Below are 72,089 nucleotides of genomic sequence, written 5' to 3' on the forward strand. Positions count from 1 at the left end.
AGAAATCAATTACACGTTCTTAATCCTTATTCCATGTATTAGTTAAGTTCCAAGTAGGCCAATTTCGAAGAACTTAAATTGAAGCTAAGCTACTGAGACTCTACTCTCAGTTTTTAGTGAGTATTCAAATTGGTAGATCAGTTTTTATACATATGTCACATAGCCCAGATTGAAAGTTTTATCAAGTGTGTTCTTGTCGAAATTTCCACGGCTTTAATACTTATTAATACTTCTCATTATACAATACGTAAGGACAGGGGCGGCGATTAAATGGGCAAGAGGGGCACTTCCCCCACTTTTTTCAATGTATATAGGTTACTGGTTCATAGAAAAAAAAGGTGCCATACAATATTTGCCGTTACGTGAGTATGTATTGGTTATTTGTCTTCCCGTGGAGTTAATAAAAGGTACAAGAATCGTGTTTTAAGTGGAAGGATTTTGGCGGTAGCAGAACAACGAGTATCTGTGTTTTTGCTACTATTTACAGGAAGTTAAACTACGAGTTACGAAGGAAACATAGGGAGAAAGAAAAGAGTTTATCAAAAGAAAATGTGAGGACATAGAAGAACGAGAAAGAATCGGGAAATATGAGGAAATGCACAAGAAGGGAGAGTCTATGGAACTTAAGAGGAAACAACAGGGTATTATGACAGTATTAAATAAGAATGGGGTGTTAGTCAGCTATAGGTGTAAAATGTTAAGAAGATGAAAGGAATATGTTGATTACTCATGTTCTTCAGGATGAGTTTGAGAGAACTATATCTTAGATTAGGAATGGAAAGGCAACCGGTATATGTAATATACCAATTGAATTCATTAAGAATATAGAAGACAAAAGACAAGAAATAATTGTTCTTACTCTGCAATGAAATATGTGAAACAGGATAGTGCCTCAAACCTTCTGAAGACAATCATGATACCGATAGCTAACAAATCAAATCCAGAGAGATTGAGGATTATAGAACTAATAGTCTCATATCGCAAGCATAAAAGATTTTGCTTCGAATACAGAAAGTTGTATAGAAGCAAAAATAAAAATGTTGAGGAGAAAAAAATCAGGGATTTTAAGGGCAGAAGAGATGCGAGTCAGTGAAACGTTTATAGAAAAAGGGAAAGAGGTACGTTGTATTTACTGATCTAGAAAAGCTTTTGACCAAATGCATTGGGAACTATTGTATTAGGAATTGTAAAGAACGTTGAGTTGGAAGAGAAAGATGGAAGGAAAGACTTATAAGAAACTTATATATGAACGAATCAGTAAGTATTAGAATAAGAGAGAAAATGACAGAAGAGACAGTAATTGAAAGAGGAGTTCTATATGGATGCTGTCTCTCGCTAATATTAATTAATTTTTACGCAGAAGAGATAGTAAAGGAGAACCTACATAATGAAGGCGGTATTTGGGTAGGGAACAGAATGATTGAGTGTATACCACTTGCAGATGATATGGTGCTTTTTGCAGAACCTGAAAAAAAATGAATATCATGTTTAAAAAACTTGAGGAAGGGCTGTGAAGAATACTGGATGGAAATCAATGGTAGAAAAACAAGAACCACGGTGATTGAAAGGAGATGGTCAGTGTCATTTATAGAAATAGAGGGGGAGAAAATACAATACGTGACTATCTGGGTAGTATTACTAGTGATGATATGAAATGCGAACCTGAAATAAAAGCAAGGATAGGAATGGCAAAAGAAGCCTTTAGGGGAAAGAAGAGTATATTTTGTGGGTCTTTGAATAAAACTTTGAGGTAAAAGACTCATAAAATGCTTCGTGTGAAGAATGGTACTGTATGAAGTAGAAACATGGGCTCTACTCAAAAACGGCTACATGTTTTCAAAATGTGTGTGTGGAGAAGAATGAAGAGAACTGGGTCGAGCGGAAAACGAATGAGAGGGTATTAGAAATGTTGGATGAGAAAAGAACAATTTTAGATATTATTGGAAAGAGGAAGAGTTTTAACATTGGCTGAGAAAGAACTGTATCATGGAGTAATTGGTAGAGTGTATAATAGCAGGAAAGAGAGGAAGGGAGGGAAGACTATAGTTCATGGACGGTATCAAAAGAGAGAAATCTTACGTGAAGACGAAGAGGTTAGCTGAAGACTGTGAAGCATGGAAGCCTGCCAATAATAGCAAAATACTTATGATGATGATTGATATATACGGCATTGAAAATTTAGAAGAATGTAAATAATATTGCAGAAGTAATTATATAAGAAATGACGTTTAAATAATACCACGTAAATATTTTAGTACAGAGAATTGTACATGCTGTCCATTTTATTTGAATGTTGACATTGACAATAAGTTAGTAATTCAGTAATATCAATACCCTGTAGAAAGAACATATAGTAACCTAGTTTGAAACTGAAGTACCAAAGAATATATAATTAAATATTTTTTTAGTAGGAACTGTTAAAATTATTAGTTACTATAACAATTGTATTATTTATTATTAATAACCCTATTTCTTTCCTTTTACATGGAATTGTAGCATTGGATGATTCAGTGGAAACGAATCAAGTAAATACTGTAGAATGTAAACAAAATTAAGTATTTTATTTCATCGAGTCGTGTTCTGCTTATTTAAATTCTTATTTTTTTTCAATTATATTTTATTTCCATGTATACATTAATATGATTTTCTTCTCTTAATGGTACTTCATATACATGTTAAGCGCTTTTCAGAATATCATGTAGAAATTGTTTTTTAATAATCTTCATTACTTTTCGTACAGATACTGCTTCCTGAGATCACTACAAATTCTATATGTGAGCGTCGAAGAAGGCTGACTACTACCACATGAATAAGATTAATAAAATTACACATTATTCAGTATTTACATGAAATTATGCTCTTTGTAACTCTAGTGCTAACTTTCGATAGTTTTCTTTTATAAAATATATGAACAGCTGTATTCCTACATAATCCAATATACTTTTCTTTCGTCCCAAAACAGATTATTTACAGAGAGACTTAGAATTTTGTTAAGGAAGTAGGCCTAATTCAGTTTCTAACGAAATTATTGAATACGTGATAATTTGGAAGGAAAATATGAGATCATTTCCCACCCCATCAAGTTAGTTACAATATATATATTTGACTTTGTAAACATAACTAAAATCAACCAAAATTTATATTCAAACAATAGAGTTTACCTTTTGAACTGACAAGCAATTTCTCTTTTTCCTTCGTCTTCACAGGAAGTATCTCTCTTACAAAACTGCAGAAGTTCCTCAGTAAATTAATAGAAGCGATTATTATATACTATTTCATGGAGTAAACAACTTAATTAGAATGTACCGACGTCCACATATCTTTCGGATCACTTCAGTAGCAGAGTTCAATAGTATGCCGCGATTGTAGTATTTTTTTTTCATATTTTCTTTTTCCGGGTAGCTATATGAAATGTTTGCGTGGGTTTCTCTGCTCTTCACATATTTCCTTAAACCAGTTTCAAACACATAAATATATGAAATACGAACAAAATTAATCAACGACAACGTAAAAACCTAAACTTCCACGAGTTTAAATGACAATGAACAAACTTCCAATTAAGCTGTTATTCGTTGAAACGCTGAGCGAACGTTAACACGCAAAGGTGAGCAGCAGAGATGAGTTTCAGGATGGGTTTCTTTCTGAATCCAAAACTAATGGCCAACAGGAGGAAAGAGACGGTACGGAAGTTCCGAGTTTTCCTGGAACTGACAATTCAGTAAAGAACGTAGTGTTTTGTGAGAAATAAATATATTGAAATTACATTTAGACAATAGGATCATCCAGGGACGCACGCACAAGGTGGGTCCTGGGGATCCGGACCTCCCGAAATCTCGTCTTCTCTGTAACTTAGGCTAATTTTATGGGTTATTTAACAAATGTTAATATTATTTATTCTCATATTGAATTCGGACCCACCCCTAAAATCTTTGGATCCTTGCTGAAATAAATTCCTGTGTACGTGCCTGAGGAAGTCAATTGACATTTAGTCGAAGAGCCCGTGTACACAAAGATGTATATGCAATCAGTTTGACTTCAGAGCTACCTATGGCATAGTTGGACAAATGACAAAAAATGTTGGTCACGTGATCTCAATTCTGTCAGTTTATCCAATACGAAGGATGAAAGATGGGAGCAATGCAAAATCATCTAATAGACAATTACTTTAGTTATGAGAAATGTATGCAACGGATCCAGGAGTTGAACTTACTACATTAAGTTGTTCTATACAATATTATTTTATGCATTTTACACGATAATCTCAATAACTTTAAGCCACTCTGTAAAATTATCCCAACTTGGATAGCGGTTGGCTTTTTATGCATTAATCTTTGATGCATTCTGCATCGAATGTGACCAAGGTCAGCTTTATACCAATTATTTCTAGGTTGACACTATTTTTCACCTGGTGCGCCTACACTAATATGCTCTATCCTTATGTGAGATCCTTACCGTCTATCCTTCTTTCATACGGAAATTACGTAAGTAGATGGAACACTTATACGGAAACTGCAGGATGTTATATATAGCCGTACTTTAAGTCTAAAAACTACAGGATTTACGCAAGTAACCTATCTTTTTACGTACGCGGCGTACTTTCTTTTCTCTGTGTAGACTGATTGTATTAGACTGTTAAGAAAGGTAACAATTGTTAAATATTTAAGTGGTTTAGTAAATTCAATGCATGCACTTTATTACTGAATAATACTTCAGAAATATATGTTAGATAGACCCTACTTTGTTGCACAATATTGCAAATTAATACTGCCCTTTGCTATTCGACTATATTCAAATAATAGTCGAATTACAAAAAAATAGACAAATAGTTTATTTTCCAAAGAAACCTTATGTTTTGTTACTTTTTTTATTCTTCCATTTTTTATTAACAACGTCGTAACACATGCATCGCGTCTTTTTCTAAATCGTATCCCTACTGAGCGGCTCAAACATTTTCGCCTGAACCGATGGATGACGTATAAACAGGCCGGTCAATGTTTTAAGCGCACGAGAAATAGATCTAACTTCAATCGCAAATTTCAACTAGTTAGAATCAACGCATGAGCGAAAGGAAGCGCTTAACTTAATCAGTTAGCTCTAAAGTATTTTATAGCAGAATAAAATTGGAAATGTCCATTGTGGCCTACATTTTAATCAGTGACGCCACTTAATGTTTGGTATATAAATCGGGTGATTCCGTTAGTCCGTACCAGGCCTTTAAATCGAAAACAGTCCGAGATATGTACAAACTGAAAAATACGTATCCCATTAGTTGCAAAGGACAACAGAGCGAAGTAAAAAGTTTAGTCTCAGGGTCCCCCGCAGGGTTCCAGACGGGATACAACTCAAAATTGTCAAATGGAAAGAGGGGTCAAGTTGTACAACGCTTGAAAGCTCTTGTAAAAAGAAAGAAGCTACAACAAGTCCCGATTCGCTACGATCACCCTATGCAACATGGCGGTGGGTCAAAATGTCATCAAAAGTTGCATTGAAATGAATGTGAAAAAACACATATTCCAGTGGAATTGGCGGTAAAATTGCTGGATAGTGCCCGGTAGCCCTGGAGAGTTGTGGTGTTCATAAGAAAAACACATCAGCGAGTGGTGCACACAGCCGAAATATTCAGTCAATGACACTAGTCGGTCGGGAGAAAACAAGTGTTTTCAATTTGCTTGCACAGAATTCTTCGAGATGTGGAACGAGGCAAGCATGCTCTACCAATGTTTCCTGCATCTGTTTTGTAAGAGGTCTGGGGCTCTTCCCAGATCTTGACCTTGGTGTCCGCACAGGATGTGTGTTTGAAAGTCCTTTGTCGGTAGTTGTGATGTTGCTTCTTAGGGTGGCCTCTCCCCTCCCAGACCTCCGACACTATGGGATCAAGGAAATTGAACACCGTAACCTCCCGACTGGCTAGTGCAACGGACGAAATATGTCGGCTGTGTGCACTACGCGATGATATGTTTCCATGATGCACACTATAACTCTCCAGGGTACAACAATTATACGGAACATTCCCCTGGGACATGTTGTTTTCACCATTTGCCCGCATTCAGTCCAGAACCCATACGGCTGTATAAATAGATCTGTATTCTGGACTTGCCGTGTGATATTCAATGACGTATAAATCTTGCCAATCCCCGAGTGACACGTTGCGACCCTCTCAGCGTTATTGTGTTATTTCCGTTCGAGAATGCAGTTTCCCCCCAATTCCCGACCTAGGTTTGAATGATGTCACAGCCTGGTTCGTCTGTATACCTATCTTTACTGCAGTGTTCCTCAGTAACAACAGGCGAATAATGGGATTCACGCAAGGTTCCAGCTCTGTCCTTACCTGCCCTTTTCTTCCCTATGCGTCGTGTAAAAGTGAAATTCATGAGACATTAATGTCGTGAAACTTATAACTTCAAATGAAATACCGAAATGAATAAACATACACATCTTTGATAACGATTACTGCAACTGGATTGTGCTGTTTGCTGGTTTATGTTTGTTGTACAAATCATACACCTTTCGAGAGAAACAGTCGCAGACAACCTTGAATTGAAAGACATGAACGTGAGGTACGCTGGAACACAGTTTGTTCCACAGTAAGTTGAGCAGGCTTTGCTGAAGGGTAGTTAGTACGAATTGTAGTGAAGTACTTGTGCTGTGCTACGAATTGAGTTGTGTGTGTGTGTGTGTGTGTCAGAAGGCTTACATTTAATTGTAGAAGGTGGCACGTACTACCCTAATATCGTGTGTTAGTGCAGTGTCGGCTAAAGATAGCATTGTATTGGAACAATGCCATATACGAACAGAGGCATTTGACATGTTGATGGTGTTAGGGGAATGTAGGCAAAACTGTAGAGCTGCAGCCCGAATTTATAACACAAGATTCCCACAGCGACAATCAATTTCCCATATTGTACTTCGACGGTTAGAAATCGTCTGAAACAAACAGGTCGCATACCTCCTCAAGATGGGGGTCACAAACATGCTCCAATTGTAGATGACAACGATGTCTTTATTGATGTTTTGGCTGCTGTCGAAGTACGTCCTAATGCATCATCAAGAGATATTGCCCGGGATCGCGGAATTAGTCAAACAAGTGTACTGCGTATACTGTGGAAGCATAAACGCCACCCGTATCATATCTCCTTGTGCCAGGTGCTAACAGATGCTTACCGTGATAAGCGCCTCCAATTCTGTAATTGGGCCCGTCAGAAATTGAGGACAAACCCAACGTTTTTCAGTATGTACGTGCTGTGGACAGACGAAGCAATATTTACAAGTCATGGTCATGTCAACCTACACAATGCGCATTATTGGGCTGCGGAGAATCCGCACTGGACACTACAGATCGACCGACAAAGACGTTTGAGCATCAATGTGTGGAGTGTTATCATTGGAACACATGTAATTGGGCCCTGGTTTATTGATGGAAATTTAACGTCGGCTCTGTTCCATCAATTCTTGACAGAACATCTACCGCAACTGCTGGAAAACATCCCACTTCATGTGCGGCGTAATATGTGGATGCAATTGGATGGTTGTCCAGCACACGCTGCTCATATATGCAGAGGTGCATTAAATACTTTATTTCCGCACCGTTGGTTAAGAAGAGGGTCTAATACTCCTTTCCCTCCTTGCTCTCCAGACCTTACGTGCCTGGACTATTATTTCTGGGGTCGACTCAAGGAGCTTGTTTACACGAATAGACCAACTACACCAGAAGATATGAGGCAACGTATAATGACCGCATTTCGAAGCATAGGAGAGGCAGAGCTTGAAGCTGTGGGCTACAATTATTATCACCGTCTAGGCCGTTGTCTTGCTGTACATGGATGACAATTTCTGTGAACCGTGATGTAAAACGTGCTGTGTGAAGTGCACATCTGTTACATAACGGACAGCAGCCGTCTCCAAGGAAATATAATATATTCTTTGTACGTTATGCGATTGTAAATTAATTCTTAGAACAACGTTAGACGTTTCAATATAATATGATTACCTGTCCACCATAACGCTTCCATTTCCATACTGTGTATGTTACCAGTGTTGACTACGAGACGAGACAACAGTTTTCAGTAGTGTCACGAAAGAGGACTCAACAGTCTCTGTAGTCTTGTACCCGGAAAACGTATGTTACCAAGGAAATATAGCTGTTCAAAATGTTCAGGGTCTTCCTTCCAGCACAATCAAACAACTGCTAATTTGGAGGTGGATCCTGCCTGGATATCTAGAACTGGTTACCGTGATATGTTGTACTTTTGAAATAATGAGACACTTGTTTTTCAGTTTTTACGTCTGGCTGCCCGTTTCAGATTTATAGGAGTGGCCATATTGTTTCCAATGCAAATTTTGATGACATTTTGAACCGCCGCCATTTTACATAGGGTGATCGGTAGAGAATCGGGACTTGTTGTAGCTTCTTTCTTTTTACAAGAGCTTTCAAGCGATATACCACTTGATCCCTGTTTCCATTTGACAGTTTTGAGTTGGACCCCGTCTAGGGCCCTGGGACTAAACTTTTTACTTCGCTCTGTTGTCCTTTGCAAGTAATGGGATACGTGTTTTTCATTTTGTACATATCTCGGTCCGTTTTCGATTTAAAGGCCTGGTACGGACTAACGGAATCACCCGATATATATATATATATATATATATATGTGTGTGTGTGTGTGTGTGTGTGTGTCTGCAAGCTCGCTCGTTCGCGATTGCAGTAATGTGTTTCTAACAATGCCACCTGATCACCTTTGTACTAATTTGAAAAATCGTCATTGCTATAACGTGATGTACTTTAGAACCTTTCCTTTCACATCTATACTATTATATAAAGTAGTAAAAGTGACTCACTTACAAACTTACGAGCCATTGCGTTATAGCTAGAAACAAAATTCAGACAGGGAACTCCTCTGGCCATGGAAAGAAGCTATAAGAAAGGATTTTTCTCAAAATGCGTATTCTAAGATAGGTTAGGGGAGCACTGTAGCTCAGTGGTAGTAGTCCAGTAAAGATAGCTCATTATTCTGTCAAGAAAGGAACAAATTAGTAACAAGCTGAAAATTGGTATGGAAGTAGGGGAATGTGTCAGGAATAACATACTAAAAGTCCCCTAATATCCCACTGTAGCTTTTCCCGCAATTTTGAAAAATGGCCGCCATCTTCAGACGACGACAAGGAATTTATAGATATCGTCACCCTTTACATTTATTTCTCTAATGTCCGTTCTAATTATCACAAAGCCATGCATCATATATGGTTGGAAAGCTTGAAAGACAGAAAATCTATGTAAATAACATATATGCCCATCGTGTTAAATTTCTGGAAGAAGAGGAAGAAGAAAACAGCTTTTCTTATTAAAAAATATATATTTTCAGAAATCATGGGAGGTTCACAACACGAACAATTATTGCACATCAATAAAACAATACCAACAGATGTCCTTGATATTTTTATCTCAAACATAACCAAGAATGACACAAATCGGTGTAATACAAGCTAAGAAAAAAATGATAACCAATATTACTATCTGACCTCGCTGTACAAAATTACATTCACTTTCACTTTCAAAATTGCAAAGGTGACATTCACTTTCATGGCTCTAGTCACCTTCTGTTATTACATAGGACCAATCAATGGAAATCTTAAAAAACGTAAATTCGAACGAGATAACACTTACACTAATCAAGCTCAATCTGTGGAAGAAGCGCAAAACCAAAAATTTCGGGATAAAAGGTGATTTTCATACAAATTGTTTAAAATTTGCAACACTGACAATTATCGTATGTTAACAAAACTCCACCATCGTTTTCATTATCATAATTGTTAATTTACTTTAAAAATGAAGTACATTTTTCCCAATGGAGTAAGCTTTTGACACATAGTTTTACACCACGTAAATATAACACAAAAATTATTTGTTGACAGTATTAGAAAATAGTAAAAATTGGTAGTCTCCTTTTCATGGGAAAACCGTAATTCACACACCTAAAATCACTCTAAACTACAATAGTCATTTGAATGTAATTTTGTTTTTAAATGTCTTGTTTATAACTTGAATATAACTTTCTTATTAGTATTCTTCAGGTCAAACTTAATGTTTACATTAGACGTTAGTATGCACTTCAAGAATATTTTTGTAACTAGTCCATTCAGACTTATTTTATTAGAAATGAATAAGATTATCATTGTTATCTCGTTCATCTTCATGGTTTTCACCATTTGATTGTGCATTCAAACATCCAATTCCTCGACACTCACATAAATTAGAGCACACAATTTCCGCTTTCCGACAACCGCACATACGTTCACAGTCCTTTTTACAATTACAGGATTTTAAATGTATGACATTGCACGGGCGGGTTCCTTTGTCATTCTTGCTGGTACAAGAATACTTTCTAATGTTTTCCATCTATATTCAGTAGCCTGCGTGTCATTGAGCAGTACCTCGGCTCAAAGAACGTACACTGTCAAAGAAAGAATGGAAGATATCACTTTTGACGTACACATGTAAAAGTGATGGCCTTTCGGATTTAATCATTGAAGATATAAGACGCCTTCGTGTTTTGAATATTCGGCTAACAATAAAGTAATGAGAATTGTTGAAGAAAACAACTTTGCTTACATTTTTAACCAACCACAATGTGATCACCTTCAAAGTACGCCCCTTGTGGCTGCACACACTGATTCCATCGGCGTTTCCATTGTTGGTAGCATCTCTGTGAGTCATCTTTTGGGAGGCCTGCCAAAGCCCTGCTACAGTTTGAATGTCTATTTCTCCTTCAAAATGGTGTCTTTAAGAACTGCTTTCACCTTTAGGAATATAAAAAAATCACACGGGACGATGTCCGGTGAATAAGGAGTGTGTGGTCGCACTGTAATGGATTTTTATGCCAAATACTGCCGAACAGACAATGCAGTATGGGCTGGTGCATTATCGTGATGGAGGATCCAGGTGTCAGCAATCTCTGGACGAACTCGACGGGTGCGTTCTCGAAGTCTTTCGAGAATTTCTATGTAGAAATATTGATTTACTGTCTTCCCTGGAGGTACTCACTCTTTATGGACAATTCCCCTGGAGTCAAAAAAAGCACACAAGCATGCATTTCACCTTGGACTTCGACATGCGGGCTTTCTGTGTTAGTGGTGAATCTTCTTGCGCTCTTTGACGTTTAGTTTCGGGGTCATATTATAAACACCAACTTTCATCACCAGTCATAATTCTGTTCAGTAAATCCGGGTTAGATTCCACTTGGTCTAAGAAATCAGTCGCCACAATCCTCCGGTCATCTTTTTGTTGCTGTGTGAGATTTTTCATAACCAGTTTGGCACACACTTTTTGCATTCTCAAATTTTCAGTTAATATCAGACGCACTGTTTCTCGCTTCATGTTCAGTTTATTCGCAATCATTTTCACGGTTAATCGTCTATCCGCTTGCTCGCACAAGATCCCTCACCCTGTCTGTGTCCTCTTCCGTTCGTGTTGCTATGGGTCGTTCACTGCGGTGTTCATCTTCGATTTTTGTTCTCCCTTCCGCAAACATTTTGTGCCAATGATACACCTGTGCCATTGAAAACACTTCATTTCCAATGGCCTGCTGAAGCTTCCGGTACGTTACCGCGGCAGTCTCATCAAGTTTCACACAGAAGAAGATTGAGTAGAGCTGCTCAATATTACGTGCTTCCATTGTTGTGACGGGAGTCCAACACACGACCGCACTCTTAAACCTGTAACTCCACAATGAATAATATTTCGTGAGTACCACGTGCTGTGCTACTCTGGTCACACGCTGGTGGCGGTTTCAGTTGCAAGGTTGCCAGCATCTGCTGAAAAATTCTCATTACTTTATTGTATAGACCTCGTATATATATATATATATATATATATATATATATATATATATATACTAGCAGCGTTCACCCCGCTTCGCTGCGGTCACCCCGGAACGCAATAAACTTTGTTACTTAGATAATTTTTACTTTTTCGCTTTCAAGTGATATGATAAAAACCATAGAAGATTGCAGTAAATCTTAACATTATATCGCCTGTCATTTATGTTAACCCGCCCCGCTTCGCTGCGGTCATCCCGGTGCTGGCATATTGTAAAAGTGTCTGTAAAAATAAGCAAATCAATTAAAAAATTTTAAACAGAAGATTCAAGCTATTTTCCACTGTATATCGCCTGTCATTTATGTTAACCCGCCGAGTGACACGGTCATGCGGGTTGCATATAAATACGTTTATTTTTACCTATGATGAACTAATAACAAAGGATTTGTACGTTATGGACACTTGAATGGTCAATTATCTCAAGACACTGGTAATTAAAAATTAAAGTGATATGATAAAAACCATCTAGGGTCCAAATCCTAATAACCCCCCAAAAATGAAAGAAATTGGTTCAGCCGTATTAGCGTGATGAGCGGACAAAATATTGTACGTTCTCTTTTATATATATATATATATATATATATATATATATATATATATATATATATATATATATATATATATATATATATATATATATGAGAATATTCTAAATTGTGGCAGTTTATACCTCTGAAAGGAGGACTTTTCGAACCATGTTTGTTATAACACTAAGAAAATTACTTCCTGTAGTTTTTTCTTTGCTGTCATGGTGTATTACAATTTCACTTTACTAAACCATAAATTTTCAATGTCATATTGTTGACAATATTTATGCTAGCTAGCTGTGAGAAAAAAATCGTTGACTTACATGGTACTAAACATTAATACCTAAAGAATTTATGACATATGCATAACTTTATTTCTCTTCCGGTCTGTTCATTACTTAATATTCTTCTTCAATGGATTTGATAAGGCTTTCCGGGAGAAAAAAATATATCATTTTAGTACGCACAAGAGTTTTAGTAACACGGAGAGACATGCTGAGAAATTATTATATCATACATGAGCGTTTAGCATTTTATTCGTCGTTGTTGTAGTCTTGTTTCAATAAACAGTGTTTCTTTTTTTGTGAATGTGTGTTTCTATTTATATAAGATTTCGTCACAGCGGTAAAATAAAATGAATTAGGCCAGCATTTTATAACCTGTAGTGGAATTACTTTTGCTCTTTTCTATCTTCATACGACTCTTTTACGAGGTGAGAAGGTAGAGGGAGAAAAGGTTGTGTGTTTTTCTAGTCCATGTTTTCGCACTAACACGGGAAACTGCTTTTCCTTGTATTATGATACAACCGTACGCTTTTAGCGGTCATGACGCACAAAAAGTGCTGATGATACTTACAAGTAGGAATAATATTGACAAATTTCAGCCTAATGGCTGCTACATCAAGGCTTTATAGCCTATTCTCAAGTACAAGGGGGCTGGGAGGAGGAAGTTTGACTGAAAGTTGGGGAAAGGTAGAAACACTTTTCATAAACAAAAATGTGCTCAAGAGAAATTCAGAATGAAAAGTAAATTACTCAAGTGCATTTTGTCCTCTATACTTATATAATTTTTTTTTTATGATTTGTTTATGTATTATCCGATTTTCATATTAATTTATAAAGAAATATACTAACATACGCCGTGTATATATAAATTATTCGTAAATAAGTCAGTAACAGAATTAAAATAACTTATACTACGAAAAGATAGAATTCAATGTTCTCTTTCCAGGGCAAAGCTATATCAGGTGTTGATTTAGGGCTTAACGTGGAACGTGATCCACATCAGTTTCTGTTGGGACTCGAAAACAGGGCTCTCAGACCTTAAGTAGAAATGTGAACCAACTAGCCAAGAGAACGTCGTAGAGCAGGGTTGGGGATCCTGCAGCCTTCTGAGTCATAAGTGCTGCCTTCTTAGTATGTCATAAGAAATTCTCATTTATATAACTTAGATAAAAAAAAGTAAACTGTCTTACTTTGGTTTTAATATGTTACAGTATTATCCATTTTCATGTTAATTATTAACATATTAACCGATTTTGTTGACAAGTTAACTTTTTCTCTGTTACGCATAGGAAAAGCCAAGTTCAAATAAAAACATTATCCAACTACTATATGTTCTAAAAATATACGTTTTAATCGTCAACTTTTGGTCACTTTTTGAAGTTTCAGGTCATTTTTTAATATTTTAAGGTAACTTTGAGGTCACTTATGGTCTTATTTTTTATTTATTTATTTATTATTATTATTATTATTATTATTATTATTATTATTATTATTATTATTATTATTATTATTTTGCATAAGCATTTCTTAAAATGAACACTGTTTACAGATTTGAAAAACACGAAGTTAAATTATTTTTTCCTGCTTCTTGATTATTGGGGTGGAAAAACTGCATACCTAACAAGCTAATGAACACTAAGCTGTAGCTGTTTAACGAGATGTGGGGGTTGGTAGGTGGCCAAAGCAAATGGTTTTGGGTTGTTGACTATAAAGGATGTGATCACGTGAATAACTAAAAATAGATTAGAAGGCGTACAAAGATTTTAAACAGGGTTTTTGTATATTATTCTTGTGTATACAATCTACATTTTCGAACTTTTATTCTTTAAGTGTGCTTCCTTGTTTCCAATCGGGAGTGAATTGACGCTTTCAGTATGTAGAATGCCGAGGCCTAAACCATCTACAGCTTCTCATTTAGGACACATTGTTTCTGATTTTGATGAGGATTTTTTTTTTTTTTTTGGTATTGACAGCGCAGTACTGTTTTGCAAAGTATGTGAAGTAAAAGTGGCAGCAGAGAAAATATACTCTGTGTAAAAGCTTATCAGCCACGAGAAACATTTACTCGCAGTTGAAAACAAACATAAAATGGTGTGTTCGCAGTTGTTACTTGTGAAGAGTGCTTCGAATAGTAACGGCAAATCCTCAGAGTTTTCAAAAGAGTTGTGTGAAGTTTTTGTCTCCTCAAACATTCCACTTTGGAAACTCAATAATGTGAAATTGCGGGATTTCCTGGAACGTCATTCAGGTCGTTCCATTCCAGACGAATCAACTCTTAGGAAAAATTACATGCCAAAGTGTTACGAGGACACAATAAGAAAAATAAGAGAGGAACTTCGGAATCAGAAAATTTCTTTTTCTATAGACGAGACTAGTAATGTGGAGGGATACTACATAGCTAATGTTATTGTTGGGACAATCAAAGCTGACGAACCTAGCAAAATATTTTTGCTAACTAACGAAGTGTTGGAATCTGTCAACTATTTCACAATATGTAGACTTTTCGATAAACCGATGTCCCTACTTTGGCCTGAAGGTGTCCGAAATGACCATGTTCTTTTTGTAAGAGATGCTGCTCCGTGAATAATTAAGGCTGCTAATTCACTAAAAATAGACTTATCCAAAAATGACCTTTGAAACATTTTAGCTCATGGTTTACACCGAGTGGCCGAAAATATACAACCATTTTTTTTCCTAAAAGCGATTCCTTGGTTTCGAATGTCAAAAAAGTGTTTGTAAAGGCTCCAACCCGCACAAGGGCATTCAAACCTACTGCGCCAAACATTCCTTTGCGCTACAACCTGTTGTTACAAGGTGGGGAAACCGGATCGACGCTTGTGTTTATTATTGTCATAATTTTGATGTAGTAAAACGTGTTGTTAACTCATTTGAATTACAAGATGCAAAGGCAATCCAGAATGCCCAGGATCTGTTTTCCGACAATGAAGTAGTGTTAATTGGCATATATAAAATCGAATTTCGGTTTCCTGCCTACATCCATCATGCGTCTTCAGGAAAAAGGTGCTTCTCTTGCAGAATCCTTACTTGTAGTTCAAGAAACAAAAGCGGCATTGGAAAACGTGTCCAGTGATGTTGGAAATAGTGTTCTATATAAATTGAAACGTGTATTGGAAAGAAATAACGGATACAATATTTTGTGCGCAATTTCAAGTGTATTCCAAGGTTAAGTGTTATAGTCTCAAGTTGAGGATTTAACCCGCAATGACATTGTGAATTTCAAGTATGCTCCCATAGCTTCTGTTGACGTTGAAAGGAGCTTTTCAAAACATAAGAGTGTGCTAGCAGACAACAGCCGCTCATTCACTCAAGATAACTTGCCATGTTTACAGTTACCCACTGCAATGTCGAATAAGATATAAGCCAAATTTTGTGACGATTACAAAATTCCTGAGTTAGTTTGTTGTGTCACGGCTTATAAAATGTTTATATGTTGCTTAACTGGATATAGGCCTATATACCTGTAATGCAAATAGGAAACACCTAGTTATTTACTAAATTGGTCGAAGTTTAGTTTGAATATTATGGCTTTTTTTTTTACCAAAGACACATGATTACTGGACTGCAACTAACTGAAACAAAACGTTTGAAAATGAGTGAGAAACGGTAATTAAAATCCAATAGATATTCAAGAATTCAGGTGTGTATTTCCAAAACATGCTAAGTCCAAAAATGTCTGATTTTGAATTGAATATGGAAGAGTATACTATGAAACCTCTTACGTTAAATTTTGTAATTAATTTTTGTCAAAACACATTACTTTCTATGGTAAATTCTGTTTGAAATATTAGTTGCAATACTGTTTCGATGTAAAAAGTTATAGTTTTGGTCCTTTCTGAAAAATTCTACCAAACGGATTTAGCATGTTTTGGAAATACACTTCTCAAATGTCAATGTTTAACGAAATAGACTTTTACAAAAACGCAAATTTTAAGGTCGCTTTTTGTGAATTTTAAGGTCATTTTACAGGAATTTTAGTGTCATTTTATAGGTCACTTTTTAGAAAATTTTAGGTCAACATGGTCGGGGCCCTGATTATTAACTGTAACTGTGCAACTACCAACTGTAAAGTGAATGCAAAAATTAACTCTATTCAAAGGCATTATGCAACATCCTTGAAAAAAGGGCATTTGTCAATGTCATGTTTAAAACAAAAAAAAAAAAAAATAAAATAAATAAATAAAAATAACCATCCCTGCCTAATAGTACAGTCAACGCACTTAAAAAAGACACTTAACCTTGAACAAATTGCAATAGAATTTAAACATGCGCCAAAACGACGATGAGCACATCCTAAGCAAACCTGAAAAAGTCTTCAAGAATATTCAATTTGGAAGGTCATTAAACCCAATATGGCTGCCGTTGGTGGTCATTTATGGCAGACATAATGACAAACGGAGTAATTATGTGACTTTGTAACAAAATTACAGACTCAACATCATTAATAAAAGTTTTTCACAATTATGTGTCCTTTCGAATGAGACATTGAACATACCTCTAATACACAGGGTCTCTCAAAAGTCCCCTGATATAGGGTAACTTTGTTATTAGCACAGTTACAACAAAATATAAGAGGGGAAACCGTCTCCAAATATGATGTTTTCAATCTAAAGTGAAGGAATTTTTAAAATCAGTCGAGCCGTCTGTGCTGAACGCTCTTTATCACACAATGTTAAATGAAAATATAACGTTGCCAATTACCGGGAGGTGGATAAATTTTGTAGGAGTATGATGAATGAAAGCATGTTTCAAATGGGGGCTGGCTATCGACACGTTAATGTAAAAGACAGTAACTTCATTCACTTATGTTGTGGGTCCAGGTAAATGTCAACGTTACATTTTCATTTAACATTTGGTGTATAAAGGGTGTATAACCCAAACGACTCGTCCAGCTTTAAAAATAATCCTTCATTTTAGATTGAAAACATCATATTTGGAGACGGTTTCCCCTCTTACATTTTGTTGTAACTCTGATAATAACAGTGTTCCCCTATGTCAGGAGTCTTTTGAGACACTATAGCTATACTTTATTCATTATCTAGACCCTTTATGCTTCTTGTGAGCTTAATTGTAACTCTATTTGTGGTTATTGTGTTCAAATGGCTGAATGGTTGAATACTGAACTGTATCTGGTGATTTTAATTTTATTCAGGAATTCAGAAAGCGAGTGAATTATGTGCAGCTGCACTGACAGCCAAACCTGGAAAAAGGTACACCAAGAATACCGAAAGAAATATGTGAATTTCAGTCAAATGAAGAAGGATACACAATCAAGAATACCGTCCGATAAGGAGACATCTGCAAGTATTCTGCGTTCGAATTCGCCAGAATTTCATTTTACTCTTAACTGTTTTGTTGTGAGCCCGATAGATATAACGGTAAGTGGAAGGATCACTGTCTAATTCCACTAAAAGCTAAAATTTTTAAGAAACTATATTGAAATTATGTGAAGAACACACTGATGATTAGGCCATGACTGTAAAAAGTTGTATTGAATGTGTCAGAGATTTGTTTGCAAAAGACGCGGTGTACCACACTACTTGCAGTGTAAATTTTGGAAGAGGAAAGGGGATTCCAGGAAAGATGAGGAAGCAGATTTCATCGGGTGAATACGAACCGAAGAAAAAAGGCAGGCCCATGCAGACCGAAAAAGAGGAAGAATTCTTGCCAGTAGTTGGCTATTTGGGAATGAACGATGATAGCAGGTTACCATATATGATTTATTAAAGATTATGGATCAGGAGCTGTTCTATTCAGAAGAGCAAACGTACTCTGTCAGGTACATGAAAGCTAAACTATTGGAAATATTTGCGGAATTAATCACTATAACTGAAATAAATGGTAAAGTAGATATTGTTACTTTCAAAGACGTATGTGCTAGAATCCTTCAAGATTTTATGATGAGAACATCAGAAAAGATACTGTATCTTAGAATATTAAATGCAATACCCGTTACGGTACAGGGTGTCCAATAGAAAGCGGGTACCAAAAAAAATACACTGCAAGCAGTGCGGTACACTCTGTCTCTCGCATACAAATCTCTGACATATTCAATACAACATTTTACATTCATGGCCTAATCATCAGTGCGTTCTTCACATAATTTCGATATTGTTTATTAAAAATTTTTGCTTTTAGTGGAATTAGACAGTGATCCTTCCACTTACCGTCATATCTGTCGAGCTCACAATAAAACAGTTAAGAGCAAAATGCAATTCTGGCGAATTTGAACGCAGAATACTTACAGATGTCTCCTTATCGGACGGTATCCTTGATTGTGTATCCTTCTTCATTTGACTGAAATTCACATATTTCTTTTCGGTATTCTTGATATACCTTTTTCCAGGTTTGGCTGTCAGTGCAGCTACACATAATACACTCACTTTCTGAATTCCTTGGTATTCTTTCTGAGATAAATAAAATTAAAATCATCAGTTACAGTTCCGTACTCAACCATTCAGCCATTTGAAAACAATAACCACAATAACCACAAACAGTTACATTTACACTCACAAGAAGCATAAAGTACCTACTATGTGTAGATAATGAATAAAGTATAGAGCGTCTCAAAAGACCCCTGACATAGGGTAACACTGTTATTATCAGAGTTACAACAAAATGTAAGAGGGGAACCGTCTCCAAATATGATATTTTCAATCTAAAGTGAAGGATTCTTTTAAGTCGGACGAGTGGTTTGGGCTATACACTCTTTATACACCAAATGTTAAATGAAACCGCAATGTTGACATTTACAGGAACCCACAACATAAATGAACGAAGTTACTGTCTTTTACATTAACGAGTCGATGGCCAGCCCCCATTTCAAACATACCTTCATTCATCATACTCCTACAAAATTTATCCACCTCCCGGTAATTGGCAACGTTACATTTTTATTTAACATTGGGCACATAAAGAGTGCACAGCACAAACGGCTCGTTCGATTTAAAAAATTCCTTCACTTTAGATTGAAAACATCATATTTGGAGACGGTTCCCCCTCTTATATTTTGTTGTAACTATGCTAATAACAGAGTTACCCTATATTAGGGGACTTTTGAGAGACCCTGTGTATCAGAGGTATGTTCAATGCCTCATTCAAAAGGACACATAATGGTGAAAAACTTTTATTAGGGATGTTGAGTCTGTAATTTTGTTACAAAGTCACATAATTACTCCGTTTGTCATTAGGCCCTATGTCAGCCGTAAATGACCACTAAGGGCGGCCATAATGGATTTAACGACCTTCCAGATTGAATATTCTTGAGGACTTTTTCAGGTTTGGTTAGAATGGCTCATCATCATTTTGGCGCATGTTTCATTTCTATTGCAATTTGTTCAAGGTCAATCCTTATCTTGACTGGACTATAAAGAATTCTGTAAACTTTGTTCTAAACCATATTCTAAAACATGATTTAAGAAAATGACAGTCATAAAATATTTATTTACAAACAAACCAACTACGTAAATGCATGGTGAAAGATAACTTTTGGAGACGCCTTCTTCTTCGCTTCGTCATAGGAAAGATGTTCTTGAAAGGTATATATCCTCCCGGGGGAGGGATGCTGTGGCCCGTCTGTCAAATGGATACTAGTGTGTACCATTGGATCCGGGAGCACGTGGTAACTGAGCACATAAAACTTAAGATAGGTGAGGTCCTCAGTACTGGGTTGACTTCGTACATCGTACCGAAAGAGGACTTCTATCTCCCAAATGATTATGTGAGCTAAAGCAGACAGTCATTTGGACCAGTAATATATGAAGTACTTCTGGCCTTGTCCACCTTATCGGATGAAGGAGTGATTTAAGCCCAGATCCCAAATGGATAATAAACACATGTTCTTGGTTCTGGGAGATAAGTGTACATGGTACCTCAGAACGTAAACTTGACATAGTCGGGGTTGTCATGAAGTGGATGATTTTGAAGACCCTACCGGGTCAAATGGACAAACGAGATTTGCACGAAATTTGAATAATCTGAAGTAGGAAGGCCCGAGAATCAGCAAGTCATCTATGGACTTCCAGGGGTTCTGGATATTAGTTGGTCTCTGCTGGGTTGTAGTTTTACCATAGCTTTCGATACCTTGGCGTCTTGGCACCAAAGGAAAGGTGAACTTGCTTTGGCACCAAAGGAGAGGCGCTTGGGTACCAAAACTGGTGATGCTGGTAGACTTCTATTCGCTAGGATAGTCGCCTCCACCAGTAGGTACATACGGCTGGAGAGATACTCTAGCATCGGTCTTCGGTTATATGCATCCTGGCATTAAGTTCGAGTGCTGTTGGTTTTTAGAGAAGAGGCTATAAAAGATCTTTTCAACAGCTAAAGAAATGCTGTAAATACTTTCTCAAACATGTTCTTCTATCTTTCCTCCTAAGAAGCGATTGTTTCCCTGAACTTGTGATCGGGGCTTCCTTCGCCCTAGTGACACAACTGTTTCTTGCTGAGTAAGGTGGTATAGAGATGGAAATTCTGCCGGAGATGGAGACGATCGCTCAATTCCCAAATGAGTGACCTGCACGAGCCATTAGGACACCTCAGCTGTAATTTGAGGTGGGAAGGCCGGCATTAGTCTCCGTGAAATAAAGGGGCTCCCAGAAGTGAGTAGGACTCTTCCAGGTTGTGACTGTACAATGAGATTCGGTGCCTTGGTGAGTCGGAAGAATAAAATGGGCTTATATGAGTTGTATTCCTGGAGAGGTTTCCCTTGCCAGTAGGTATTAGTAGTAGTATTTAGGTCTGTTAGTAAAGGACCTAATGAGAAGAGTCTAAATGAATTGGTTAGATTTATTTTAAAGTTATATAAAAATAAAATTATAAAATTGTTTCTAGTTCTTCTTCTCCCTCCTCCTCTTGTTTTGATTTTTTGAAGCAGTTACACTCACACTTTGCATGTCTAATAACGCAATACATCAGTTTAAATAAAACAGACAAGAAAAATATTACAATATAGCAGACTGCAATTCTGTATCCAAATACAATTGCATTCATTGTTTTCTTGTCATAACCACCACTTGCTTCATTATAGGTTGTTCTGTGCTTGAATGTTAGAATATAGAGGAAAAGATTCTCGAAGAAAGATAAACTGTTGAATGCTTTGCACTTATATTTAGGCACGTGTTTGGTTGGAGGAATATAACACAACGTATATATAATGGAAAGTCCAATTTTAGCAGTGTACCGCATGGCTGTTTCTTCGGTCGTTATTATTTCTTCGTCATAGAGAAGCCATACCAAAACCAGCAACTGATGAGCGAAGCATACTACGTACATGCAATTGCCAAATTCTGATGCAAACAGGATGAAAATTAGCAACCTCGAAACTGTAAGAAATAAACAGTAATGAAGTTAATTCAGTAATACCATTAATGTATATTTACTTTTGTATCACGTAATACATGTATTAACTTCAATAGAAAATCAGGAATTAGGTGTACTCAGGTCTGGGCGTCCTGCATTTACTCACGAGCTAGGGTTGTTCCAATCGAGTAATCGACAACAATTAGATAAAATTTCAAAACAGTTTCGTCGATAAAGAATTTTAATTTGATCGAATTATCGAACTTTCGAGACTCTCAAAATGTTCGAGACACTAGAAATGTTCGTGCCACTCGAAGTATTCTTGCTCATAAGACGCGGGAATAAAACCAATTCAAAGAAAGAAATCATGGTTGACAAAATTTGCTGACGTTTGAAAAGTATTGAATACTAGACGAATGAATTTTCGTAATGGTCGACAATAACCAAAATGTCAATAATATTTAAAGTTTGAATAATGCTTGAAATTTCGATAACACCTAAAGTTTCGAGAATACCAGAAATTTTGTTAATAAATACTTATTCGAAGTTTCGAGTATACCCGATACATCTGTAATAATCAAATACCCGAAGCTTCAATAATACTCGAACTTTCAATAATACCCGAAACTTCGATAATACTCGAACTTTCGATCATACCCGAAACTTCGATAATATTCAAAATTTCGATAATACCCGAAACCTCGATAAGTGGGTTGTCACTCAAAACTGTTGATGAGGAGAAGTGATGAAGAGATTTAAGCGGCCTGTGTCGACAATATGGCGAACTGCATGACATGGACATAAGGGTAGGTCGAAATATGTAAATTTTCGAATATCGATATCTAATAGTGGGAAATAGTTGCGTATTTGCATAGATACTAATAAAGGTGAAAATATTGAAAAAAACCTGTATTTCATCTTCAGTTCTTGCAAAGGGCCTAAAGAGTTTTTAACCCGGGAAAGCCCGGTGTCCCCTACAGGGGACAGCAGTTTAAATGTCTCCTATTTTTCACCTGAAGGAAGTATTTCGGTTATGTTTGGAGTTTTGGAATGTATCTAGTCTGAAGATCACCTGGCACTACTGTGCAATTTCAGATCCACCTAGCGGTGGAGATACGAAGTACAGAATTACGCATTCTGTGGGGTGAGTGGCTGTTTGCACACTTCACTTTATGAAGATTACTGCCAAGAAAGGAAACAGGTAACTATATTCTTTTAAACTCTTGATTTATTATCTTGAAACATTCATGTTCACATATAAAATGTAAGGTTTGGTTACAAATAAATAAAAGTACTTATAATTTTGCAAAAGGAAGAAGGTGTCCCCTGTAGGGGACACTGGACACTGTACGTACATTAGGGTGGAGCGAAAAAATTTTTTTTCGAAATTCGAATTTGGATAGGGGGCAAAAGTTGCATCATATCGTAGTACTTTGCCATAGAAAATTTCAATTCTCTAAAATAATTTTTAACCGGGGCGCAAGGGGCCTTAAATTTCAGATTTTGCAAATTATTTTCCATTTACTATGTAAATATTTAGCAAATCTTCGCTAAAAGTACACTGTAATTTGTATTGTTGATACAGGGCAAAAGAAGCATCCTGTATCAGTAAATAACAACAATAGTTTTTAATTCTCTAAAATTATTTTTAGCCGAGGCGCAATGGCCTGAAATTTGGAAATAATAAGAAGAAAGGTGATCAACTATAAGCATTTTGCGACTTTGTCATAAAGAAGCATTTTTTGCTACTTGATAACAGTTTTCTTCTGATATCCTATAATGAACTGGTTTCAGTGTTGTCAGTACTATAATAGTCTGGTGGGTGGTGACAGTGATGTAACTAAGGGGGGAAGATGGGGCTTGTGCTCCAGGCGCCGAAATGGGGGACACAAACTTGGCAAATATTTATTTTCACTATAAGGCAAGGACATAAGTTTTAGCAACTAAAAATCATAAAAAATACCCTAGAAACTTAACAGGACAAGTTAGGATCATATCCATAAGCATAAATTATCTTTTGAGCTTCAAAGCAATCATTTGAGGACATTGTAAAAAACCTTTGCAGCCAAAAAGCCTGAAAAGTTAAATTTTAGTTCCAGCTTTTTGTGTTTTCATTTAACTTATCGATTTAAGAGATTTGCAAAATGTCCGTGTATAATACTTGAGACAACAGTTTGACTGTTTGTCATAATTAAATATTTTATTCTAAAGCAACATATTGTTGATTCATTCTACACATACACACGTCCCGATATAATTCCAGAAACTTTTTGATTTACTGTTATTATGATAAGTCTATAGCATATGTCAAGCTTGCTACTCTCAAATTATTTGTCAATCAGATACTAATTAGTTTTGGTGTTTATCTTGTACTAAAAAAAAATATGTACTGCAATTTAAGTCAAGCTTTACCACTTGAAGGAAAAATGGAATAGGAAAACTACTGTATGATGCCGATATCAGTTATAGTTGGGGAGCGTTTTGGTTGGTTGGTCTGGAAGAAGGGGGGCTAACTGAGTTCTTGCCTTGGGCGACAACTAGGCTAGTTGCGTCGCTGGGTGGTGAGTAAAAAAATGATACTCGGTTATATTGAATTTACTTGGACAAAGAAATTGAAGAAAAGAGAAGAAAGGAAAGCCAACAAGCGATCTTACGGTGAAGCTTTTAACCAAAGAGTATTATACTCTACCAGTTACATTATCAATCTTCAGATTCCTCTTCATCTTCGGAACCAAGAAAGGAAGGCGATAAAGAACACGTTGAAGCTGGAGGAGATCCTGATTTTAGTTGGAAGTATTCTTTGAAGAAGACAAGAAAGCAATCACTGATTGGATGCACGCAAATGAGAAAATTCCTCCCAAAATTAGCAAAATTGAAGGAGAAAACCGCCGTGACTAGAAGAAAAATTGCAGCAATTGCTACTGCAGTTTTGGCAGAGCTTAATATTGTGAGTCCAGAGCAGTTGCAAAACATAATTGACAGAAGTAAAATACAAAGAGAATCGAAAAGTGTAAAAACTAAACAGGCTGTTAATAGAGTGAAACCTTGTGCTATCTATTTTGATGGGAAGAAAGATCAAACACTCGTGATGTCCGAAAGTCAAATAGATATGAAGATGAAAGAACATTATTGTATCCTTGAAGAACCACGTAACAATTTTCCCAGCCTCTTTGACCAGATCAGCATCAGCAAAGAATATTACTAGTTCCATCTGCCGCGAAATACAAGAAAATAATGTGGACCTATCAGATGTGGTACCTATCGTCTGCGATGGCACTAATACTAATGTTGAGTCAAAAGGAGGAGTGATTAAGAATGCTCGAAAAGCATTTAGGGAGGCTCTTGCAGTTGGGGATATGCTTATTGCATTTCATTGAACTACCACTTTGTCATTTACTAAAAGAAATCGATGATGGAACTATTGGTTCTTACACTTTCTCTGGCCCTATTGATAAATCTCTTGTGAATTGTGAAACAAATCCCGTGTGCGGCTTCGAAAAGATTTCTTCAGAACTACCTACATTCCTAAATGTGCGTGATTTCAGTTATGATCAAAGCTACTTGTGTGAAATATGACAATCTGTCATAAGATGAAACTGTGATAAATGCCTAGCAGATAAGAAACCAGGGAAACTTGCGCCTGCCCGCTGGTTAACAATGGCTTACAGACCTTTGTGTGTATGTATATCAATGCCAAATCCTTCAGAGGAGCTCAAAACTCCTGCAAAGTTCGTGGTAAAAGTATATGCACCAGTGTGGTTCAACATCAAATTCAAACCTCTTGAAAATATGGAGCTAAACATTTTGTTCTTGAACACAAGACTTTCACGAATGTTTGCAAGAACCATACAAGACTTCTGTCAAAAAAGTCATTTTCAGACATGCATTCCATGCGAATCCTTAGAATATTTTCATTGCCACAATTGGTGACGACAGATCAGCTACACGAATCCTTGCTGCCGATAAAATCCTCCAATCCAGAAAACAGTGTAAACCTTTTGAAATTCGTTTCTTCCAAGTGCCAGTATTAAACTTCGTGGCTATTATTTATACAGAAGTTTCAAACTGAAATCAGTGTAACATAACAGAACCACCAATACTGACTCATGTGACATATGGCGAATTGCAAGAAATTCGCTCTTCAGAAAATACGTGTTGATATCCCAGAGTTACCATGTCATACGCAAGCAAGTAAGGAAATAATTACTGAAGCTTCTTTAAGTATGTGAGGCTCGAGAGAGAGATTTCCTTATTCGTTCCAAAACTGACTCGAGAAAATACATGGTTACTTTCGAGACAAAGTGGCAGTATTTTGCACGAAGACGTGAATGAAACTTATGAAACATTCAATCTAATGTTGGCGGGCGGGTGGGATTGAACTTGACGGCAGCCACCTCTTAGTGGTGAATTCTGGGTTGATGTAGCCTGTAACATTGAACATGAACTTCGATAGCTTTGGAAATCCATCTCGAAACTACGATAAATCTTAACACCCTCAAATTACAGTCTACTTCAAGCGTAGAGCTGCCTAATAATTACATAATTACCCAATAAGCATGTATTTGTTTACAGAATCTATGAAACTTAAGGCCGTTGCGCCCCGGCTAAAATAATATTTTAGAGAATTAGAATTTCCCGTGGTAAAGTACTACGATATTATGCAACTTTTGCCCGATATCCGAATTCGAATTTAGATTTTTAAAAAATTGACCTCTTTTCGCTTATTTACAAAATCTATAAAACTTAAGGCCCTTTGCGCCCCGGCTAAAAATTATTTTAGAGTATTGAAATTTTCCATGGTAAAGTACTACGACATGATGCAACTTTTGCCCCCTATCCAAAATCGAATTTCGAAAAAAAATTTTTTTTGGCCTTTTTTCACTCCACCCTAACGTACATAATCTGTTTCTTTGTATAATTTCCGATTTTGAGAACATAGTTTGAATACATTATGGCGTAGATTTCTGACACTGTATACAAAATAGATACTTGAAACTTTGCTTATTATATACTAAGTTTGATTTACGTCCAGTTTTCCTCAAAGGCGAAAAATGCCTTCGAGAACGGTTATTGTCTACAGAAAGGTTTTCAAGATGAATTTATCTAACTACTACATAACAATGATAATGATTGTTGTAAGTAAAGTAAAATATTAGACAACAATTATAAAAACTGCATTGCATTGTTAAAGTTTACATAACCAAACCAAACCTAATCAAATTTCCCTTGCCCAATCTGTTTGATTACGTTTTCTATGTGTAAGTAGGTTGTGCTTTGTGTGATAATTTACGTGAAGCTAATTTTCTTTTCAGCCTCAAGCTCCATGAAATTGAAGAAATCCACTGAAATTTGATTATGAACTGTGGTTGCTGCCACCCGAACAGGTTATTTGATTTCTTTTGAAACCTATCAGGGAGCTCAGTTTAGCAAGCTACTGTATCAAGAGATCTTGGTCTAGATAAAAGTGTTGTTTTGGATATGGAGTCTAGGTTACCGCAAGCCCTTGGAGCTTACAATTTTTATTTTGATAAATTTTTCACAACATTGCCACTTATTGAAATTTTGTCAGCGCGTGACAATGGAGGCACTGGTACAGTACGAGAGAACCGTATCCAGAAATAACCGTTGAAAGAGACAGAGGCACTGAAGGAGAAGAGTGGTTCGTTCTCTTTCGAAGCAAAAAGTTATATGGTTTTAGTGAAATTGCATGATAATAGTATTGTGAGTATAGTGTCTAACTGTCATAGTGTACTGCCGATTCAGAAAGTAGATAGGATTGATGTTGTTGCCGGAAGGAGAACAAAAATCTCTGTGGACAGCCCATCTCTTATTCAAAAATACAATAAATATATATATAGGGGAGTCGATAGATTCGATGAAAATGTACACTCAATGCGAATTGCTCCCCAAGGAAAAAAAATGGTGGTTCCCTCTCTTCGCGTTTGGTATGGATGCCACTCTCATAATGCATGGCTAATGCTGAAAATGCTTCACTTATTGTCAATTTCGTAGAATGATTGTTCAAATTTACTGCGGTATTTATGGGGAACCACCTATGAAGAGTGTCACTTGTAGTATACCATTAGATCAACGAGTTCCGAATGGCGTTCGCGTCAACTCTGACCCTAAGGACCATGTACAACAGAAATGCGCACAAAAGAGGTGTGGTTTGTGCCACAAACACACAAGAATCACGTGCGAAAACTGTGAGATTGGGTTACACGTTCGTTGTTGATATGACTTTCACAGCCAAAAGTAAACATTGAAGGTTCCTATTGTAATTTGCGTTCTGTAATGCTATTGTTTTACCTTGCTTTTGGGCAGCGTATTGAAATGTTATAACCAGAATATCCGTATTTAATTTGCATTTTGTATAGTTATTCTATGTATAAGTGATATTAGTGTTCATTTATATTTTATTTACAATAAAACCTGTATCTTTTAAGTCAATAGTCGTTTCAATATATGTCCATTGTATTTCTAATGCCCAGTGTCCCCTACAGGGGACACCCCTATTTCTGCGCATTGGGCACATGTATGGAATTATTTTCTTGATAATCTCGATTTACTGTCTATAAAGGATCCAAAAAACAAGAAAATTATTCAATAACCACTTTGTAGTAAGTATGGGCTTTCCCGGGTTAAAAATGACTAAAAACATCAATTTTATTGCTTTAACATTCAAGTTTGTAATATTAAATTCTTCTGCTTCTAATAGCGCGAATTACTACTTTATGTTAGTTGTTTAATAATAGTAAAAATATTTTTAAAAAATTGCAGCGGTACATTTAAGAGTTTGCAAATATGATCTTAAGTTAGTGAATTTCTGTGACAATTTTCTTAACCGTTGTGCAAACAGGTGCAGTTTTGTGTTAAAAATATATACAAGGGAATCTTTTTCTAGAGCAGCGTTTCCCAACCGGTGTGCCGCGGCACACTAGTGTGCCTTGAATGGACCGCTGGTGTGCCGCGAGGAAATCCAAACAAATTATTAATTCCATAGCAATCAAATTGAAAGACAAAGGAAAAATGTATATTTGTATTTCACATTACTATGAACCTCTACTATGAATCTACAATTGTAAGTATGTAAGTTTCATACCGTGTTACTTTTCTGTATATTTTTAATGTTGAAAAGAGTAATTTTTATCATTGCTATGACTATTATTGTTTCTTTATTGCTGCAGACTATTTCGTAACTTGAAATTTTAAAATATCATTCAATCCTTTCGACAAAGCAAACATGCATACAAATTACCTACATTGTATTTTAAAACTAAAAGAGATTTGTTTGTTCGTTCGTTATTTAGTGATCTTTCTTCTTAGTGAAAGGTTGGATACAGTTTTCGAAAAAGAAAGCTTAGTTTTAAAAACCTGACTGCAATATTTCATTGCAATTGTTTTCTATTTTTAAATTAGAATGAAAAATAAGCATAATGATTTACGACGGGGAAAAACCAGTGATCGAGCTTTCTTGTCTGTAAGAAGGAGATCAGTAATCACAGAAAAAATACCACAGTATTTTATATTTACAAATAATAATATCTATGAGTGTGCCGCAAGTTGAAAAAGTTTTGAAAACGCTGTTCTAGAGTGATTTTATATAGGGTCTGTTCAAATACCAGGTGAAAATATTAGCTTGCAACTCTTCGCAAATTTCGATAAATTATTCTCACTAAAATGACCCATATCAAACAAAGTGGATATGATTGCAATTCATTTTCCATCCACGCCTTATTCAACCATTCAGGGCGCCTTAAATTATGTGTTTCACCATTACAAGTCAAGGGTGTTCCCTAGTAACAGAGACAACTTGCAATCCGCTTGCTGCAAGCTTGAATTGCAAGTCGGCCAAGCTTGCATCCAGCTTGATAGGAAAACGTGCAAGCACGCCGCAGCCTGGATTCCAGTAAGGAAGTTACATGGGGGCAACCTTGCATTCAGGTTCCATTCAAGCCTGAGGCAAGCGTTTTACAAGTCGTCAAGTCAATAGCCAATGAACGGCCATTGATGCTATGACGCTCTGCGAAGGGTCTAAAGCATTGCTTGTAAGTACAACAAAAGACAGATTGCATGAAATCAAGCGTTTCAAGTGCAAGCTTAGAAAGCCAAAATGCCAAGCACTCTCCAACTGGCCGATAACTTTCTTGCTACTAGGGTTATATTGGAATTGGATTTCTGATCTAATTTAGGGATTACATATAGTAATGATTTACTAATATATCCATCTCTCTTACTTTATCCGCACACTTTTCGGGCGGACTCTTGTAAGTTAAGCATATTTTTGCACTATTTGACTGTGACAGAGGAAGCTTATAAGTTCAAGAGTTTCATTTTGCATAAATTATAGAGTATTTTCTGTTGCCAAGCTTTCCATCATTGAAAGGGATGAGCTTACATTTTGTCTGATCAATCAGCTCAATGTAGTCCTTGACATTGAATAAAAGTTCTAACATTTTTCTGTTTCGTCTGTTGAGTCGTAGCTTTTAATATTTTTCTGTAACCCAACTATTGTTTTTCAACCACTATCATCGCCAAATACCTGTTCTCGGGTCGACAGAAACACATTTCTCTTACTGGACTGATGGCTCATTCTGGTGGTTGATATATGCACCAGGTCTTAAGAATGTTTATTTCTCAAATAATTCCTACGAATGAACTGGCGATATTAGCCATTTACATTATGAACATGTATGCTGTTGTCTAGTTTCATGCTACCTATTCCACCGAAAGCCCGAGTACGCACTTGCCATTAAATGTTTATCCTATGCGTGCGAACGCGATCACGTATTCGCTAAATGCAGAGTATTAAAAATTTGGCATTGCTTTGCTAACTATGGAGATTTACTATCAGTAGAGTTGGGGAGTAAGAATGCCAGCTTGTGTGCTTACAGGGAGACTACTCAGTGAAATATTTTGGAGAGTCTTACAAAGAACGATGCGTATTACGAAGAACATTGAAGTAATCGTTCTAGAGGTTAAGAGAAACGCGTTCTTGTATCATCGTGAAAACATATTGTTGGCGATAATAGTGGCAGAAAGACAATACATACATAATATCCTCGACATCGACAAGGTTTTCTCCTTTGTCAACGCTACTAGCAGCTAATGAATATTGGATCAAACACTTGAACTTACAAACTTATTCATATGAGTGACATAGATTGGAAATAATTGGTTACTAAACGTCCTGTTCCATTCACAATAATAACAAGAAAAAAACCCTAAGTGAAGGTGTACGATATTTGAGTAAATTTTACATGAGAATTTTTATTAATAGCGAAACAGGATAAACACTGACTAATATATTCCGAATTTAAAAGCACTGTATACATTTTGTGTGTCATATGTTTATTTTTGATCACAAGGGGTCTCGGTTCAACTGAAGCAACAGGTGAGATAAAGCATGTGGAAGAATATGAAAAATATCATGAAAACAACACAAAGTGTTTACAACCATAAAATTACAGAGTGTATGTTGAAGTTCGAAAAAGGACTAAAACATAGAACAACTATCGTTTTCCTATCCCAGATCCAAATTGTAGTAGAAGAGCGCTGGAAATATATTTGAGAGAGCCATTGTTAAGTTTCTAGCTTCAGACAATTTAGCATTCAGTAATCATAGAAAAAATTTGATGGCCAATTTTGGTGGTAGTGTTTTGAGTTTAGTCAAATAAATTGTTTCACTTTGATGTAAAGTCACCTCAGTGACTAACACGGAGATGAATGATTTCTATCTCGGAACAAAAATATTCAAAGTGAATTACGAAATTCTGATGTCAAGCAGAAAGAGAGAAAAAATAAGAAAAGTTAAAATACTAGTACTGCTCCAATGTTCTTAATTGTACACGAGACATCTCTTGTGTTTAGCAATTCCCTACAATTTGTAAACTAGCGCCACTGAAATCGAGGATAATTCAGCTGAATTTTTATACATATTTTGTCAGGGAATATTCTGTCTTCGACACTTACTTTTGAAATCTGACTGTACCGCTAAAAGGCCCTGCGAACCTTGCTCACCCTATGCTCCTCAAAGGATAAGGCCGCTTATGCTAGCCCACACTGCTCAACAATCATTGATCTACTGCACTCTATCGTACATGCACACCATCTTTCTATTTTAACTATTGAAAAACGTTTTCTTTCCGACAAGTGTCATGCATTCGAATGAACATATTTCTGTTAGTAACCTAATAATTTAAAAGAATATGTACGTACAAACTGAACTGGCTATCCATAAAGATTTGAATGTTTGTGCTATAATTTCTTGGATTTCTCCTTGAAGTAGTCTTTCGTCATACGGAAAATACATCGTGACGGCCCAAATGAACTGCATAGCACAGGTCAAAAGACAAATAAAGGTTTGTAAAGACCCTGAAATAACAAGAAAGTGATGTAATATATACAAAATATCTTATATTCCTTAAAAGAATGATATATTCAGATTTTTTGTGTAGTATTACTAAACCCATAAATCAAACCTTTTTTCTTTAAAAAAAAACTGTTTCAGGACTATTCGTGCAAACGACATTTTTGAATTAGTCAATTTTTGCGTCCCTTTTAGGCAAAAGCTCATTATCTAGCAACAGCTTTATTAGTTTGTTTATTTTTCAAATTTTTTAAATCCAGAAAAATATTAAAGGTGCGAAAACATAATAAACAGAGATAATTACATCCATTCCCGTCCTAAAAAAGGAAAAAAAGAGCTAATCTCTGAACAATAGGGAATCGATACGGTATTCAGTTATAATTTTGTAATCTTGAAATTTCTTAAATAACAGTAACACAGTTTATTTTATGTTTGTAAATTAATAAATATGTTTTAATTAGATTAATTAAGATATGTTTAAGTGAATCCCAAAGTAAAGTCCGGGTAGGAAAATTTTTGTCCACGAGCTTTCACGTCGAAAATGGCCTGAAACAAGGAGATGCGTTGTCGCCATTATTATTTAACTTTGTGCTGGAATACGCCATAAGGAAAATCAAAGATAGCAACCAGGGCCTAGAGTTGAACGGCATTCACCAGGTTATGGCATATGCTGATGATGTAAATTTAATAGGGGATGATAGGAGAACAGTAGAAATAAATGCAGAGATCTTATTAAACGCTTGCAGGGACATGGGTTTAGAAGTAAATGCAGAGAAAACTAAATACATGGAAGTGCGTCGGGACCGTAATACGGCAAATTGTGGAGGCGTTAAAATATTAAATAATACTTTTGATAAAGTGGATACTTTCAAATATTTAGGATCAATATTAACAGACGAAAATCATATTCACGAAGAAATTAAATGTCGACTAAAAGCAGGGAATTCGTGTTACTATTCTGTTCAAAATCTCTTGTCCTCGCGAATTCTGTCGAGGAATTTGAAGCTTAAAATATATAAAACGATAATCATGCCTGTTGTTCTGTATGGTTGTGAAACATGGTCGCTTACTCTGAGGGAAGAACACGGACTGAAAGTATTTGAGAACAGGATCCTGAGAAGAATATTCGGACCCAAGAGGAACGAGAATGGGGAATGGCGGAAGCTTCATAACGAGGAACTACATAGTTTATACGGTTTACCCAACATTGTTAGGGTCGTTAAGTCTAGGAGGCTTAGGTGGGCAGGTCATGTAGCTAGAATGGAAGAAAGTAGAAACGCTTTCAAAGTCTTGACTGGTAGACCCATAGGAAAACGACCATTAGGAAGACCTAGGCGCAGATGGGAGGACAATATTAAGATGGATCTCGCAGAGATAGGAATACAAAGTAGAAACTGGATGCAATTAGCTAAGGATAGAAGTCAGTGGAGAGCTTTTGTGAACGCGGCACTGAACCTGCGGGTTCCATAGGCCATAGAGTTAGTTAGTTAGTTAAATTAATAATTCAGGAGCAGGAACTAGAGCATATAACTTCTGGCAATTGCTTTATAAATGTAATATTTTGATAGGTGATATGGCATCTCCAGAGAATGGGATTGACACAATCCTATCACATCCAACACTATGTCTCTATGTTATTTCAATATTATTCTTTGGATCAGGTTCAACGAGAGGGAGCAGAAAGGTCGGGACTACAGTAAAGCACACTGATACATTTTCAGCAGATAGTTCGAATGATCCACATTAATGAACTCTTTTCACTGCGGTCCTATCGGAGACGTTGATACGGAATGGATTACAAGTCCATTATAGGATGGATATTGGATAAATGGCATCGATTAACACTAACGCCATCTGTTGCTTTTGCTAAACGATACTAGAACCCTTGAACATTGTCAGGCAGTGTTGCCAATTTGGGGGAAAAGTCGCTAAATCTAGGGGATTTGCCATCAAGTATAGCGACAAAAATTATTTTTTCCGATTAGCGACTTTTTTGGTGATTTTGGAATGACGATTTGGCGACTTACTTACAAATCTAGCGACTTTTGTGCTTCAAACAACTTGTCCTAAAATAAGTACTATTAGCTCGAATCAGTTCACATATATATGTCTTTTTCCTTTTGCTTATTTGAATCAGTGTTGGTGTTAACGAGCTGGGAAAGTACACAACATTTATCTGGGAAAGTACACAACATTTTATCTGGGAAAGTACACAACATTTATCTCTATATTCCCACTTTGATTGCCGTATCTCTTACCTTCTACCGGGGACCAACTCCAGCTTGTAATGACATATAGTTTACAGAGCTTCCGTTTAGAGGCACAAATAGTACATTACCGATAGCAAACTAATTATCTGTAGAAGCGTGAGTAGAATTGAAGTAAGATTTTTTTCTAGACCTTTAATATTTTACGTTTTTCTGAACTCATTTTTGATTTTGTTGAAGCAAAATTGATCATAAAGTTAAAAATATTTAAAAGTGAAATTATTGTTAGTTATACATGAGTCTTTCATATACGTTCTTGTAGATAGTACTATAGCTTGAATTAATCACGAATCTTATATATATATATATATATATATATATATATATATATATATATATATATATATATATATATATATATATATATATATATATATATATATATATAGGAGGAAAAATTCCACGAAAAATATTTTAGCGACTTTTCGCCCAAAATTGGAGTCATTTCATCTCCTATTTAGCGACTTTTTGTAACAACTTGTTGGCAACACTGTTGTCAGGGCGAATTGAAGGTGTATCGCATATAGCGTATATATAACCTGTCTTTGAAGCGTGTGTATGTATTTTCTGAACAGTTTTGTATACCTATATGTGGTATCTTTCTAGGTGGTTATTGTCAATTTTAATCAACGCTAATACCGGCGTAAACATACGAGAGATTATGGTTTCATTTTAGGTGTATATATGTAATGTGTGTGCGTGTGCGATACTTTATTTCTTTGTAACTACTGGCTGTATCTGAACTAAATTTGATGAGCAAGCAGCTAAGAAATATTTGGTGGCCTGGCTTGGACAGAAATGGGCTCGGCTTGGCTTGACTCGCATTGCATATTATATTCTATTTATTATAACTATTGGCCGGGCCTAAATGAAATTTCGTGGGTGAATAGCCGATCATCTAAGGCAGCGTTTTCCAACCAGTGTGCCGCGAGGAAATTGAAATAAAATTATTAATTCATGGCAATCAAATTGCAAAACATAGGGGAAAATGTGGGAAAATGTTTATTTGTATTTCACATTACTATGAACCTCTACTATGAATCTATAAGTTTAATTTTCATACTTGGTTACTTTTTTGTACGTGCATAATGTTGAAAAAAGTATTTGTTATCATTGTTATGACCATTATTGCTTCTTTATTGTTGCAGACTATTTCGTAATATCATTCAATCTTTTCGACAAAGCAAACATGCATACAAATGTGTTTAAAAAAGTAAAAGAGATTTGTTCGTTCGTTCGTTATTTAGTAATCATCGTTCTTAGTGAAAGGTTGGATACAGTTTTCGAAAAAGAAACTGTATTTCTAAAAACCTGAGTCTTATATATCATTGCAATTGTTTTCTATTTTTAAACTAGAATGAAAAATAAGCATAATAATTTATCGAAAACCAGTCATCGAGCTTTCTTCTCTGTGAGATCAGTAATCACAGAAATAAATTACCAAGGTATTTTATATTTACAAATAATAATAATAATAATAATAATAATAATAATAATAATAATAATAATAATAATAATAATAATAATAATAATGTGTACATGAGTGTGGCGCGAGAATTCAAGTTACACTTGTAGTGTCCCGTAAGTTGAAAAAGATTGGGAAACGCTTATCTAAGGCATAAAACTCGCTGTATTTGGTACCCGTGTTTTACCAGGGACAGATTCAACTTGATTCGTCTTGTACGAATATGTTGTACTTTATTTCTCGATAATAACACTGAGAGAAAAAAAACTGATTTTTAGTCTAGAAAATCCGGGGAAACGAAATTTAGCGGGATTTTACATCACACACAAAATTTTCTGTACCAGCTACGTACAAGTTTGTACCACGATTTATGGAACCCTTCTTATCTTTTCATTAATTGAAAACATTTTATTGCTCTTCCCCGTCCTTCTTTTCCTAGACTACGCTTCTATCATTGTCCACCAGAATACAATTTCTTTTCCTCTAAAAACCATTCTTTCTAATAGATTTATCCTCTACTCATCCTCTTTTAACACTTCACTAGCATAGCATTTCTAGCTTCTACCTAGTTTACAATATTTTAAGATTTCCGTTATAGAACGCTGTAAGAATTCCGTCTTAGTATTTAATAAAATACGTATTGAAAAGTTGACACTGTGTGATGGGGCCAATATATTCAGTAAATTGGTGAAACTGTCAGTTACTATTTTAAAGTGTTTGTTGGTTTGTTAAGTTATTTGTTTCCTAGTTCAAGTTGAAAAGATATCAACTTAGTGTTGGTGGAGTGCACACAACAGCCTGTCTACATAAGTATACCCTGTATAAGACATATATGCTAAAAAGACTCGATTGTAGAAAAAATGTACTAAACTGAAAATAAGTTTCATATTGCATTATCATCATCATTATTATAGGTATTCTGCTATTATTGACAGTTCACTTGCAACAACTGAGAAGCTTCCATGCACCACGATCGTCAGATAATCTTTTCGGATTCACGAATGTTTTTTCTCTTTCGATCCCGTCCATCAACTGCAACCTTTTTCATCCCTTCCTCTCTTTCCTGCTACTTACTACCTAAGACATCCCTCATGAGACAGTCCCTTCTCAGCCAATGTCCCAATCAATTTCCCTTCCTTTACTCAATTGCATCTAAAATTGTCCATTTCTCCACCACTATTTCTACCATCTTCTCAATTGTTTTCTGTTCTTCCCAGCTAATTCTTTCCATTCTTTTCCATACTCACATTTCGAAAGTTTCCAGTCGTTGTTAATCATTGTTGCGTAATGTCCGTGTTTCTGTACAATACAGTACAATAATATTACACCACACGAAGTATTTTATGAATCTTTTCTTTTCAATTTTTATTCAAGGATTACTAACAGATACCTTTTTTCTCCTAAAGGCTTCTTTCGCCATTTCTATCCTTGTTTTTATTTCACGTTCCCATTTCATATCACCACTAATAATACTACTCAGGTATCAAAAACTAGCCATCTGTTCTATTTTCTCTACTCATTCTTCTATATTTGACATGGACCACTTCGTTCCAATCACCATGGCTTTTGTCTTTCTAACATTTATTTTATCCCATATTCTTCACAGCCCTTCCTCAAGTTTTCTAACATATTATTGATTTTCTCTTCAAACTCCATAACAATCACTATATGATCTGCAAACGTTACACACCTAATAATGCTACTTGCTACCGATGTCTTCTTCACTATGTAGGCTCTACTTGTTACAGACTTTTAAACGTTGACTGGTGCAAAAAGACAGCTGCAGTATAATGCACCGATAAAATACATATTGAAAAGTTGACAGTGTGTAATGGGGCTAAAATATCTTATTTTCGTGGGCAACCCAAGTTGTTTATGATGGTGGGAAGGGAATTAAACCAACAAGTATGGATTTCCATTATGTACAGCAGCCGAATTTACCTTGTACGCTGCTCTTTCCTCAATAGACGACCTACCAGTGACATTGCCAACGCTGTGTTAGTGACACGAAAACCTTATTCATTTGTTGCACTATTTACTTGTTTAAGGTAAATTTGTTACCGGAGGTTTGGCAATTGCGCATCTGATCTCATTGGCCAATTCAAGCTAAACGTCAATTCGGTTGCTGGATCGGAACACCAGTTAAAAACGCAAGTGAGGAACAACAATGTGTCAACAATGAAAATATAGACTTACCAGTAACACTAAGGTATGTCCAGTTTGGTCTGGAAGTCCAAATGGGTATTTGGTACATTAACTGAGGAAAAGACATTACAACGGCTTCCAGAAGAGCAAGTGTTCCAAGTGCTTCCAAATGGTAATCAATAATACAGATGATTTGAGCATTCAGTTGGACTCCTTTTTCCAATTCATGTGTATGGAGTAATGATTTGTTACCGTACATAATGACAAGTACGCATCTGTAGAAGAAAATGTTAAAGTAAGCAATACATGCATACAACAAAATTTGTAAAGTAGAGAATTTTGAAATGACAGCAATTTATAACATAATAGCACCAATTACCCGCTTCGCTGGGTTAAATTAAGAAAAAAATAGTAATATGTTTCGTTAGTCAGTCACTTTTTACTATTACTAAAGTGCTCCTTGATATTGGTCATTTTGATTTTATATATATATATATATATATATATATATATATATATATATATATATAGAGAGAGAGAGAGAGAGAGAGAGAGAGAGAGAAAGGGAGAGTAATTGGGTAAAGATGCCCTACTTTTTCATTATTACCCATTTTCCACTCCTGCAATTGAGGTGGGGTTCTTGAATTTATGATCAATTAGAAGATTGATGTCTTGTTTGTAATATCTCGAAAGACAATTTTATTTCAGTAAATTTAAGAACTTAAAATAAATCATTTACATAAACCTTCAATTGAGGCATCTTCGGCATGCATGTGGAGGAAAGATGCTCCAGTTTTACAATTTTTCATAATGTGTTCATAAACGTCATAGAAACAGGCAACTATGGTTTTGTACCACTAATATTACTAACTTTAATTTCTACTAATTACTTATCTAATTATAAAGAAAATTTTAACAAAATGATAAGTATTCTCCATCTATATTTTCAAAGTCCATTTGTAAACAATGGATAAAAATAAAAGAGAGAGAAGAATTGTGGACGTATTATTAATAGTTGTTCATTTTTTTCAAACTTGGATTCTTGCGACCACAATTAATGTAGTGAAATGCAGTGAACATACAGTTTAAATCCAAACAACTGTAATCGTTCAAATTTTCCAAGGCGTTCACACTGGGAATCGAACCGGGGACTTCTTGCACCAAAGGGACCTGTACTAGCTACTAGACTAGAAGGGAAAACGGCTTTCTTTTAATATGTGAAGACCTGCTCAATGAAAAAGTAATGCCTCCCCTTGTAAAAACTTGCTAGCTACATCACTGGCACACCTATGATGATATCTGATTTATTAGTGGAAATGCCCTTCATTTTGCAATGAAGGGATATTTGGTTCACCCAGAGATTTACCTTTTCAAAATAATTCAATCAAATAAAGGAAATTGTGACAAATCAAGTGTGTCGCTGGACCCCTCCCCCAAGGGTTTTTTTTTATTTTGCTATTTTGAAAAACCGTCATATAATACATAGTCAGCTTACACAAATGACTTAAAACTCAATTCATGCACATTCTTTTGATTCAGCTTGCTATTCAACTGGTGTGAAGTTACTATGTGAAGTTCATTCAATCCAATATTGATCACTTAGGGAACGAAAAAAAAAGTTTATAAATAGAATATTACATCACTGAAAGTAGCAACACAGCCAGGAAACCAAGCTCTTGCTCCAAACGGGAATTTCAGAACAATTACAGAACAATTAGTGTCTCAAATTCAAACCAAACATTGTTTAAACCGCAACGAATGTACAAATCCTTCCAACACGTCATAAACTGGTTGTCCCTAACATAACCCACCTTTAGTTTTATAAAGTGGGGCATCTTTGCTTCGATTTCACTGGGGCAACTTTCCCAATTTTGAAGCAAAGAACCCCAGTCGATCACGTGACATGCTCATGGACGAAGAAACACAACAAAGCATATTAGCGTTTGTAAAAGACTGAAGTTCTTAAGCGATTATGTTTTATTCATGTACTTCTATTGAACTACCGTCTGGAACATTACTACGTTTACGTCTTCAAAATTATAGACAGTGAAATAAGAGTAACTTCGCTTTGTGAACAGGCCTGAACAAAAGCAGCTTCTTCTTCAATGCTTTCAAATAAATATACTCAAGACTGTGTACTTTTCAGGGGCATAAAAAGTGCTGTGACCACGAGTTACAGGCCTTGAGGAATTCGAGCAGGGGCGTCTTCACTCAGTGGGGCATCTTTACCCAAGATACTATATATATACCCCTCCCGTTCCACAATTTTTGCGGGACTGAATTTGAATTTAAAAAACATCAGAAGTGTCACTGTTCATCTCAGCGACCTCAAAAACCTATAGAATCGACCCTAATATTGGTCATTTTCGAACATTTCTAAATGTCTTTCCCCTCCTTTAAGTTACATCGTCAAAGTGATATGATAAAAATCACCCCAGGTCTGAACTTCATCCATATTGAAAATTTGATTAAAATCGGTCCTGTGGTTAAAGCGTGATGAAGCCACAAAGACGATCACCTTTATTTTTATTCTTCTTACATATATCTCCCCCTCCCCCTTCCCTTCGTTACACTGTAAAAGTAAAATGAAGAAAACATCCCAGGCCCGAATCTTATCTATGTTGAAAGTTTGATCGAGATTGGTCGGGTGGTTCAAGAGTTATTAAGTTTTATTCATTTTTATATATTTCCCCTCCCCCTCATCTAAGATCTACTGTCAAAGTGAAATGATAAAAACTTACCAGGTTTGAACTTCATATATGTTGAAAATTTGATTGAGATCGATTGGGTAGTTCAAAAGTAATTAATTCACGAACATAGTAACTTTTATGTTTATATTTATTGATTTCTGTATACCGTCAAAGTAAATAGCTAAAAATATTTCCAGGCCAGAACCGCATCTACGTAGAAAATTTGATCAAGATCGGTCGGGCGGTTCACAAACATAGTCACTTTCAATTTATAATATAGATTTTGATCTGAATGAAAGAAATAATAAATCTGTAACTACTAGCAATTTCTTATTTACACTACTGATTTCTTTTCTTTTTCTTTTTTTTTTTTTTTTTCAAATTATGGTCATCCAAAGTGGTGAGGATTTACCGTAAGCAACCAAATCACTACTTATCTGATAGTTTCACAGCTAAAGTGAATTGTTTTTAGTTCTACTAGATTGAATCGTAATTAACTTCATCTTTTTTATCAAATGTTTATTTTGTTTTCATTAAATAAAAAAATAGGCCTACATTAATTTATTATGTATTCACCACTATTATGTATGATCTGATTGTTTATCAATTTATTCTTTAAAAATGTGATTGATTTGGAGTGGAAGAAATTTTCGACTGACTTGCTTTTCAGAATTAAAGTTTTGTCCATTCAAGAGGTTTTGTAGGGCATAGATAAAGAGTTAGCTTATCGGGGCAGATTCGGCGAGTAAGGTGGGCTATAAAACAGACAATCCAAACTCAAGAAATTTTTCTTGACTCACCCTTGTTGTATTTGGTCGCGCATTGTGGTGTAAAAGATTGACATCTTTGCAGCTGCTGGACGTATGTATCCGTAGTAATTCTTAAATTTGACTTTAACAATTCGTGATAAATTATGTTTCGACCTTCCTCCCATACACATAATGAAATCTTTTTTCTATGAATGTTGCTTTCGGATTTGTTGGGGATGGTAGATAGAGATCAAGCCATTGTCTTTTGTGGCCGAATATTATCACAAATATCCCATTTTTCATCGCCTGTTATAATCCTGTCTAAGATTATATTTGTGCCCAAAAGGGCAGACCTCTGGCAATTGAAATGCGATCTTGTTTTCTTCGCTCACTGAGATTATGTGGTACGTACACTCCCAACTTGCTTACTTTCCCTAATTTTTTGAGGTAGCGGCAAACACTTGATTGTGATGTATTCAACATTTCTGCTTTGCCTCTGGTTAATTGACGTAGATTTTGATCAATCATTGCCTATGAAAGATTATTGTCAAGGTCAGAAGGACGTCTCGTCCTCGGTTTGTCTTTTAAGATCGTATCCCTAGGGCGGAATTGTCAAACCAATTTTTAACTGCCTACCGGTTATTAGTCCTTCATTGTGCACACCAGAGCCCTGCACGGGCCGGGCGCGCCCGGTTCGGCCCGGTGCCCGGCCCGGCCCGGCCCGACCCGTTTCAAGTAATATCAAACTGGACCGGGCCTTAACCGGGCCGGGCCCATTTCGGGCCGAGCACATATCGGGCCGGCCCGGCTCGGCCCGATGCTCTGAAAGACGGTTCGGAAACTAATGTTGTCACCCTATTTGTTTTTTTAATGCCCTCCACTACCTCTATTTTTGCCGTGTTTGTACGGTCTTACTGTCAGTCTATGTTAATCGTAATGTGTTTGGGAAACTGACTCTTTATTCAAGACTGTGATGTACTGGTAATACTATTACTATTACTACTTCTACTACTACTATTACTACTTCTACTATTACTACTACGACCACTGCTAATACTACTACAAGTGCTACGACTTCGCGTCAGAGTTGACATGTCTGGTGGTACCGAATTTACCTTCTAAGTACAGAATAAAATTGAGAAATGCTAGTTATTATGGCCGGTCTGCGTAGAATGTGAACCGATGCTTGATCTACGAGGGAGAATAGTGGCTCAATAGAAAAAACACTCACATCTGGTGCTAGAGGTCGTTGGATCAATCCCTGCTCATGCTATGTGAGCTTTGTTGTGGACAAACATCGTGTGCATGGGAGTTTCTGGGGTGGTCCCGTTTCCTCCCACTGTTTTCTTTCCACCAATTCATCCCATCATCATCCATTCAGCCTGAGCCGTAGTTACCTAAAGAACGTATGGTAAAGTCAAGTACTTGACATAGTAAGTAGAATTTGGTACGCTATCATTGGACCACTGAGGCAAAACCATAAACTGGCGTGCTCATAAGATCAGTGCAATTTGTAGTAATGTTCAATTAGCAAGGCAAATATCGAATGGTGTTACATGTTCCTGTATTGTTTATAGTATGATGCTACAAATATAACAAAATATAATGATCAAATAAATCACCAAATCGCCAGGGTCGATTAGGTGTAAGTAAAAAATAGTAATATATTTCGTTAGTCAGTCACTTTTTACTATTACTAAAGCGCTCCTTGATATTGGTCATTTTGGTTATATATATATATATATATATATATATATATATATATATATATATGGAGAGAGAGAGAGAGAGAGAGAGAGAGAGAGAGAGAGGGAGAGTAACTTGGGTAAAGATGCCCTACTTTTTCATTATTACCCATTTTCCACTCCTGCAATTGAGGTGGGGTTCTTGAATTTATGATCAATTAGAAGATTGATGTCTTGTTTGTAATATCTCGAAAGACAATTTTATTTCAGTAAATTTAAGAACTTAAAATAAATCATTTACATAAACCTTCAATTGAGGCATCTTCGGCATGCATGTGGAGGAAAGATGCTCCAGTTTTACAAATTTTCATAATGTGTTCATAAACGTCATAGAAACAGGCAACTATGGTTTTGTACCACTAATATTACTAACTTTAATTTCTACTAATTACGTATCTAATTATAAAGGAAATTTTAACAAAATGATAAGTATTCTCCATCTATATTTTCAAAGTCCATTTGTAAACAATGGATAAAAATAAAAGAGAGAAAAGAATTGTGGACGTATTATTAATAGTTGTTCATTTTTTTCAAACTTGGATTCTTGCGACCACAATTAATGTAGTGACATGCAGTGAAATCCAAACAACTGTAATCGTTCACATTTTCCAAGGCCTTGAAAGTGAGGGGTCAAGACATGATCTGAATATTTGTATATAAATGTTAGTTTTCCTGGTTGTTTCTAACATTTTGTTTGACGAAAGGTTGTATAACTAATAGGATACTACATTTTCAGTTAAAATACCGTATATTGTATATAATAGTTTATTAAGTAAATTGAGAAGAACAACGCAAGTAGATACTAGCCCTTTGTACTCTTAAACAACGAAAGTGTAAGAAGAGATTTGATTCCTTGCTCACGAACATCTTAAAATTCTGTCTGGAAAATTGTGTGATCAGATTATTTAATAAATTTGCAAAACAAATAAATAGAAAGGATAATATTAATCATAGTAATGAATAATGATGCTTGTTTTGCAAAAGTTATATTGAAACTGAGGATTAATGAAAAACTTAATATTTAATTCCACACATGCTATTAAATGTATGTTATTACTCTTAGAAAATGAAAGGCAGTAAATACTACAAGCATATGGTACGACATTTAAAGAAATATTTGCTTTTGCAACTTCTTGAAATATGTTCGTTGCCAGTAGGTGCAGTTTTCACTTTCTTGGAACACATCAAAACTCAACAATACTTACGTAGAATCAATCCACACTTCAGTTATACAAAATAAACTTAAAACCTAGAATTATGTTCAATTTACTAAATTTTATTGTATATACAATCGTACATCCCTAAACACAACACTTCACTCGTATATTACACTACAAAACAATGGAAAAGGTAGAAGTTGTTTTTTATCACGATCTTTTTAATCCATATTCCTTACTTTAGAAAGAAGAAAATACATTTTAGGAACTGTCAATTTTTTTGCAATTAAAGAATAACTTGTGAAATAGGCCCTACTTTTTTGCATAATGTTCTTTCGATTAGCTTCAAAGCGGCTCACTAATATATCGAGCCCTTGTAAGAAGAAATGAAAGTATGCTGAAATTGTGCTCCAATAGGTTTTTTGGGGTTATTTTCTGTGGCGATTAACCCTGGAAAGCTAACATGTTCAAAAAGTTACGTTAAAGCTAACGTATCGTAAAATTTACGACTGGTTACAAAAACTTAACTACATACATATCCTTTTACAAACTGGGACTTTAATAACTACAGTTGGTAAGAATACATATTACTGAACATTTTTGCAGCCAGTTCGGTTGTTCAAACTTTTTCAGCGCAGTACACACAGCATTTCCCACGATGTTCTCAACAGATTGGCCTGTTGCAGCGGGTGTAATACATTGACGTCATTCTCCTCTTGGCTGATGGGCAAATCCCACAAATTGTGCGAGGCTGGTTTTTGGACTGGACAACATTCTTCTATGGCACCGGTAATTTTAGGATATCAGAAATGGGTTGCCAGAGTTTTCGTGGCAAATTTGAGTATTGAACCCATTCTTAAGAGCCATCGCTTAATAAGACTGCTGTAAGTTTTCATGGCGAATTTTCTTGTAGAAAGAGGCTTTTGACCCACTTTCACAACGTTTTGAACATAAATGACGTATGCATTAACCAGGGTTATGTTTATCATTCCAAACAAGACACACAAGGGCCATCTTTTGGTCTTACGTCTGCACGACATCTGATTACATATTTGGTCTAGTGCATCAACGTCCCCTTTCATTGTATTATAAGTCTCGATAAGGTCACTGCCATCAATACGTATTCGATTCATTTTTTGACTTTCCTTGAATAAATACTATAAAATAAAACCAATATTTTTGTTAAAATGTATTTGCAAGTTCACTCTAGAAGTAGAAAAGCATAGTAAACAATCCAAGCGTTATTCCTAACGTATCGTAAATCTTACGAGCGGCTATCTAGTTCATATAGAAATATAGCCGGAAACTGAGCAAAGTAAATCCTGTCCAACAATGCAGGCTTAGTAGAGAACGGAACTCAGCGGACGAGTCCATTTTCGCCGGGCGAAGGGAGTGAAAATCAAAATAATACAACTCGCTCGTAAAATTTATGACACGTTAGGTTTCTCGCGTTAAAACGCAATTACTGTAGCTTTCTTTACTCCACGGGAAGACAACCAATACGTATTCACGCAACAGCAAATATTATATGGCAGCATTTTTTCCTATTAATCAGTAACACATACAAAATCGTTACATTTCCAAATGAAACTATATACATTAATTGGTTACTTCAAAAAAGTGCGGGGGCAACTGCCCCCCTTTGCCCCCCCTATTCGCCGCCCATGCCAAACACATTACGATTAACACAGGCTGCCAACATTAGTTTCCGATCCGTCTTTCACAGTGTTCGGGCCGAGTCGGGCCGGCCCGGCTCGGCCCGATTTTTGCCCGGCCCGTTTCGGCCCGATTTTTGCCCGGCCCGTTTCGGCCCGATTTTTGCCCGGCCCGTTTCGGCCCGATTTTTGCCCGGCACGTTTCGGCCCGGCTCGGCCCGAAATGTGCCCTGCCCGGTTAGAGCCCGGCTCGAGATTCGGGCCGGGCCGGGTCGGGTCGAGCCGGGCACAGAATTCAGATCCATTCGGGTCGGGCTGGGCGGTCTTCGGGCCTGGGTTTGCAGGGCTCTGGTGCACACTCCTGCCTTAGCACTTTTACCTTGTTTAAATTCAAGCATTACATGACGAATATGCACTCTTCGCTCTCCAGTTTAGGGGTTAGGAACAACGTAATGTGCACCACACTAAACAGTTGTCAGAAGACTAGCTGAACTCTTATCTATTTAGTGAAAGCAAAAACTCGTTTCTCCCGGCGACTCATTGTGCGTAGATAGGAACAATAAATTCTATCTAGCTGCATCAGATGTTACTTATGATTCGACCTAATATATTTTAAGGTACGGTCTTGTGCAAAAAATCCTGGCATATCTATAGATTATTTATCATATGTCTGTCTCATTTGGTTGGTAGCTTCTATTTTAAGTTTAATATTTTTATGAATTAATTTTGTTCGAATCCTCCGGAATGAAATCGTCATATTCATTTGATGTTGTAAGGAGCATTTTGAGAGCATAACAAAAGTCACACAATTCGAGATTCGGGAAATACATTGGTGGGGTTATATACAAGTGTTTTTTTTTTTTTTTTTTGTGAGCAGTTTGAGCATCACAAAACTGACGGGCCCGGTGATGTGACGCAGTAACCAGTTACTTGCTAATTGTCACACTGATTCCTTGGAACTGCAGTGTCAAATCTCTGCAAAACTTGACTGGTAGAACCGTTCGGTACAGTTTGTTCAGGCGGTGCAACGTCGGAGGTCATCGCGCATTATTCTGAAAATAGGCTTAAGGAGAAACGGAGAACATAAAGAACATCAAATTGAATGGAACTGTCAAACAACAGAAGCTTCCAAAATTGACCATTCGCTGGTGCACCGAACATTGATGAAATGAATGGAGAAACTAGATACATGTTCAAGGCTTCGACTTTGAAGGTAATTAGGGAAGAATTTTCATATATTTCTTATCTTCACATTGATACACCACAGCTCCAACAACTTTTTCAGTTCTCTTTGTACGTTTTAAAATATCAAGTTTGCAAAAAAACGCTTCAAAGTAACGAAGGTATAAAACTTCCGAAAGAGAGATGAATTGATTGTACTTAGTCTAAGCTTGTAGCATTTTAAACTAAGTTCCTATATTAGTTGTAGTGAACACTGTTGGAAACTTACCTTACGATGGGATCTAGTCCAAGAACAAGAAGAAAATCCTTTATACGACGGATTTCACGCTCAAGCAAAGGAAATATAGTATTTCGTCTGCTTTGATCAAATATAACTTCTTTGTCAAAAAATGCAATCCTGAGAAATAAAATTTTTATCTTTTATTATTTAAATTTTAAATACTTTATATCTGGTTTATTAACATTTATAAAAGTATAATCAATTTTATTAAAATTCCATATGTAAGTATATTTATTGTATATTATTATTACTTATAAAGGGTTTATTGCCAAGTTGTTCATTCCCTATTTCTGGAAAAATTGTATCTGTAAAACTATTCAGTAAAAGAGAAAACTTGCGGATGAAAATCTAATAAATTCTTTTAATAAAATAAAATAAACCGGCACATTAACTGGAAACGTTGAATAACTGTTATCTTTTTTAATAATTAAGGTACACAAGAACTTGCAATTTAATCAAGATATCTAGAAATAAATTGAAAATTTGATCTACAAAAATTGCATTGTTTACTATTACAGGCAACAATGTGGACATAAAGAACAATCATAATGTTGACTCACTTTCATTGAATTTCGGATTCCTGATTTACATTTATTTAATTGATTATTAGATTTTAAAGGCTAAATTGAGATCTGAATTATACACAATTGCTGGAAAACGCATCATCTTCAGTCTGCGCAAAGGACTTAAATTTTGAACAATGGGACCGTGATGGCTCAGTGGTAGAGCGTTCGTCACTGGTGCATGGGATTCACTTGGTGCATGAGCGTTCGTCACTGGATTGGTTTGATCCCAACTCGCACCAAGTGAGCTTTATGATGGACAAACACAATGTGCGTAGGTTTTCTCGTGGTTCTCCCGTTTCCTCCTACTTTCTTCATTCCACCATTTGATTCACTTATCATCATCACCGTCTCCTTTAGCCTAGCCAACATAAGCGTGGGATATAAAACTTAAACATTTCATTTTTTGAAATAGTACCGGTTGCAATAGGATAATAAGATCAAAGATAAAACCTGATCATCGGATGCTGATTCCATATCAAAAGCCATTATTTAGTATACTTGACTGTTTTTGCCTTATAAAGCTTGAAACCATGTGGAAACCAACGATAAAAGTTGAAAACCAGAAATGGCTAATTTTAACTACTTCCGGTTTCAATAGCACTCCAATAGAGAAGGTGGAACCTATCCTTTGGACACTAAATCGACTGCAAAAATCCGCTTCTGCATATCTTTTACCGTTTTTCCTCTACGGAAATCAGTATTGAAAATCAGAATTAATTCGAACCACTTCTGCTTTTAGTAGTGTGTTGTAGATAGTCATGGTACGTTGCCTTGAGACACTGAATCGTTTCAAAAAAACTACTTCTCGCTATCTGTTACCATTTTCGTTTTATGGCGATACACGTTGAAATGGGAAATGACTAATTTGTTCAAAAAAACTACTTCTCGCTATCTGTTACCATTTTCGTTTTATGGCGATACACGTTGAAATGGGAAATGACTAATTTGAACCACTTCCGGTCTAGAGAGAGAAAGAGAGAGAGAGAGGAGATGGTAGTTGAATCGATCCTAAGAAACTGAATCTCAATACCCCTTACAGCTTTTGCTCTGATAGCTGTCGACAGCCTGACGGATGTACGGACGGACAAAGAAAGACCCGACACTTACGTATAGCATAGATTGGGAGGTTAAAAATGCGCTTCCTACCGTATATTACTTGCTAAAGAGTGGTATCCTTTTACCCCTTAAATTAGCATATAGGTCCCAATTTTCTTACCGTAATAGCAGTAAAACTCTATAGTTGGCATAGCAATGTCAAATTTTTAATACTCTGCATTTAGCGAGTACATGCTCGAGACCCCACTCATAGAGTATCATGTAATTACCAGTAGGTATTCAGATTCCCGGGATGAACAGTTAATATCGAACTAGGCAACAAAATAAATATTCACAACGTAAGTGGCTAATACCTTTAGTTCATTTGTAGGATTGTTTGACAAATGAACATTCATAATATATAATGCAAATGTCAACTACCTTGAATAACTGATCCATCGATCCAATAAGGCAAATCCTTTTTTTGTCATTCGGAAAATATGTGTTGATGATGATAGTGGCTGAGCAACAAGACACACAGAAGTTGGGTTACAGGGAAATACTGAAAGCTAGGAATCAACAGACAAAGGAGATATCTGTTAGAACTGTATGCCTCTTTTAAAAGTTATTGAAACCAAGGACTATATTGAGCTGATTGACTGGATGAAGTGGAAGCGTTATCCTCCCCAATGATACACAGATTGAGAACAGAAAATATTTCATCATTTATGCAAAATAAAACTTGATTTGAATTTGTAAACTTTTTTTGTGGAAATCAAACAGTGCAAAAATGTGTTAACCTTGTAGTGGAAAAGGTATGCGGACATGATAACAAAGAAGCTATATTAGAGCAACATTGCAATATTTTATGTCTAAATTAGATCGGAAATTTGATTTGAAGATGACACTTTTGACTGATAAAAATGAAACAACATTATTTATTCTGAATGGTTGGGTAGGATGTAAATGGAGCACCAACTGCAGTTACATCGAGGTGGTGAGATTTGCGTCATTTTATCAAGAATAATTCTGCTAAATGGGCGAAGAGCTGCAAGCTAATGTTTTCATCTCAAATTTGAAAATATAAAATCACTGTCTACAGAAAAGTAATTAAAAATAACCTGATATGTACTTTAATACAAAAGTGCGTCTTTTTGTACAACTGTTAGAAGTCAATTTTTAATCGAAATTCACTAGTTTGAGGCGACGAATTCGAAAGGTACTGCTGTAAATTAAAAAAGTATTTTTTTCAGTTATTAAACAACCAAATAAGGTAATCTCATGCTGTTAGAAGTCGCAAAACTTAATCTTTAAAATTTTAGCGTTAAGACACTAATTGATATTTTTATTCAATTTGTTTTAAACTATAGTCTCCTTGTGTGAACTGAACATAAAATATAGGAATTTTCAACATGTTCATCTCTATTAGCATGCGAACATACAACATTTTCGCACTATTAGAATTCGCTTTTTCTTTCTTTCTTTCTTTCTTTTTTTTAACTCACTCTAATGTAGGATACTTTGTCGGATATCTGTGATTGTTTATTAACAGAGAGGCGCGAAATATCTTTCGTAACAGTGGAAGACAAGCTTCGTTCTTCTCGAACTTGTTACTATGATAAACTTATGTCAGTGGTTATGTTCTTTAAATAGATATTCACTCTAAACCCGTTTCGGAAGTAGCATTAATATTATAATAATATCTGTAAGAGTTTTCTTATGCCTTGAAAATATATTTTGCAGGTCTTCTTTTTAATACGTAATTTAGAGAAAATTTGCTAAATTTCACTGGAATTGTAATTAATAGGCTCGGATCTGTAATTAATAGGCTCTTCCATTTGAAATTTGAACGCAAAACTGGTTATCTTGAACAACTTGAACAGATGCGTGAAGAAGCTTATTACGAACTAGCAGCGTTCACCCCGCTTCGCTGCGGTCACCCCGGAACGCAATAAACTTTGTTACTTAGATAATTTTTACTTTTTCGCTTTCAAGTGATATGATAAAAACCATAGAAGATTGCATTAAATGTTAACATTATATCGCCTGTCATTTATGTTAACCCGCCCCGCTTCGCTGCGGTCACCCCGGAAGTTTTCGCTTTCAAGTGATATGATAAAAACCATAGTAGATTGCAGTAAATGTTAACATTATATCGCCTGTCATTTATGTTAACCCGCCGAGTGACACGATCATGCGGGTTGCATATAAATACGTTTAGTTTTACCTATGATGAACTAACAAAGGATTTGTACGTTATGGACACTTGAATGGTCAATTATCTCAAGACACTGGTAATTGAAAATTAAAGTGATATGATAAAAACCATCTAGGGTCCAAATCCTAATAACCCCCCAAAAATAAAAGAAATTGGTTCAGCCGTATTAGCGTGATGAGGTAACAAAGGATTTGTGCGTTCTCTTTTATATATATAGATAGTACAATAATATGAACTGTGATAGATGAATTAGAAGTCAACCAGTTGGCAACACTGCTGTTTGCAATTTAGTTACAAAACTATCCGTCTGCACTCGTTCGCTGATCGGGATATAGCAGAATAAGATTCATCAAAGAAAATTAATATTTTATTTAAATGGTTTATTGATAAATAAACTTGTATCATACCAAATATGTATGTAGATTTGTTTAATCCGTGGTAACTCATTAACAAATCAATGGTCTTGGAACCTCTGTAGAATGACTGAAATGGCTAAATCTTCCTCACGCTCTAATTAACGGGAGTAAATAGCTTAATACTAGGGAATAAAGACATTGAATTGATAACTATTTAGAACAGTTTATCCCTAATGAGGTGTTCCTAGGTACTACCTCGTCCATTTCACTATGCAACAGCTTTCTCGGTTATTTGCCAGCGATGTAATCAAGGTAGGTGAAGAGAACCATACATATACGAAATGTATTTAAAAAATATTGGAGTAAAGAAATGTAGTTATGGAGGGGTAGATTGATGCACATATAAAGTTAACCAAGAAAGTTTTATCGCTTTTTGTGGAGGTCAGTGTTCCATTGGCCCTCACATCGTGAGTTAAATGTGAATCGAGATAAGGCGAAGGTCAGCTGTTGGTGTCCACCATACTACCTAATTATGGCAATACAGTTACACCGTAAACATGCGTAAGAACAGAGTGAACATGGGACCTCTACAGAGCGTCGCAAGGGCGTGTATGTTGTACGAGTTCAAACTGAGATCAAACGCTGCTGCAACTTGGCAGAAGATATGTCAGGCCTTTGATGAGGGTGTCGTGAATAAGCGGACAGTGTAGCGATGGTTTAACAAGTTTAAGGACGGTGACGCAACATTCGAAGACGCATCACGTGCCGGAAGACCAACACATGTACAAAGTGAAGATCTTCAGGCAGCAATAGTAGCCAGACATGTAAGGAACTGGGATTACAATTCAGTGTTAGTGGAGAGAGTATTCGGCAGCACCTCTATTAACTTTGGAAGCACTACAGGTTTAGTCGATGGGTCCCACATGATTTGACTCCGGTCCAGTGGGCAACGCGAGCAGACACTTGTGTTTCTTTGCTGTCTCCTCTAAGGAAGGAGCTATTTCTGGACAGGATGTTGATTTGTGATGAGAAGTGGGTCCTGTACGAAGCTCCACGGTGCCGTTACCATTGGTTAGCATCCCATAAACCGGTTCCAAAACAGCCGAAACCAGCTCTGCACCAGAAAAAGATCCTCCTGTGTATTTAATGGACTGCTAGCAGCATCGTGCATCGGAAACCGCTAGCAGCTGGTCAGAGCATCAATGCAACTGTGTACTGCCAGCAGTTGAGCCGTGTTCAAGAAAAACTCAAAACTCTGCGGTCAGCACTTCTGAATCGCAAAGGGGTCCTCCTGTTACAGGATAACGCTAAGCCCCACGTAGCTAGCATGACGCGGGACACCATTCTATGCATTGAATGGGAAACATTATTGCATACAATATACTTCGCGGACATTGCATCGTCCAATTATCACCTGTTCCATTCCTTGGATAATCACCTTAGAGGACGCCAGTTCAAACCCCTAATAGAGGCAAAATGCACTTGATACCTTCTTCGCTTCACGACCCACCAAGTTCTACCGCGATGGAATCCATGGCCTTCCAGAACGTTGGCAGAAGGTCGTCGATCCTGATGGGGACTATTTTCGATCTTCCATTTATGTCTTAGGTGACATATCGATGTTGGAAAGTGGTGGGTGAAAAAGCGACATAACTTTCTTGGTTACCTTTAAATATAGGGGATATTTATGTGCATTCTTTTTTTTTTTTTTCTTTTCAGCCTACATAAACAGTCAGTTGGCGGCAGACCACAGATGAATCAGGAGGTGTAAACAGTTGAAATTCAAACAAAAATTTTAAATGGTTGTTGTACAATCTTAGCCAGAAGTAAATGTACGGTAAATTAGAGTTTGATACTCAAAATGATTGGAACCTCAGCGCAATATTTCTCAAAGACCTAATTAACTTACAGGAACGATAATTAAAACAAAAATGTTCTTTTGCTCAGCGCAAGCCTTAATACTTCTGATACAAGTTGTCATTAGTGCTCATTATTTCCTATTTGGGTCACAGTGACTCAGTGGCGGAGCGATCTCCTGATGGGAGAGTGTTAGTTCGATCTCAGTCCATCTGATAGTGTATTAAATAATATCGTATAAATGTTTTTCGCGGTTCTCTAATTTCTTCCTACATTGCGTATAATCCATCAATTCTTCCATAATTATTATTCATAACCGAAAATGCTAATCTAGATATTCATAACATTTACAAGTACACGCTACAAGAACTCGAAACAGCTATTCGAGATTTTGCTCATAGCATTCCACATGAACAACTTGTGAGAGTATTTGAGAACAAGAAGAAACGTATGCAAGCATGTTTTGAGGCTCATGGGGGACATTTCCAACATTTTCTGTGAAAATGTGTGTGTATATGCTACGCCCTGTATATAGTGCTTTTATGCCATAAAATTTAATAAATTTTGAGTAAAATAATTTTCTCGTTGCTTTGAATATGTGACAATTCAGGTGTATAGAGACTTTTTGAACGCTCTGTACCATGAAAGGTAAGCTTTCAAATAACTTTCTTGCCCTCGTGTCTTCCTGGTTTAGATGAATTCCTTAGGTATGTGGTTCACAATCAGTGTGTCGCAAAATTTTACAATTTGAAAATCATGAAGCATTTAGTAAATAATTAATGAAATTCAATTTTGAGACAGACTGTACCAGCCAATGCTTCTAGTGGCAGCAACAATGCTCAATACTGTATAGAGTTAATATTTTAGAGAAATTTACAGATTTACAATATCATAATTTATTTTATCACTGATAAAAAAAAATCAAATAAGTGTGTCGTAATGTCATGGACGTACAGTAAAGTATATCGTCTGTCAAAAAAGGTTGAGAACCACTACGTTAGCCTATCCAATTACCGCACACCTGCAAAGTCGGCCATTTTCGACGAAACTGGAGTTCCTGTTTGTCTGTTTAGTTGTAAACTTGGAATTTATATTCAGAAAGGGATTTTCCACGTTGAAGTCTCCACTTCATTTTTGATTGATTCGTGAAGTGATGGCTACTTTCCTAGAAAATCATGCTGATCGTCCACCAAACCACTCCACTTAGAAGATGTTAAATAGACTACGGTATATAGGAGTATTTCTCTTTCCATCAAATTTCTAAATTAAAGTTGCTATAACGCCTTGGAAACTCAGGTTAATCCGTTCAAGAACCTCGTTTGAGTTTACATATAATTTTTGCCATTTAAAATAATAGAAACTCGATTAATTCGTTCATGATTTCCATAAATTCAAATTTTCAAATTGATTTTAACAGTAAGATAAGATATGTCGTAACTTCACCTGTAGCACTAACAGTTTTCCTTTTGTTCATATTTCCTCCACTACATTTTTAAAGATACATGCATCCCTAATTACCCTAGGACTATAATCCGCCAATCATTCTCTTCAGAATAGAACTGTCTTTCAGGTGGTACCATTCACATGTCTCCATCATGTATCTAAGGCGGGAAATTCCTGAAAAAAGGGATTTTTGGGGCAAATTTTCCCTTTTTTCAACTTTTGCCCATCTGGACCCCCCTGTTTTTACTCAGAAATCGGAAAAAACTTCTGGTAAATACTACTCGGTGGACTGAATGTTTGTGCAAAATTTCAATCTTCTACGTGAAAAAATAGGCCCGCCAGAAAAAATTCCCTACCATGCCCCACTTTTACCCTATACAGAAGTATATTTGGATAAAAATTCACTGAGACGGCCCTAATGACCCTAGAATAATAATTCGACCGTCGTTCTCTTCAGAATGGAACTGCCTTTCAGACGGTATGACTCACGTGGTCCTATCATGTATGTAAGGCGGGGAAATGACGAAAAACGGGATTTTTGGGGTAAAAAATCCCTATTTTTACCCCTTTGCCCCTCTGGTTCCCCCCTGTTTTAGCACTGACATCGGAACAAAACATCTGGTAAATACTACTCGGTGGACTGAATGTTTGTGCAAAATTTCAATCTTCTACGTTCAAAAATAAGCCCGCCAAAAATATATATACCGACAATGCCCCATATTTCCCTATATAGAAGTATATTTTTTAAAAATTCCCTGAGACATCCCTAATTACCCTAGGATAATAATTCGACCGTCGTTCTCTTCAGAATGGAACTGCCTTTCAGACGGTATGACTCACGTGGTGCTATCATGTATGTAAGGCGGGAAAATGACGAGAAACGGGATTTTGGGGGTAAAAAATCCCTATTTTTACCCCTTTGCCCCTCTGGTTCCACCCCCTGTTTTAGCACTGACATCGGAACAAAAAATCTGGTAAATACTACTCAGTGGACTGAATATTTGTGCAAAATTTCAATCTTCTACGTAGAAAAATAATCCCGCCAAAAAATATTGAACATACGCTTAGAAAATGAGAAAAGAAATTTTTGACTTATGACATCATCACCTCCTATGTCTGGACGCAGGACGGTCTGAAACCATACGTAATGTCTTATGCAAGGCCTCTGGACTTGGAAAACAACAACAACAACAAAAAAAAAAAAACCGGACGAAAAAGCTCAAATAGAAGAGAAATAACGCAATGTACCATGAAAAGTGCATATGGTACAAATTGTACCATAGGATCTCCAAAACAAGCTTTCGGTGAAAACGTGATTCCGCTATATATGAACTTCTTCTTCGCCAAAGATGGTTGACTGGTCAGGCATACGAAGATAACAAAACAGACATTCTACAAAACATTCCAGTAAATCTGTTTCATTTAGCATGTGAAAATTTCCGCGTTGAAAAGTTTGTTGGTTGATTTCTCCGTGAAGCAGTCACATATTCGTACCACAGCACACTTTTTGAGAAACATTGTCATGAGAACTGATAAAACTTACTACTTATCAAAATACTTTTGGGTTAAACTATATCTAAAATTAAATAAATCTATTCTATTACCATTTTTTCATGAGACCAACTGCCAGGAAGTGCCCACATGCGGAAACTAGTACTGAAAAAGTTGCATGAAGTAAAGATGTTTGACGGTAATTCAACAATGTTAAATAGATAATTGCAGAAAAATTTAACATGTGGAGCAAAGCCGTAACTATAGCAAATCCAAAATCATTGCACTTCAACTTGAATTTAGCAATTTCATCTTCCATTTTGGCTATCTCTGAAACAGTTGATGCAGAAATTCCTTCATCAGATAACCAAGATACTTTCTTCTTGTCTTTTGGCTTTTCATTTTCCTTAAGTCGATTATCTAAAACTAAATCCAATTCATCTGGTTTGAGATTCGTCTCCACTAGTGAATCCAGATTCATAGTTGGTTGTATCATTTTCATGTTTATATTGTCTACACGACCAACAAGTACAGGGTTAGGTACAGACGTGTCTGAAATGTAAGACAATGAATCTGAAAGAACTGATGTTTTGGAGCTTTTGTATAATGTTGTGATTGGGTGATTTCCAGAAGTATGAGGTTTATCATTCAGCGATAATTTTGACGTATGTAACAAAGAGTCTCTTTTAAACGGTGCTCCTTTCTTTTTGACATCTGTTCGACTGCTTGATACTGTGTTATGGTGTGATTTATTTGTATGTTTTATCGGATGTTTCTGATTATTTTTCTTGTTAGATTTACCATGCAGAAAGAGAGTAGCAGTTAAGTTATAACGCGCTTTGGTTGGAGCAGACTCCTTTCGTTTGTGATGTTCACGTGAAACAGTCTGGTCAAATTGATGCTTTAAACACTTAGCACATATTGGTTGAACGTCAATGGAACGGATGTTGCATATCCTGCATGTTTGGAGGTAACTAGGCCGATCTGGAAGAAGTTCGGTGTCAGATTTCCAAGACACTTCATCTGCCATTATGGGTATTTATACTATAAACTTAAATCGTTGCCACACAACTTCACTTACTAACTAAATAATCATATCATTGTTATATTTCGAGATACAACTGCAGCTTTCGTGAAGTAATATGGCTGTCATAAGTCTCTATACTAGGGTCAGTGTTACAATCAGTTTTCCTAACTTGATGGCGAGCTTAATACAATTCATTTACAGGCGAACACAAGCAGCAGTAAGTAAGTATGAAACTGTCATAGTTTGGAAGGCACTAGGGTAATAGTGGATAATTGTTGTTCTAAAACAAATTTTCTTCAGTTCCCAGCTTTTGTTAGGAAGATTAAGAGTTCCGTTATTTGCAAAGTTTCAATATCACACCCAACTTTTCCATTACTGTAATTACAAAATAAAATTTATAGTACTTACTAGAAGCTAATTCAATAGTTTAGTATAATAGATTGTTTTCTATAATTGATTGCTATTTATTATAGCTAAGTCAGGTCCTCTTCTAGGCAGCTCGTAACACTATTAGTTACGGTACTGTATTTCGATTGCAACTTCAACAAAAAATTAAATGTCGACTAAAAGCAGGGAATTCGTGTTATTATTCAGTTCAAAATCACTGGTCGAAGCGAATTCTGTCGAGGAATTTGAAGCTTAAAATATAAAAAATAATAATCATGCCTGTTGTTCTATATGGTTGTGAAACATGGTCGCTTACTCTAAGAGAAGAACATAGACTGAAAGTATTTGAGAACAAGATCCTGAGACGAATATTCGGATTCAAGAGGAACGGGAATGGGGAATAGCGGAAACTTCATAACGAGGAACTACATAATTTAAACGGTTTATCCAACATTGTTAGGGTCGTCAAGTCTAGGAGGCTTAGGTGGGCAGGTCATGTAGCTAGAATGAAAGAAAGTAGAAACGCTTTCAGTCTTGACTGGAAGACCAATCGGAAAACGACCATTAGGAAGACCTAGGCGCAGATGGGAGGACAATATTAAGATGGATCTCGCAGAGATAGGAATACAAAGTAGAAACTGGAGCCAGTTGGCTAAGGATAGAGGTCAATGGAGAGGTTTTATGAACGCGGCATTGAACTTCCGGGTTCCATAAGCCAGAGAGTTAGTTAGTTAGCTATTTCATTTCAACTTTCTAGAAAAGAACACGAGCTTGTACCTTCTAAACCGCTGTGAAATTATTTTTATTATCAAATTTGATACTACAGATTAAATACATCACTGATATTTTAAACATTAAAGTTTGTTGTACGTGTGGAAAAATTCCATATTATAACTTACTCATTTTACATAATTACTACCATTCGGCTAGCTGGAGACTTCACCCTCAGACCTTTGAATTTACTCAGCCCACGGCTTTATACTTCTCAAATACCTAACCTGTCTAATCTTAACGGATTTCGAGATATCGCCATGTTGTTTTAACAATTACAAACCCACTCTTTGTCTCTACACGTCTTTTTTCTTTCCTTCTTAAGGAAATATCTAAGAACACTGAAACACGTCTTTAATTATTTGAAATAAAAGATCTAAGCTCCAAGTTTTATGTCTCTAATCTCCATGAATTTCGAGATATGCTAATCAAATTATCACAATTGTAATCCCACCCTTTATGATCCCGTCATTTTCCTTCCCTTCTAGAGCAAATATATAAAAGAAATGGAAAACGTGCTCAGTTATTTTTAATGAGAAATACAAATACCGAATTTTATGTTTCTAACCTGAAGAGGTCCTGGGACATCTTACTATAATAATAATAATCGTAATTCCCATTCCTTTTTCCTTTTCATCTACTTTTCTTAATTTCTGTGTGAAATGTCACTGAAACAAGTGTCTAATTATTTTAAATGAGAAGTTAATATACAAAATTTCATGTTTCTAACCTAAAGAGATTTCGAGATATGGGCATTTTAAGATAATAATGCTACCCGTCTTTCTCCCCTTCCTCGTCGACTTTCCGAAATTCCTTCCTTAATGGGACTTATCACACGAATCCTATACCATGTCCAGATTTCAGGTTTTTAGCTTAAGCAGATTTGGTCTGCGGATTGATCAATCTGTTAGGATTTATTCTTTTATATGTAGAGATTAGTTACACGTAATTAAAAAAAGGATGAAGTTTTCAATTCGACTCCATTATCTATCTATCTATCTATCTATCTATCTATCTATCTATCTATCTATCTATCTATCTATCTATCTATCTATCTATATGTTGTTTCTGTGTTCATGCATAACTTCGAGCGACATAGGTGTACGAAGTTTAATGATTTCTTTTGTTTTAAAGAGATGCTTTCCCAGTGATCCATATAAATTTCATTAGGATGTAAGGATGTAATGATATCTTTGGAGCTAAACCATCAAACACCTCAATGAGTGTAGCGTGAAAATCGACTTTATTATTCGTTATCTGTCTTATTAAATTGAAAGTGACTATGTTTGTGACTCTTAATCTCTTGAACCGCCCGACCGATCTCGATCAAATTTTCAACGTAGATGCCGTTATGGCCTGGGAGTGTTTTTAGCTATTTAGATTTCGACGGTACAACTTAAGGAAGGGAGAATAGCAGGACATAGAAAAAAATAAATAAAGCTTAATAACTCTTGAACCACCTGACCGATCTTGATCAAATTTTCAATGTAAAAAAAAAAAATGAATGAAATCGTTGAGTTTTACGTTCCACGATTATGCCGGTTAGGCTAAAGGAAACGGTGATGATGAGTAATGAATGAAATGGTGGAATGAAGAAAGTGGGAGGAAACGGGAGAAACCCGAGAAAACCCACGCACACGGTGTTTGTCCACCACAAAGTTCACTTGGCGGGGGCTGGGATCGAACCCGGGACCCCAAGCACCAGAGGTGAACGCTCTACCACTGAGCCACCGCGGCGCAAAATTTTCAACGTAGATGAGGTTTGGGACTGGGATGATATTTATCATTTCATTTTGACGGAGCTACGTAGGGAAAGGGATGGAGGGGGAGATATACAAAAATCAATAAGTATAAAAATAAAAGTGACTATGTTCGTGAATTAATTACTTTTGAACCACCCGATCGATGTCAATCAAATTTTCAACATATATGAAGTTCAAAGCTGGGAAGTTTCTTTTATCATTTCATTTTGACAGCAGATCTTAGATGAGGGGGAAGGGAGGAGGGGAAATATATGAAAATAAATAAAACTTGATAACTCTTGAACCATCCGACCGATCTCGATCAAACTCATACGGTACCATAAATAAGATTCGGGCCTAGGATGTTTTCTTCATTTCACTTTTACAAAGCAGCGAAGGGGAGGGGGAGATATATGTAAAAAAAAAAAAAGTAAAAATAAAAGTGACTGTCTTTCTGACTTCATCACGTTTAAATCACCCGACCGACCTTTAAAAAATTTTCAACATACATGAGGTTCGGACCTGAGGTGGTTTTTGTCATATCACTTTAACGGTAGAACTTAGAGGTAGGGAAGAAGGGGAAGAAATCTATAAGTAAATGAAACTTAATAACTCTGGAGCCACCACACTTATCTTGATCAAACTTTCAACATAGATAAGGTTAGGGTCTGGGATATTTTCGTTATTTCACTTTTATACCTAGGGGAGAGGGAGGGGGAGATATATGTAAAAAGAATAAGAATAAAAGTGACCGTCTTTGTGACTTCATCACGCTTTAAACACAGAACAGATCTTAATCAAATTTTCAATATGGATGAAGTTCGGGCCTGGGGTGTTTTATATCATTTCACTTTGCCGGTAGACCTTAGGGTTGGGGGAGGGGAGGGGACAAATATATAAAAACAAATAAAACTTAATAATTCTTGAACCACCCAATCGATCTGGATCAAATATTCAACATAGATGACGTTCGGGCTTGGGATAATTTTTATCATTTAACTTTGACGGTGCAACCTAGGAGAGGGGGAGAGTAGATATATGTAAAAACTAAAAATGAAACTGACTGTCTATGTGACTTCACTCGTGAACCATCTGACCGATCTCGATCAAATTTCCAACATAGATGAAGTTCGGGCCTGGGATGGTATTTAACTATTCACTTTGACGATAGAATTTAGGGGAGGAGGTAGGAGAGAGATATGTAAAAATAATTAAAACTTAATAACTCTTGACCCACCGGACCGATCTCGATTAACTTTTCAACCTAGATGAAGTTCGAACATGAGATGATTTTTGTCATATCATTTTGATTATGAAACTTAAAGGAGGGGAAAGACATTTACAATTATCGAAAATGACCGATATTAGTGTCGATTCTATAGTTTTTGAGGTCGCTGGGATGAACAGTGACACTTCTGATGCCTTTTAAATGCAAATTGAGCCTCGCAAAAATTGTGGGAGGGGAAGGATATATATATACAAATAAAAATTACCAATATCAGTGTCGAATTCATATTTTTCGGGGTCGCTGAGATAAACAATGACACTTCAGATGCCGCGGCCCGCAACATGGGGAGAAGAGGGGATATATAAAAATCATCAAAAATGATCAATATCAAGGAGCGCTTTAGTAATAGTAAAAAGTGACTGACTAACGAAACATATTACTATTTTTCTTAATTTAACCCTGCGAAGCGGGTAATTGATGCTAGTTTATGCATAATTTCTACAAAGGTAACCGATTTTGATGATTCTTTTTCTTTGTAAGGGTATTCTTTCCTTGTAGTTTCACCTAAACTTCATTAGGATTTAACAATAATCTTTGGAGCTGTATCATAATACTCCTCAATGACTGGCCATGGTGGCTCAGTGGTAGAGCCTTCACCTTTGGTGCTTGGGCTCCCTAGTTCGATCCCAGTTTGCGTCAAGTGAATTATGTGGTGGACAAACACCATTTGCGTGGGTTTTCTCGTGGTTATCCCGTTTCCTTTCACTTTACTCATTCCACCATTTCATTCATTTCTCATCATCACCTAGCCCGCATATGAGTGGGACGTAAAACTGAAAAAACTCATTTCATTTTTCCTCAATGACTGATAGTATTCATACCATAATTTTGGGGGTGATCACTCATAACTTCGACATAGAAACACTAATTTTGGTGGTTTTTTTCTTCCTTGTAGTCCCAAGTAAAGTTCATAAGGATCTAAGGATACTCTTCAGAGCTAGACTATGAGATTCTTCAACAGCTGACAGTGCTAATATTGTAATTAATCGACTTCATTGTGTGCATATTCACCCATAATTTCAACATACATTTGCTGATTTTTGACTATTCTTTTTTAGTTTCAAAGAGTATACTTTTTCGCAGGTTTCAACACATTTATCAGGATCTGATTACATTCTTTGAGGCTAGACCATGAAACTTCTCGACAGACGATCGTGTGTATGCTCACGTACAATTCCTTAGCGCGTACACCTACTAATAAATATGTTCACTCATGTCCAAAATGATGTCGCGTATCTATAACTGTCTTCTTGTAAGAATATAATTTGATAATGATTTTACAGGGTACTTTTAACACTGATATTATATGTATAATCGGGAAATGTATATTTGTGGTAAATTTCATAGGAAAAGAATTATAAATAAGAAAATTAGAATGAGTAAAACAAAATGTTGCTAAATGAACAAGAAAATTTTATTTTCGTTTTATTGATCTTATTTACTGCTCTTTTGGCATGAAATTTGCCACATGTCTTTGCCTATTATACATATACTAACATTATAAGAAATACCGGACGAATTCGTTATTAAATTATATTTCAACAACAAAATATTTATAGACATGCGACAATAATTTTGGACATGAGTGTACATACATGGCCACTCATGTTTCTTAGGTTGACCCATTTTATAGAAAATTAGTGCCTTACATTTAGTTAAGATATCTAAGTGATATATATATACTGGAGTAACGCATAAGTGGAAAAATTAATCGTAAAAGAAAAACAACCGACTTCAAAAACGCACTAAAAGCCAGAAAGTATTTAAAAAGAAATATTAGCCGACTTCAACAAAAGCGCTAAAAAAAAACAGAAAAGAAAAGCTTTTAAAAGCAGAAAATAATAATTCGAGGATTCTTGTTGAGGATTTTAGATTTAAGGTTGTGCATCTCTTGAACTTACAAATGCGAACATTTGGCATTATTTAGAATGCCCACATCATGAAATGAGTAAATAAGTTTTTCACGGTATGAAGGTGCATCTTCCATGCAGCAGTTCTTTCCGCGTTAATAAAGTGACGAATTAATCTCACTTGCATAATATTTGGTACTCAAAGTACTTACATGGAACTGTTAGTAGACAGGTAGTTGCATTCACTTTTTTTCAATCCTCCACTACCCTTGCCTTTGCCAACTCTTATGGTCTTATTGGTAGACGCATCTTCCCCAGACTTTTTTAAAAATCTCTTTCTTTATCACTTTTTTTCTCTGTTCTCTTTCGTTTTTAACTCTCCCAAAAGCTGGGGGTGGGGCCTGGATTTTAAGCCTGATGCCTAACGATTATATTAGGCTCTGTATTCCAATACTTGTTGCTTTATTGTTATGCTGAAAAGAAATATATATATATATATATATATATATATATATATATATATATATATATATATATATATATATATATATATATATATATATATATATATATTTAAAGATATAACACATACATACAGAACATACAAACATAAAATATTACACAAACAATTCTCACACAATTACATTACTCTAACTCTGTATAATTGAATGTTAAAATTTAGCTAAATATGAAAATATAATATTATGTAGAATATTAGTTATAAGTATAAAATTAAGGAAAAGCTTTGTGTGATTTCCCACCAGAATTTACATTTAATTTATGATATCTATTAAACATTAAATATTCATGGTTTTCTCCTTGTGGGTAATATTCACTGGTTCTCTCCTGGTGAGAATGACAGTAGCAGAAATAAATAATGGTTTTCCACTTTATACATTCCCATATTCAGCCTTACCATAACCGTTGATCTTCCAACTAATTTACATTATTCCATAGCATACTTAGTCTACGGTCCTCCAGATAAACTAAGATGCTAAATAATCATGACATAGTTACACTACAACACTTCACATTTAAACACACACACACACACACACACACACACACACACACACACACACACACACACACACACACACACACACAACACACTAAAATATTGATAATTATCAATTGTATAAAATAGGATAACTTCTTATTGGTAAGTATCATATAAATTGGACTGAAGTGTATGTTTATATTCTAATTAATATAACTCAGTTCGACGTGTCCTGGCTAAGTCTATTCCTATTTGAACTTTATTAATTTCTTATATTCTAGAACACGATTTACTGAAAAGACATCTATAATTGTCATTGCAAACTAATTCCAAAATGCCATGTTTATTTTTTACTTGACGTAAGTTTCTTCTAATTCTTTGCTCCTCTTCTGGTAGTAGCATATTATTACACTCAAACACCAAGTGGTCTGGAGTTTGTATCTGGCCGCAATCACAAACATTGCTTTCCAGTAAGCCTATTTTATGGAACGTCGAGCGAAAAGGTCCATGTCCGCTTAGAAATTGAATGACATGCTTATTCATGTCTAGATACCCTAATTCTAATCGTTGTTTGACTTTTGGAAAAAATTTCGTGCACCCTGGCGGACTTGTTACACATACTCCAGTGGTCTTGCCATTTGGACAAAATAAAGGATTCAACGTCATTCATTAAAATGAGTCTCCTTTGATTTTTTTTTCATTTTTTTCAAACTTTCCTTTTTGAGCCCAATAATTGCCCGCCATTCTTAATATAGTTAGGTGGAGTGGCTCGATACCTAATATAATCCGCAGAACCTCAACAGGCGCTGTTGCCATGGCACCTGAGATTCTTAATAAAATTGTTCTACGTGCGCTATCTATTTTTCTGCGAACTCTGATATTTTCAAGAATTCTGTGATCACACGCACTGGAACCATACGAGGCTATTGCTTGGAATATAGCCTTGTAATACAATTGACTATGTTTAGAAGAAAGTCCATATTCCTTTGCCATGACGTAGAAAATCTTATTTGCAATACTAATAATTTTCTCCTTCTGTTTCATGACATGGTGTTCAAAGTTTAGGCGTTCATCGAGCCACACACCTAAATATTTAAAGGTTTCTACCATACTTATTGAGTTATTTGAGATTCCTTTTTAATTTTCCCTTTATTAACATATATTTTGTCTTACTGGTTGAGATTTCCAATTTTGCTTTTTTAGTCCAGTCCAGGAGCATTTCCATTACTTTATTTGCCTTTTCTTCTAGCTTTGTTCTAGTCTTTGCATTAATCACTACTGCCATATCATCAGCGTAGGCTACAATTCCGGAGGTCTCCTCAACATTATTGAAAAATTCCAGTCCCGGTTGGAGCATGATGTCCCACAGTAACGTTCCTAAAACTGATCCTTGTGGGCATCCTTTCGTTATGTTCCTTTTAATTTCAAAGGAGTGTCCGCTATATACGATCCATCGATCTGTGCAATAACTTTTAATAGTATTAAGAATTTTGCTGTGAATATCTAATCTAGTCTTTCTGACTCTATAAACACGATTGGCCGGCTCGAGTCTTGGGCCGGGTCGGGTCGAGCCGGGCACAGAATACAGATCCATCCGAGTCTTCGAGCCTGGGTTTGCAGGGCTCTGAAAAATATACATATCCCGATTATACACATAGTATCACTATTAAAAGTACCCTGCAAAATCACTATGAAATTATATTTCCACAACAAGATAATTATAGACATGCTACAATCATTTTGGACATGAGTGTACAATTGCATCATGACGATTAAATTCTTATGAATAGTGTTGTCAGATTTTTGCTTTGATTATTTTCTTACACTTATTACAGTCGGGAGCTCATGTGGTTCGGATTCCACGTTAATCAGTAGGTCCCGTCTCATATAGCCTCGCTGATAAAAGGGACGTTAAACTCAAAATCAACCCAACCCTTTTCTTACACTTGTAAGATCAGTGTTACCACATCTTTGTTTAAATAGGTCATACTCTTTTTTATACTTGTAAATTTTTCAGTGATCTACAAATTTTTGGTTGTGATTTTTTAAATTCCGAACTATTTTTGTTAAAATTTTTAACAAGTGCAAAAGGATATAAATTAAAACATTTAATCATAAATTTCAATGAGTGCGAAAACTTTTCAAATTTGAAAATTTTGAACAAAGATGTTCAAACAAAAACTTTGAAACAGTGGCTAAAAAGATAAACCAAAATTTTCAAACTAAAAATATCAAAACAAAAATTTTTAACTAAAGATTCTAAAACCAAACTTTTCAAACTAAAAATTTAAAATCTCAAAGAGGGATCGAAAATGTTTATAGCAAAAAATTGAAACTTTTTTCTAAAATTTAAATATTGATTTGAAAGTGATCAGCTAATGAGATTGCATCAAAAATAATTTTGCACCAATGACCTTAGGCTATGAGTTGTAAATACAGTACTAGGATTCAAATATTTTCAAACTAAAAGTTTAAACAAAAGCTTTCAAAAAATTAAACAATGATTTTAAAATGATTTATTAATCAGATTCCATCAAAAATAAGTTCCTATCGATTACCTTAGACTAGTTGTAAGTAAAGTTCAAAATAAGAAATTATTGTTAATGCCTATCAACTGTATCAGGTACTACAAAAAAATCAGTTTAAAAAGTTCAACTAAATTCTTTAGGAAAACAAACATTGGCAAGCAAAATATTGTGAGAAGAAAATCGTTTCACGATTAGCTGCTAAACTTTATCTGGTTTTCAACTATTTGATTAACAAATAAAAAAATTCCAATTATTCAGCTACATCTAAGATATTAAACGATGAATCATGACTTCCAATCCTTAAGTTGAAGGTGTGAAATTGTTGTTGTACATCAATAAGTTTTAATAATTATCGGTCAGGTTTTAAGTTCGAAAATTTTCCATCAGTATTGTAGTTACTGTGAGTCGTAACTACAATACTAAGGTTCACAACTTTTTTCAAACTAAGTAAAATTTTGAAACAGAGATTGAAAAACTTAAACAACTTTTTCAAAAACATTTTAAAAATTTAAACAAATATTTGAAAGTTATCAACCAAGAGCTTTGGTTCTTGAAATCTCAATCTCTTTTAGAAACAAAGACTAATTTCCTCACACCCTCATATGCAAAGGATTGGTCTGCTGAATCTCACATTATCCAAACAAAATGAGAATGTTTTCAAATATTCTTTCTTGTACGATGCTGACTTCGATAGGTTTTCTATAAATTCTTTATTTTTAGCTCCAATGAAGGTAATCGAACAAGTTTATGTTTCGAGGACATTCGAGTTGGCAATGAAATGGTTCAAAGCATATGGTTAAATCATTGTGGTTTGTTTAAATTCTGTATTAAAAATGTAAATAATGTATCATATTTGCAACTTAATATTACCGTAAGTGCCTGTATTAAAGCTAATTTGTTTACCTACAACAAAAGTTTCAAATACATAGTGCAATATTAGCGTTAAATTTCTATTGGTGACTGTGACAAAAATACAGGGAAAATGAACCAGATCTAAAGGGAATGACCAGATCGAAGATCTAGGGCCATTTTTGGGGGGCTTAGAAGGCAGTCTAGGTTTTTGTGACTAGAAGTGCAATATATTTGTTTTGAAAACATCTCGTGTATCAGAAATTTGAGTGTATGAGGCAGGGCCGGATTCAGGTAGTGCACTGGTACACGTGCACCTTTCCTTCATTGTAAATATACCCTATCCAAATGAGAAACTGGCAGTTAAAATAGCAACACTTTCCAAAATTTTCTGGCGTTCTATTTTCCGGTTAGGACTTAAGAGAAAGCAGAGTTTTGCAAAAGCAATAGTTTGAGTCGATTTTGTGAAGGTTGAAGGAAATGGATTCTCCAAACAAAACGGTATGACATTTTTCAAGTAGGAAAAAAACAAAACAGAACCCAGGAACAGAAAAACATGATTTCCTGCAATCATTTGCGACCTTCTTTAAAATAGTACCTCCCCCGTTCTATGTACCATTGTTGTCAGGGGTAAAGAATATTCTCACATGTCATTTTGAAGAGTTTCTTTGTGATTGGTGCACCCGCCTTAGAAAATCCTGGATCCGACCTTGGTATGACGATTATGGTATCTAAAGCTCTGATTTTGCATATTTGTAGCATGTAAGAAAACATATGAAAAGAGTTACTAGTTTTTTTTAAATAGTATATTCTTGATAGTATCTGATTAAATTTCTAAAATTTTGGTATTTTTTGTATTGTCTTTAATTACTCGTACAAGAAGCATAAGGAAGATAGTGAAGTCAAATTTGGCGTAGCGCCGTTTTTCTTAGAATATTCCTTATATATATATATATATATATATATATATATATATATATATATATATAAAGCTCATTAAAATAAGGTGTGTCCTTTGTACCATACTAAATAACAAATATGGGAATTCAAGTAGTTAAATAACATTTCGTATTTTAACAAGTTTATTTGTGGTATATTTACATAAGCCATTTCAATCTGTGATAAATAGTACTTTCAACATTTAATAAAGTTGTCTAAAAACGCTTTTTTTCTTTCTTTCCCTTTTAAATGAAAAAATCTGCAATGTTGTAAAAATTTGAGTGTGCATGTTCTCTTTACGTACTGCGTAAACTATAAGAAAACTTTAGAACATGCTCTTGATGTGCGAGTTAATATTATACAACGTACCAAAAGAGACATATTTATTCCTTATGTGCTTTGGCTCTGTAATAAGCTTGTAATGAATCGAGCTTTCAAGGCATAAATGCCCTCTGCTTCCCTCTTCTCTCTCTCTTTGTACATGTCTATGTATGTAAGCCTCTTCAAAGTACCTATTCAGTTCTTGATTCTCTATGAATATACGCTCTTTGTAAGCATTTTTAAAAAGCAGGATATTCATGAAACGTTAATGAGCAGATAGTGTTCTTTTTTAAATTTATATTTAAAAAACTGTGTTTTTTCCTATATCATCAATGAAGGAAGATAGTACATACCGTATATTTAGTTCATGTTTTCAATAGAAAAAAATTAGGAACGAAATTTAATTAAATTTCAAATAACTCTAATATACACATTTGTTCCTTACTTTGGTATAAAACTTACTAGCTTGTCGTCTTGACAAAAAGACAAACTTTTGTAGAAATTTTAGTTGTAAATAGTTAAGGCGCAATGTGTTTTCGCGAGCTTACAAAAATTAGCTTTACAATTCTTAATATTGTATGCTTATTTAGAACAATACTGATTTCTCATTTCAGACCCTTGCTACTTACACCTACCTTGGTATACTTCATATTCACATTTACACTGCCTTGTGAAATGTAGATTGTTTTTCAAATACGACACGTGCACTAATCCGTTATCATGATAGCGTTATGCTGTACAGTTATGAACATTAATAATGGAGGTTAAAGCCATAAGAAATAATAGCTTCATCCTCCATTTATGAATGTTCGTGACTGTACAAGTATACGGAATCCTTATGTTTACTACGGAAATCTGTACGGACCATACATTATCCATATGTTACATAGGTGTTGTCCTTTTCCCACCTAGATGCTACATCATGCCGCTGAAGTATGTCTGACATCTGTCTTCCGTATATTACATACGTATGCGTGTATTACATACGTCAGCTATATGTTATATATGTCCGTCTGTATGTGAGATCTTTACCCGCCTATATACATTTCTTTCTTTCGCACGGAAAGTACGTTTATTCGGAACACTTATACGCAAAGTACGTATAAAATATACTTTTTTTTCAGTTATACGTTTGATGCAGGGTTACATAGGGTTGTACATTAAGTCCAAAACCTACAGAAAATACTATGTAAACCACGTTTCTAAATAGGCCACATAGTTTGTTTTTCTGAATGTGCCAGAACAAAACAGGAATCAATATTACAGTGTACACAACGTGAGGAAGTTCGGTCTATCAGAATGTACAGAAAATGATCGTTTCAAGTTTGAGTTTTTGAACCAGTTAAGTTTGAGTTTCTGAATACTCATTCAAATATTTCGATAAAATGAATGAATATTTGAAAATAGAAAAATATTTAAATCACTAGATTTGTCAAGTAGAAGGTCATTCAGCTTCATATTAACGTAGTATGTAGAGACAGTATTTTGCAGACTGTATAAGTATTTTGCATCCTTACTATTACAATAACCTGATAATCTCAACGGCACTGCGGGTAGTCTATCAAGCAAGAACGTTATCCATAATTACTCCCATAGGAATACATGGAGAACCGATTTTTGATTGTCTGTATATTGGGCTCAACTGGATTATATCAAGTGTCCATCAACGTTTCCAATTCCTAGCATTTGACCCTTTACATTCTGTCCAAAATTGATAGTCATCCAACAAGTAATTGTTGAGATTTTGTCTCCCGTAAGGTGACACGGATAGGTAGATGCAAGGGTGTTCTTGGTATATCAAATGCCTTAATTACTAATTTTTTCTTGATCTAATTGACTTTTTCTGTTTATCTCTCTCAAATTTTAAGGAAGTGGCAATTATTTGCGTAATATATCCCCCCCATGAATTTTAAATTTTTGACTTATTTCCGAGTGGGGTGTACTTTCAAGTCAATATGGTAAAACCTACGAAATACGCATTCACATTTGTCGACTTACGATTCATGGTATTCTTTATAGCAGTGGTTCGCAAGGTGGAAGGTAAACCCCTCCCCATGCTTGGACGACGTGATGAGCGAGCGAGAGCACGCAAATTACTGTACTGACATAAAGAAATGCAAAATTATGATTATAAAACGTCACATGGTCGTTTAGAATTTCACTTTGGCAAACTGCACAGACACTTAAGTTTGACGGCTTTCCTTCCTTCCTTCTTCTTCTTCTTCTTGTTATTAGTACTACTACTACTACTACTACTACTACTACTACTACTACTACTAATAATAATAATAATAATAATAATAATAATAATAATAATAATAATAATAAAATAATAATAATAATAATAATAATGAAGATGTGAGAATTCAATGTTCCAGGCCAGGTAACTAATGGCCGGATCTGAACCAAATTTGGTGGGCAAATAGTTCATGACCAACTGAAAGAAATGGTATATTTGGTGTCCGGGCTTGGCCATAGACAACCTCGGCTCAACTCGCCTTGTATGTGGTACTTTAGTTCTCGCTAACTATTGGATCTGAACGAAGTTCGGTGGGCAAGTACCCCATCGTCAAAGGAATAAAGACGATAATAATATTTGGTAGCCGGGCTCGGTCAGAAACAGGCTTGGCTTGGACCGTCTTGCATGTGGTACTTTATTACTCGGTAACTACTTTTCAGATCTAAACCAAATTCAATAGCCAACTAGACTATCATCTAGGAA

At 35.7% G+C, this 72,089-nt stretch overlaps 1 protein-coding gene across 1 annotated transcript; it reads right to left on the bottom strand.

Annotated features, from left to right (window-relative positions):
- Window positions 1–21,481: 21,481 nt before the first annotated feature.
- On the bottom strand, window positions 21,482–57,822 carry LOC145679780 (uncharacterized). The gene is made up of 5 exons (XM_081750335.1): window positions 56,779–57,822; window positions 47,688–47,816; window positions 38,293–38,516; window positions 32,214–32,369; window positions 21,482–22,018 (listed from the first exon to the last, which is right to left on the bottom strand). Exons 1-5 carry the CDS (start codon window positions 57,693–57,695, stop codon window positions 21,510–21,512), a joined length of 1,935 nt encoding a protein of 644 aa, XP_081606461.1. The 5' UTR covers window positions 57,696–57,822; the 3' UTR covers window positions 21,482–21,509.
- Window positions 57,823–72,089: the final 14,267 nt, after the last annotated feature.

Source organism: Thermobia domestica, chromosome 2, assembly GCF_964235325.1.
Source record: "Thermobia domestica chromosome 2, izTheDome1.hap1.1, whole genome shotgun sequence".
Classification (NCBI taxonomy): Eukaryota; Metazoa; Arthropoda; class Insecta; order Zygentoma; family Lepismatidae; genus Thermobia; species Thermobia domestica.

What these genes read in the sequence shown, in the direction of transcription:
- LOC145679780 (XM_081750335.1), bottom strand. Translation starts at nt 57,695, where the DNA reads ATGGCAGATGAAGTGTCTTGGAAATCTGACACCGAACTTCTTCCAGAT. An exon ending in GTTGGTCTCATGAAAAAATG is followed by an intron (nt 47,817 to 56,778) that starts GTAATAGAATAG and finishes TTTATTTCTCAG; the next exon opens with GATTGCATTTTTTGACAAAG. An exon ending in GGACTAGATCCCATCGTAAG is followed by an intron (nt 38,517 to 47,687) that starts GTAAGTTTCCAA and finishes TTTCTTCTACAG; the next exon opens with ATGCGTACTTGTCATTATGT.